The following is a 72,089-nucleotide window of genomic DNA, read 5'->3' as shown; positions in this document are numbered from 1 at the left end:
CAATGTACTAAATGCCACTGAACCAGACACATACACACACAGAGAATCAGTTAGAACCCACACTGTGGTATTCCCTCTGAGTCTCAAAATACATGAATCATTTTTTTAAATGGTACATTATAAATATTTCACCACAGTAAGAAAACAGAATACTAACAATAACTACTTAAGAATAATGGACATACAACCAAACTTATCTTTTTCATTTCTTTGGAGTATTATTTTTTAAAGATTTATTAATTTTTACTGGAAATGCAGATTTACAGAAGACAGACAGATGAAAGATCTTCCATCCACTGGTTCACTCCCCAAGTGGCCACAACAGCCAGAGTTAAGCCTATCCAAAGTGAGGAGCCAGGAGCCTCTTCCAAGTCTCCGATATGGGTGCAGGGTCCCAAGGCTTTGGGCTGCCCTCTACTACTACCTTCCGAGGCCACAAGCAGCGAGCTGGATAGGAAGCGGAGCAGCCGTGACACAAACCAGCACCAATATGCAATCCTGGCACTTACATGGAGAGGATTAACTAATGAGACATTATGTCAGGCCCTACAGTCTTAAATTTTAATGTATGAAAGTTCTCTTTTAAAGAAAAAAATGCCACTTGTGACATCATATACTGAAAGCAAAAAACATAACTATCCTGGGGCAGATTGGTTCATTTAGGACCTGCTGTTTGGGGGGATTAATGGAACAACCATGGTAACGACCTCTGCCACTTCTGTAATATAAATTATCGCAAAGTGAAAATCCAATTCCCACTTCGTGTTTATGGAAACCATTCCTTCCAGGCAGCTGAAGCAACAAAGCCAGCCCAAAGCCCTTCTGGGGAAGCTGTGCATACAACAGGTGACTTACACCACACATAATGATACATTCTGTAACACCACAGAGTGCCAGGAGCACAGTACTCAGAAGCTGCATTCAAGACTTGCCTTACCTTCCCATTCCGGGCTCTCAGCCAACGGACTCCCTGGACTAAGGAGAAGCAACACCTGTTTCATACGTTGACAGTAAATCCTAATAGGATGACAGAAAATCCTAAAAAGGACTCCAAGTGTTGGGGCAGGGGAGGGGGTTCCACAGAGCAAGTGTGAAGGAACACAGCCTGCCATGGAACAGGTGCTTAGCTAGTAAGCAGTGTTCACGTCCCTACATTCTGTTCTCTCTCTCTCTCTCTCTCTCTCTCTCTCTCTCTCTCTCTCTCTCTCTCTCAAACACACACACACACCCAAAATGACTTCACAGCTTCAGAAGGTAAAGACTGCTGGACACCTTAACCCTGCCTCCTTCTTGAAAAAGAAATCTTCAGGGTCCATGCCATGGCATGGCAGGCTACTCTGGCTGTGGCCCTAGTATCCCATTTGCGCTGGCTGTTCCACTTTCAATTCAGCTCCCTGCTTATGCCCTAGGAAAACAGTAGAGGATAGCCCAAGTCCTTGGGAACCTGAATCCACAAGACACCAGGAAGAAGCTTCTGGCAACCATTTGGGGAGTGAACCAGTGGATGGCAGATCTCTGTTCTTCTCTATGTAAATCTGCCTTTCAAATAAAAATAAATCTTTAAGAAAATAGAAAGAAAAAGAAATTTTTAACCCTAAAATTCTTGTTAACTTTTTTTTTAAGTTCACTGATTTATTTGTAATTATTTCAAAGGCAGAATGACAGAGAGAAAGATCTTCATCTCTTGGTTCACTCTCCAAACATCCCCAGCAGCCAGGGCTGGGCCAGGCTGATGCTAGGGGCCAGGAACTCCATCCATGTCTCCCACACAGGTGGCAGGGACTCAGGGACTGGGACCATCAACTGGTGTCCTCCCAGGACACTTTAGCTGAAAGATGAATCAGAAGAAGAGGAGCCAGAATTCAAACTAGACATGCCGATAAGGTATGCAGACACCCTAATCAACAGCTCCACCCACTGCGCCACAAGGTAAATCTCCATCCTCAGTTTCTCACTGAGGCTGGCTTTCTAGTTTTTGGTCAGAGTTCACAAAATAGACACATGTCCATTCATATTAGAAAAAAGGTTTCTAGGGTTTCTCTCAGAGGTCACATGCTAGAAATGCAGGAAACTCACGGCCCAGCACACACTGGCTGTGTGACACTGGGTGAGTTACTCAACCTCTCTGAACCTTGGTTTTCACATTACAGATGATACCGTGAAACAGCGTTACATCATTGAGCCTCATAAAAAATAAAGGACAGGGGCAGTGTTGTGGCACACTGGGTTAACCCACCATTTAACCTCTCTATTGCTACTTGTCACATAAATACATCTTGTTTAGTCAAGCACAGAAAGGACTCCAATTGTAAAGAAATTATTAATCCTTTCTGTAAAACGGAAGGGGGCAACACTGGAGTGTACCAGGTAAAGTCACTGCCTGTAGTGCCAGCACCCCAGAATATGGGCACCAATTTGAGTCCAGGCTGCTCCACTTCCCATCCCGCTCCCATGAGATGACATAAATGCTTGGGTCTCTATACCCACATGAGAGACCCAGAAGATGCTTCTGGTTCCTAGCTTCAGATCAACCCAGCTCCTTTTAAGACCAAATAGTTATTAATCACGTTCCTACAAATGTCTGACTCTTTGAGAGGACAAGTGTGTACACGATCCAGTTTGCCAGTTCACTCCCCAAGCACACACAACAGCAGGGCTGGGTTAGGCCAAATCAAGAGATGGGAATTCATCCATGTCTCCCACGTGGGCAGCAGGGGCCTCTACTAGCAGGAACCTGGAAACTACACTACTATGTAGTGCTTTAACCACAAGGCAAAAAGCCAACTCTACCTCCTACCATAAAATTATGACACACACAGAAACCCAATGTTTCCAGGCTGGACATCAGCCTTCCCGACAGCAGAGAGAGGAGTGGAACCCCAGTTCTCTAAACACTGGCCTGGCATCCAAATGTTTCACAGCCTTTGAAAGGCCCATCTTTCCAAACTGACACAGCCTTTTGCAGATAGGATCGCATGAGCGGAAAATAGTGATGACAGCAAAGTTTCCTTTGATTTGACCAACTTAAATAACAAATCGAAATGCTGCTTTCCCATTCTGGTAACTGATACTAAACAGTGGCTCGACGTGATGAGTTTTTAAGCCACAGCCACAGATTCTGTCATTTCAATTGAGCGGCAATAGCTATAATTCACTGTCCAGCTGCAAAATAAAAGTTTAGCACATTCTCAGTCATTCTGAATGAACCTCCATCCTCCGTGGCTTTAAATAGCTTTGTCAGAGCACCTAACACCTTATTTTTAAGCAGCAGCAACTCATTTGTAAAACAAAATTCCTGCTCATAACTTTTCACACCCTACCAAAGGTACCTGCAAAGAGAGGTAACCCAAACAAAAGCATGAATGGTGTATTATATTTTCCCCTTGCCAAAGGAATCAAAACCCAGAGCCATGGCACCAAGACATAAAAAGGACATTGAGACTTTACTGGGTACAGTTCCCACTAAATATAGGGTAATGAGCCGTCAAAGAATTCAATGCTTGTGCAGAAAAGGTCCCCAGGTAGTGCAATCAAGAGAAAGTAAAACGCCATGCTTCTACATAAGCAGCATCAATCTTCCCAGCTGAGAGCCAATAAAGACTCAAGAAAGAGGGCCAGTGCAGGCAGTTGGCCCACCCCAACTCGGTGCTCCCCCATCTGAGTGCCTGGGTTCGGGACTCGGCTCTTCCATCTCAGGCGTTGCTGGCTCCTGACTCCAGCTTCCCCTCAGAGCAGCTCCTGGAAGGCAGCAGTGCTGGCCCAAGTGGCTGGGTTCCTCCCACCCACAGAGGAGACCTGGATTTGCCAAGCCCCTAATCAAGCCCGAGGACTAGCAGACATGAGCTCTCACATCTTTCTTTTCCTCCTTCAGCCTCCCAAATAAAACAATGAAGACTAGAGCAACAATAAGGGGGGTGGGGTAAGGCTCGCTGGTTAAGCCACAGCTTGCTACCCCAGTATCTCATATCACAGAACTGCTTTGAGTCCTTGTTGCTGCGCTTCAAATCCAGCTTCCTGGTAATGCACCTAGCAAAGCAGCAGAAGATGGCCCAAGTATATTTGGGGTCCTATTCCCACAGGGGGGGGACCAGGACGGAGTTCTGGGTCTCCTGGCCATGGACAAGAGGCAGCCATTTGGGGAGTGATTCAGTGGATGTTAGACTCTCTTTCCCTCCCTGCTTCCTCTCTTCTTTCTGTCGGTGCTCTGACTTTCCAATCAATAAACAAACATTTTTAAAAGGAAGGAAGGGAGGGAGGGAAAGAAAGTGGGGGGCAGGGGGAAATGGATCACGGGAGGAGGTCAAGGGTAAGAAAGGAAGATACTAACTTCAGAGCAGCAGTATCAACCAAGACTCCTGGCTATACTCCCGTGTGCTTCTAGGTTCCTAGCAGCCGTTTTTTATTTGTGTGCCTATGGGACAATCTTCATCTCTGCACCTCTGTTTGCTCATCAGTAAAATAATACAATACACACATTGCCTACCCTCCAGACTTCATTATTCCCAAAGCAGAGATTAAAAACAAAAAGGGGGGGGGGGTGCTGATTCAGGTCCAACCCCACAGCCAGCATATCCTAGAAGCAGGACTCCGCAGTCCACCGCCTTGCTAGAGGCACAAGGCACTTGCTGATGATGGTCTGGCTCCTGCGATATTTGAAAACAGGAAAATGGAAATCAGGAGGAAGAATCAGAGTTTATTGTCTGCCGAGGTTATAGCAAAAGAGCTTGAGTGTATTCAGCCTATACTATGCCCAAGTGCTCAACATGTATTTTATCATGAGAGTTCCTTAGTGAGATAATTAGAGCAAGAGCCCACATAACACTCAGTGTGAGCCTTGCACTGGCCTCAGCTTCAGTCCCAGCTGAGCCATCTCCTCCTCCCAACATGCCAGTGATGCAGGACTGCAGACCAAGCATCTGTAATCCAGAAAAGAAAGGTCCTCTGAAATCTGGAAGCTCCTGGGCTCAGCTTTCAGAAAACCTCAACTTTCAGATCTTTGGATTAGGAATGTTCCACCAACTAAATAGATGCAGACATTCCCTGCATATCCAATAAGGAATGCTCAAACTGTAGGTACAGACGGTCCAAGTGAGGCACAATCATGTGACCTGCGTGGTCCAGAATGCTAACACAGGTGGCTTGGTGCAGAGTCCCTGCTACCTACTGTGCTATGCCAGCAATGCAATCATTCTCACCTTCCAGATGAAGGAATAACAAAAAATAACACACCCTGCTTTACCCTGGCCAGCTGATCTCATCATTTGGCCACTCCACTTCAGGCTATGTCTTGGTCCTGCAGGTCAGCACTGAGCCCGGGATCAGGATCACATCCGGTCCCTCTTATAAGACTGACTGATTTGAAAAGCAGAGTGATAACGAGTGAGCTTGTTGCTGCTGGTTCACTCCTCAACTACCTGTAACAACCAGGACCCAAGAGTCTGGAATTCCATCCCGGTCTCGCACATGGGTGGCAGACCAAGCACCTGCACCATCATCGGCTGCTTCCTATGCATATTACTACAGAGATGGATGGGAAACAAAGCAGTACTTTATAGGGGATGCCCACATCATAAGCAGCCACTAACCCACTAGGACACAACCCCCGCCCCTCGATCCAGGTCCTAGTGACTTAGGAAGGCGGATGAGCAGCAAAGAGCCCAGGAAGGATGGAGACAGTGGACAGCAGGTAGTACAACCAAGTCTTGATTGCACATCTCTGCCGACTTCCATGAACGCAGCAGAAACTGGAAACTTCCAAGACTATCACATCTGGGGCCAAGTGCTCCATGATATGGGTTGCCCTGGCACGTTCAAGAGCTTCTGAACCTTCAAGCCAATCAATCACTTGGAGAGGAAGTACCACAAGGAAAAGTCCACCATGCTGCAACAGGACGAGAAAGCCCTGCCTGCTCTGATGGAGTCAGATGCCGGGGCCTCAGGGGAGTCCGTCCCAGGAGTGTGGAGTCATGGAAAACACAGCCACACGTGTGTGAGTGGCCTGTGGTCTCCACTGCATGATCATCTGTCAACCTTCCAAGACCTTCCGGAAACATCCGGGCCACCTACTCTACTCGGGGGCAGACACCTGAGAAGCCAGACTACAATGCAGAGAATCAATTTAACACACTCCAGTTGGAGCGCACTCAGCCAGGCCACAGCTGCTGGCCAGAAGCTCAACACTCCCACGCCACCCCTCGTGCGGCTGTTAGAGCAGCAGTGGGGGCTTCCTGCTCTCACCTCACACCAAAACAAGGTCCTCATCTTACCCTCTGGGACTGATGCACACTGATGATATGCAGGCATTTTCTAGAAAGCAAGTCTTAGGGTAGGAAGGAGGCCCAGAAGACTGGAAGAACATTTTCAAGCCCCTTGTGTTTGTAGGCAGCCTGAATTACCATAGGTATAAATAGAAAGTTCCAAACAAAATAGTCTAGGGGACAGTATTGTGATGTAGCTGCTAACGTCACCGCAGACTTCCCTTATGGTCCCAGCTGCTCCACTTCCAATTCAGCTCCCTGCTAATGTGCCTAGGCAAGAAAGCAATGGAAGACGGCCCAAGCGTGTGGGACCCTGCACTCAACGTGGAGACCACAGGATGCTCCTGGCCCCTGGCGTCAGCCTGGCCCAGCCTCCTATGCTACAGCCATTCGGGAAATAAACCAGCACATGAAAGACCTCTCTCTCTCTCCCCAGTGGAATTCTGTCTTCCAAATAAATAAAATTTTTTAAAAAGTTTGTTTTTCAAATGGCAAACATTATTGAGTACCTATTAGGACCAAGACAAAGATAAGGCAGGCAAAAGGCAACTGACCAGGTAGGTGCTATTGCCAGCTCTGTGGTACCCCGATGGGCAGGACATCCAGCGCCCAACTCTCCAGCTGTAGCCACCTACTCCAGGGCGGTAGCTGACACACTCCCAGAGGGAAGAGCCAGAGTTAAAACCATCCCTCACTGAACAGCTGCCTCCATCCCATCTGGATTATCCTGATCATGGAATCCTGGAGAAAGAACCCTAGAGGCCACCCAGTAGAACTGCACACTGGAATCCCCTCAACGTCTCCCACCTTTCAGTCTCCACCCTCCTGAACATTGTGGCCAATGGTCAGTGTCAAGTCTTAGACCAAACCCGTCACCACCCTTCAGCTAACAGCTTCCTGCCAAGGGACTATCCCCTGAGCCCTACACAAACACAAATAAAGTGTCTGTTGATTCTAACAGGCTGACAGTCTGCTGTTAACCCCATGTCCCAGGTAATACACCCAAACTAGTGACTGAGCTTCCCAGCACACAAGCGGGTAGAAAAGACCACAATACTTAAACACCAGCGTGCAGCACAGCACAGACATGTGGCCTGGCCATTAGGTTACCGGCTGGGACAACTGCATCAAATATCGGAGTACCTGGGGTTTTTTTTTGGCCCGTTCTTGAACTTGAGCTTCCGGCCAACACAGACCCCTGGGGAAGCAGCAATGACAGCTCAAGTAGCTGTGTCCCTGCAACCCACACAGCAGATCAAGACTGAGTTCCTGCCTGCTGTGGGCACTTGGGGAACGGACTAGAGAGTAGAAACTTCTGCTGTACGTATTGGTCTCTCTGTCTCTGCCTCTCAAGGGAAGAAAGAAAAAAAACAAGATCCATTCAGAGATAAACAACCAGTCCAGGAAGGACTGTAGAGGCAGACTATCAATCCAGGAGGTTGTTTCTTCTGCTGGGTGGGCAGCGACACCCATGCACCAAGCATGTCACCTCCAGCTAACATTTCTCAAAGACAAAAATTCCAGTGATGTTCATCATGCGCTTTCAGAAATCAGGAAGAATCTAAGCTCTGCAAAGTAAGTCCCTGCTGCATCTTTCCAATACAGAGGTGAGGGCAATCAGGGTGGAAAGTCATGACACCTGTCCTCCACAAGCCCTTGGTTCTGTTGGGCTGAGAGGCAAGGAATGCAGATAAAACAGTTGAAAAAGGATAAGCGGTGTAATTACCACCTGCTTTAAGCTCTGAGGATAAGATTTCAGACTTGAGGGGACAGGGTCCAGCTGCCAGTTCTTGAGTACCTTGATTAACCCTGAGTCAGACACAGAAGAAAGAAAAAACAAAACATTATCTCCTCTCTCTGTAGCGTGAATCTTCTTTATCAGGAAGTGGGTTTCCTTTCAGGGAGAGGGAGACCTTGTGGGTCAGAGCTACCTGTCCAGCTCAGGCCACAGGGAAACAACAGGGAAGAAATGAGGTCACCAGCCCAGCACGGCAGCTCTCTCCAGAACAGTTCCTTGTCTCGGCTGCACAGCGTGACTGACATCACCAGGCCAACTACAAGGACGGACATGGACCACCCTGCCTCCTTACCCTCCTACCCACACTCCAAAGGAAAAGTTCTCAACTGTCTTCTCCCTCCTGGGAGGGCTAGGGGAGAGGGAGGGCACAGGAGAGTTTAAGATGTTCTCACGGGAAGATTCTATCCCTTCTCTGGCCCTGTCAGCTTCCATGTCCTCCAGGCAATTATCAGGGACATGACATCATTTACCTGTCACCATCTGGGCTTGCACAGGGACTCATCCATCATCACTTTGCAAATGCTGGCTTCCAGAGCCACATCCCCAAGGCAAGGAGGTAAGTTACCATTCAAACAACCCATATCACAAACCAGCACTGCAACAAAGCAGGCACCCCATGTGAGCACTGGTTCAAGTCCCTCCTGTTCCACTTCCCTTCCAGCTCCCTGCTTGTGGCCTGGGAAAGCAGCAGAGGATGGCCCAAAGCCTTGGGGACATGCACCCATGTGGGAGACATGGAAGAAGGTCCTGGCTTTGACTGAGCTCAGTTCTGGCCCATGAGACCACCTTGGGAGTGAGCCAGCAGATAGAAGATCTTTATTTCTCCTCTTCTGTCTATAAATCTGCCTTTCCAATTAAAAGATAACTAATCATAAAATAAACAAAGAACGGTACGGCATGGAAATCTAGTGGTTAAAGTTCTGACGTTGCACGTGCCAGTATCCCATAGCACAGTTCATGTCCCAGCTGCTCCACTTCCCATCAAGCTTCCTGCTTGCCACCTAGGAAAGTAGTCAAGGACGGCGCAAAATCTTGGGACCCTGCACCCATGTGGGAGACCCAGATGAGGCACCAGGCTCCTGTCTTCAGATTGGTGCAGCTCTGGCCATTGAGGTCACTTGGGGGAGTGAATTAACAGACAGAAGATCTTCCTCTCTGTATATCTGACTTTGCAATAAAAATAAATAAATCTTAAAAAAAAATAGAGAAGGTTTTGAATAGGATCTGAACATATTTCAAGGAAAATTCACAGTAAGTGGGCTAAAGTTCTATGCTGATTTAAAGTCCACTATAAACACAATTTGCTTAACTCTTTGGTGCCATTTAACAGATGAGAAAATTGAGGCTAATACTGTACATTGGCCTGGACAGAGACCTAAGTCCAAATTACCTGCTCTTCATCCCAAGTGCTACTCCATCTCTAGTCACAAGTGTATAGTTCTTTCTTGTTTAAAAAGATTCATTTAATAACTCAAAAGGCACAGTTACAGAGAGGGAGAAACAGAGACAGAGAAAGATCATCCATCTCAGGGCTTATTCCCCAAAATGGCCACAGTGGCCAGGCCAGGACCAGGCTGGAACCAGGAGTTTCATCCAGGTCTCCCCAGGTAGTACAGAGCTGAGTTGGAAGTGGAACAGCCAGGATTCAAACCAGCAGCCTTATGGGACATCAGCAGACGGCAGCTTAACTCACTACACCCTAATACTAGCCCCACTAGTGTAGTTTTTCAACCTGACAAATGGAAACTAGTTCAAAGGTTACAGTGACCAAGGCACATGTCCAACTGCACAGCTCAGAGAGAAAGAGGACCAAAAAGCTAATGGATCTATAAATCCATAAACTGGGTCCAGCACTGTGGCACAGTGGATTAAGCTACAGCCTGTGACACCAGCATCCCGTATTGGAGCTGCAACTAGGAGTTCCCAGTGCTCTGCTGCTTAGCAGTTCCCTGCCAAAGCTCAGGGAAAGCAGTGGCACATGGCTCAGGTGCCTGAGCCAGTCACCTACACAAGAAACTCAAATTTAGTTTGAGGCTCCTGGCATTGGCCTGGCCCAACCCCCGTCATTGGGGCCATTTGGAAAAATGAAGATGGATGCCCCTCCCCCACCCCCACTTCTCTACCTCCCCACCATTGTCTCTGTAACTCTGACCTTCAAATAAACAAAGATGTATTTTTATTTAAAAAGCATGCTTATAGAGAAAAGGGGATAGAGAGAGAGAGAAAACATCCATCTACCGGTTCACTCCACAATGGTCGCAATGGCTGGAGCTGAGCTGGTCCAAAGCCAGCAGCCAGGAGTCAGGAGCTTCCCCTGTGTCTCCCACAAGCAACCAGGGGTCCAAGCACTTAGGCCATCCTCCGCTGCTTTCCCAGGGCATAAGTAGGGAGCTGGATCAGAAGCAGAACAGGTGGGACTCGAATTGGTGCTCATGTGGAATGCTGACACTGCAGATGGAGGCCTAATTTGCTAGACCATGGTGCAGCTCAACAAATTTTAGTAAATAAGACCCCAGAGTGAATGGACTAGAAGAGTCCCCTGTGGTACGCGAGCTGGAGGCAAGCCTTCAGCTCCGCACTGCCTCAGCTGGCATCACCAACTGCTCAGCTGCTTTCCAGTCCCTGGAGCCAACCTCTAAGACGCTGGACCCTTGGCCTCACCAGCGAAGGTTCCAGGAGGAGGTCACCTTTCTCCCTGCTCACCTGCCACGCTAAGCCTTGCAAACACATAGTTCTGGAGCATTGACTGGCCTGATTCGCAAGTAATCAATTTAGGGATAAACAAAATAAATGATTTCCACCAACTCTCCAGAGTAAGAACCAGGCCTCGGCAGCTCTGGCTCCACATCCAGCACAGCACCACTGACTCACACGCCACAGGGCAGCGGCCACGGCTAATTTCACTCCAGATGGCCATTTGTACTTTTCCAGAAAGGCTCTGGTCTCTCCCCCACTCCACACCTCTCCTACTGCTTTACCCCACCGTCCCTCAGTACCTGGGGTTTGCCCAGTGTCCTCTGCACACAGAGGGCTTGGCGATGCCTCAGATGCTCTGCCACCTGCACATGTCACAAGCAGGCTGCTTCTCCCCTCCCCTCCACGAGACCCTAAATTAAACCAGGCCTCACAGAACTCCAGGTCCCCTACCACAGGCCTCTGTACAGTCAGCTCCCTGGGCCAAGCAATATTTGCTAAGCTCCCCCTCAGGGAGGCTGGCCCTGGGCCAAGGCAGGGCTGCACCGGGAGCCAGGCACGAGGCACCGCAAGGATGATGATGCATAGGTAGGTGCCGGCTGCACTGCTAAGAGAACGCAAAGAGAAAAGCCAGGGAACTCAACTGCAAGGTGCCCCCTGAACCCACACTGTGGAAGAAAAACAGGAAGACTAAATAGTAGAATACAGTTCAAGAGAGAAAGAATGAGAATGTTCTGTGTTATTTTTTTTTATCAGCTGCTCACTCTGTCAACTGCTTTAAGACGCAGACTGAATACCAGGTTCACATTCAACAAGGCAAGGGCTAAGAAAGGACCAGATCTCTCCATCATCAGGACTTTCGGCACCCAATGGGGAGAGCAACTCAGCAACCAGCAGCAAGGAAAGCAAATGGGAAGCCCAAACAGGAGTGCAGGTCCACCTGCCAGGGCCGATCCATGCTATGAGGACTGGCCACTCATCCTGGCAATGCAGCTGGGGTGCAAGTGACACAGTAGCATCCCCTGGAGTAGCTGAACTGGGCATGGCAACTACTGCGCACCCACTGTGTCAGGCAGGCACACGGGGATGGACAGGACAAAGCAACAACACAGGAGTTCTGTTCTTAGAGGCGCCAGCCCTCTCTGCTAGGCTACGTTCTTGCTTTGATGCCCTTGATTAATTCTTCCTAAATGGCTTCAGGGATTTATAATGACTCTTACTTCTTTATTGCTAAGCTTTAAAGGGAGAGGCGAGCGATTAAATCCACAGTGCTATTATTGCTCACAATAGGCACTGAGATCTTGTCTTCACGGGTTTCTAAATTTGCCTCCAGTCCTCGTGCAGCACAGAACATTCATGTTTTCTCTGCAGAGACAAATTCTCTCTTTCCAAAAGGCTCATTATGAAAACTCACGGCTGGAGGTCAGTGATTCCCCCACAGCCCAGCTTCAAACACCTGCAGAGGAACCCGGGAGCAGTCAGTCATTTCTGAAAGGAAGAGAAATCTACCCATCTTCACAGCGATCCTAGAACAGCTTTTCTCTCGGTCAAGGTTGTCCAAATAGAAGCATAATTTTGCTTTAAATTTCTAGTAACCATGTTAAAAATAAATAAATTTTTAAAAAAAGCTAAAAAGTAAGGTAGAAGGACTGGCATTGTGACATGAAAGGATGAACTGCCACCTGTGGTGCCAGCAGTCCACATGGGTGCTGGTTCAAGTCCTGGCTGCTCCACTTCCGATCCAGCCCCCAATTAGTGTGCCTGGGGACATGGCAGAAGATGACCCAGGTGCTTGTATTCCTGAACCCATGTGAGAGATCTAGATGCACCTGCCTTCAGCATAGCCCAGGTCCAGCCACCTGCAGCCATTTGGGGAAGGAATCAATGGATAAAGATCTCCCTACTCCTACCCCATGTAACTTCACATTAATAAATCTTATTTTTTTAGAAAAAGTTAAGAGACACAATAAAATAACTTATTTTATTCAATCCAGTACATCACAGATACTATCATCTCAACATACAATCCAGAAAGAGTTACAGATATCTCATGTTGCCTTTCTTACTAAACCATTGGAATCACACCTGTAATGTACACTGACAGCACACCCGAGTACAGATTAGCCCCAGATGGCCCCCTAATGGCCAGCACAGCCAGGGGCACTTGGACCACCATGTGTGGCCAGGAGGCACAGAAGGGCAAGGACGATCCACAAGGCAAAGGGTTCCCATGTTGTTGGCATGAACCCATTTATCAGAACCCTCACTTGTCGCCTCCCAGGATACACATTAGAAGGAAACTGGAATGGGATGCAGAGGTTATCCTTCGCGCCAACAAACCACACTTAGTTTTTCTTGTTATGTATTTTGCATGCATGCTTTAAACACCCTTGCAGATCCATCTGTACAACAGAGATAATAGCACATGGTTTACAACAAAGGGAGGTTGATAATTCTTAGATGATGTGGGCCTGGTACAGTAATCTAGTAGCTAAAGTCTTCTCCTTGCCCACGCCAGGATCCCATTTGAGTGCTGGTTCTAATCATTGTGACCCTGTTTTCCATCCAGCTCCCTGCCTGTGGCCTGGGAATGCAGTAGAAGACGGCCCAAGGCCTTGGGACTCTGCACCCACATGCAAGACCTGGAAGGAACTCCTGGCTCCTGGCTTCGGATCGGTTCAGCTCCAGCCGTTGTGGTCACTTGGGGAGTGAATCATCAGATGGAAGATCTTCCTCTCTGTCTCTCCTCCTCTGTATATCTGACTTTCCAATTAAAAAATAATAATAATAAAATCTCAAACTGAAAAAATTATTAGACGGTGCAATAGATTGTCTCTAGGCAACTTCAGTATCATGTGATTTCATGGAACAAAGTCCACATAACATAGTGAAACGTGTGTAGAACAATGTTTTCGTAAATGCTGTCTTGGTCATAAAAACACTTGGTCTGTTTGACCAAAAAAAAGTTACTTAAAACATTTTTATGTACTTCTCACTGAAACAAAAGACCAAGAATGAGTTTCCCAGAGGAAGGGGCAGGAGGAGGAACAGTCTATCTTAGAGAGGCAGCCTGCACACACTGTCCCTGTACGGCTGTTGGGTCCAGCCCCCTACAACAGAAACAGCAGAGTTCAACAGGTGTCATAACAGTTATGGAGCCCCATAAATGGCAAACCCAGAGGGCCCGTTGGAGCCAGACAGCTGGTGTGAGAGGCAGAGTTACAGACCTGAGTGGTCCCAGACTTCCGGAGTCTGCCACACTTCACCTCACACACACTTAAACATCCATTTGCCCCTGTTAGTCTGCACACACCACATATATAAAACCTCTCAACAGGAAATGTCTTCCATTCTTAAATGGTCTCGCCTAAATAGATTTCCTTGACTGCATACTCTGCAGCTATGGGATCATACTGCATGAGGGAGGAAAGAAAAGGGCTGGTCATGCCACAGCCAACAGATGGACCTCCCCAACTGTCAAGTGGACTCACTGGACTCTGCAGACGCAGTCAGGGGGCAGGAGTCGGGGGAAAGGGAGGCAGCTCCAGGGAGAGGGCCTCAGGCACGGATGAGCATGGACAATCATTTCCAGCATGTGCTGCCTTGGTCATGCAACTGCCTCATCTGCAAGATGGGAGAACAGGGCGCATTTTGCAAGGATTTTTCAACAACCAGACGTGGAAGCACAAAGGAGAAAATAGCCAGGAGGAGGCCGTTTAACAGCCACAGCCACAGGCCTACCCTTCTTTCACACGTAGAAGGCACAAAATGAAGCCCTGCATCAGAATGTGAGTCTCACTGGTTCTGCAAGGAAAGGCAGAGACCGAGGGGCACACAGACACAGCTGCTTTCCCCTCTCTTCCTGGTAGGAGGATGCATGCCTCCTCCCTGGGTCCCCAACACGGTCTGTATCTCACTGGGCATGATCTTCCTCTTGTGAGATGGTCAACAGTCACGTGCTGCCATTGTGGTGTGGCAGCCTGGCATCCCATGAGTGCACAGGTTCAAGACCCAGCTGTTCCATTTTGAATCTCCCTGCTAATTGCGCCTGGGACAGCAGCAAAGGACAGCCCAAGTGCTTGGGTTCCTGCACTCATGTAGGAGACCTGGAAGATGCTTTCAGTCTCCTGGCTTTATCTGACCCAGCCCCAGCTACTGTGGCTCTTTGGGGAGTGAACCAGCAGTAGAAAGAAGTCTCTGTCTACCACTTGCTCACTCTTCCTCTTTAAAAAAGAAATAAAAAGTATTTATATTCTTTTATTAGAAAGTCAGATATACAGAGAGGAAGATCTTCCATCCAATGATTCCCCAAGTAGCCACAACGGCTGGAGCTGAGCCAATCCGAAGACAGGAGCCTCCTCCAGGTCTCCCATGTGGGTGCAGGGTGTCCCAAGGCTTTGGGCCGTCCTCTACTGCTTTCCCAGGCCACAAGCAGGGAACTGGATGGGAAGCAGGGTCGCCAGGACATGAAACGGCACCCATATGAGACCCCAGCTTATACAAGGCGAGGACTTTAGCATACATGTGGGTCAGGTCTGGGGACAGGCCAGGCTGGGCCAATTCACAATATCCACTGGCAGATCCGAGAACCAGGATGGGGTGCAGGGCAGGCTGAATTAGGCTGCAACACAAGTCAGTTCACATTAGGGCCAGGACTGGCAGCTGGTTGGGCTGGGCTAGGTACCCACCAGCATGAGCTGGAATTGGGGGCAGGACAGGCCAGGCTACAGCACCCACCAGCAAATGCCAAGGTAAAGTGGGTCATGCCAGTCTGGACTGTAGCACCCACCAGCACACATAAGACCCAGAAGTGGGAGGGTGAGCCCGGTAGGGGTAAGTGAGGACTCCCATGCTGGGCTACTATTCCCACTGACGAGCTCCTGAACTACAAACAGACCACAGCAGGCAGGGCTACAACACCCACTGACCTGCACGTGAACTGGTTTAGGGGAAGAATCAGGCTGGGCTAAGCCACTGTGCATGCATGAGCCAGAGTAAGGACAGGCCAGTCGGGTTTTGCTGCAGCAATAGCTGGCAAGTACTGAGAATGGGAGCAAGCCCTATCAAGCTAAACCGCAGAACTACCTAGAAAGTACAAGATCCAGGGCTGGGCCTGGGCCTAGTAGGGATATTGTGAGAACCTCTCTGATGGGTTACAGCTCCAACTGGTGAGCATGAGAACCAGGAATGGGGATAAACCTGGCTGGGCAGGCAATAGCACCTACCAGCATAAGTGTGGGCTGGATAGTGGGGTTTGATGGGCCGAGCTACACTCGGCAGCAACCCACTGGTGTGTACAACAGCAAAATGAGACAGATTGAATCAGTCTGCTACATATACTGGCATGCATAGGAACCAAGGCTAGGGACAGGCCTGGTGGGAATTATTAGGGGTTGCTCCAAACTGGTTTGTAGTTCCCATTGGTGTACATAAGGGCCAAGTGTGTGGTAGGCAGGGGTGGGCCAGGCCACAGAACCCATTGGTTTATGTAACATATGGGGCTGACCCAGCATCTGCAACCAACAGTGTGTCTATAGGATGATGCGGGTGATGGACTGAGCCAGACCCCATACTGGCTAGCACACACGAGTCTGGGGTCACCTCTGCTGCAGTGTAGTAGGTCAGACTCTTGTTGGAACAGCCAAGTTTCCGTACTTGGGTTCGAGTCTCAGCTCAACTCCAGATTCCAGCTTCCTGCCAATGAACCAACTCCCGCCTACAGCCTAACCCAACGTCACCTTCACCTCTCAAATACAAAACAACCTCTTAACTTGTCAGATCTATTCAGGGAACACATAGCAGGAGTTCATCCAGACAAAAACACATTTTTAAAAAGCAATACATAAACACTTATATAAAGAAAATGAAAAGAATTTTAAAACAGTGATACAAACAGTACAATATAAATATTCAATTACAAAAGAATGGTTAAGTAAATGGTTAATTGTATATGATCAAACTTCCTGGAATTGTGACCACTATAAATGATAAGCAAGAAGATGAAGCTGCTACAGTTTACATGATAATGATACAATGTTTCGGGAAAACAAGCAAAACATCAACCTGTATATGCACAGAGTTACAAATACGCAAAAAGACCCAGAAAAATACAGATACGAAAGAACAAAGACCAAAAGCAATCAGTGTGTCCCCACGTTAGGATGTGTAAAACAATGTGTCCCTTCTTTATTTTCTTTTCTTTTTTTTATTTTTTAAACATATTTTATGTTATATAGTTTCATAGGCTCTGGGGTTGCCCATGCCCTTCCCCAAGGTCCATCCCCCACTTACTTATTTTCTTTAAGATTTATTTTAGTTATTCATTTGAATGATAAAGTTACAGAAAGAGGAAGAGGCAGTGAAAAATCTTTCATCTGCTGGTTCACTCCCCAAGTGGCTGCAACGGCTGGAGCTGAGGCAATCTAAAGCCAGGAGCCAAGAGCTTCTAGATTTCCCATGTGGATGCGGGGGCCCAAGCACTTGGGTCATCTGCTGCTTTCCCAGGCAGATGAACAGGGGGCTGAATCAGAAGTGCAGCAGTCAGGACTAGAACCAGCACACACACGGGATTCGGGTGCTGCAACACTGCATACACACTACATTCACCTCCAGGCCTGAATGCCTCCCTTTAAATGCACTTTTTGTTGTTACAAAATCATGCAGTCAATGAAATCACATAAAGGATAATTTTGATCCCTACCCAGAAAAAAAAAAAAAAAGGCTGGGAAGGTGGATCAGAGGCCAGAGCCCTTATCAGATATCAAATAGCACTTTGCTCACTTTCCCTTCATCCTGCCTCCTTGCCACACTTCAGAAATGCTACACCCTTAACCTCCACCCATCAGGTGCAATTGGAACAGGCTCACTCCACAGAGCTCTCTCTCATCCTCCCTCCATGTAAGTGGCTGGGCGAGCTGACCTCAGAGCCAGAGCTCTGAGCTCTGGGAACCCAGCCTCTCCCTGTTTCTACCCATCCCACAAGCCTTCCTACCTCCCTCAGGAGCTCCCATTATTTTCAGCCAGGAAGCACTCAGTCTCCAGGAACACACAGACTCTTCTGCCAGCATCCACAAGTGATGCCCCCGCCTGCTTGGCTGCTGGGCCCTGTTACCTTTAAGAAAGTCTAGAACGACTCACCTTCAAATCAACAACACGTTAGTGCAATGCCCCTGGGATTGCCCACTCACCTACCCACATCCCACCTTGCTTTCTAATTTCTGTTTATCCATAGGCTCCAAGCTGTTGGCCCACCCACCCATCTTCCCCTCAAGACACACAATGCCCAACCGTGGCTTCTGCTCCAACCTGACTCAGCAAGGCTGGAGTCTGCTCACTAGCAACTAAAAGAAACTGGCAACTGTGCCTAAATCCAATCCCATCAGGGTCGAGAGCTTTTCTGTTGGGAGCTGCTCAACCCATAGCCACCTGCACTCACAGCTTGTGCCCTTGACAATGACCAGTGCAACATGCGGGCATGATCAGGACAAGTTCATCCTGACAAGGATGTCAAGCTCCCCCACAGTAACAGCCTGGGGAGCAAGGCCAAGATCAGTTTGGCTGAGACATTACCAAGAGTTTGTAGCCTTCACTGAGAGACAAGTCAGAACATGATGGTCCAATAAAAGAGCCACTAAACACAGTAACAAGTTAAAGAAACAAGGAGTCAGCACTTAGCCTTTTAGTTAAAACACCTGCAAACCACAATGGAGTAGCTGGATTCAGTGCCACCCAGCTCCTACTCAACTCCAGCTTCCTGCCAATGCAGACTCCATAAGGCAGCAGGAAGTGACAGCCCAAGCCAACAGGTTTTTGGCACCCATGTAGGACACCTGGATTGCATTCCTGGCTCCTAACTTAAGCCTTGTCCCAGCCCAGGCCACTGCGAGAAGTTGGAGGGTAAAAGAGTCAGAGAAGAGACAGAGAAAGATCTTCCACCTGCTGGTTCACTCCCCAGATGGCTACAACAACCAGAGCTAAGCCAGGCTGAAACCAGGAGCCAACAGCCTCACCAGGAGCTCCCCCATGGGGGGGCAGAAGCACCAGCACTTGAGCCATAGTCTGCTGCTTGCCCAGGATATTAGCAAGATCACAAGTAGAGCAGCCAGGATGCAAACCAATGCCCATATGGGATGCCGGCATAGCAAACAGCACCTTCATCTGGTAAGCTACAACATCAGCCCCTGATCATATCTTCCTTAGTTTATACAGCACAGTTTATTTTCCAACAATGTTAAAGCCCTATATCGGCCTGGCACAACAGCCTGGTGGCTGAGGCCTCCCCTCGGGCATGCCAAGATCTTATGTGAACGCAGCTTCATCCCAGCTGCTCCACATCCCATCCAGCTCCCTGCGTGTGGCCTGGGAAAGCAGTGGAGGATGGCCCAAAGCCTTGGGACCCTGAACCCGTGTGGGAGACCCGGAAGAGGCTCCTGGTTCCCGGCTCCTGGCTTCGGATCAGCTCAGCTTCAACCATTACGGCCGCTTAGGGAGTGAACCAGCAGACAGAAGATCTTTCTGTCTCTCCTTTTCTCTCTGTAAAACTGACTTTCAATTAAAAAAATAAATAAATAAAATAAAAAGAGAATTCAATGTAAAAGTCCACTATCAAAGCACCACTAAAAAAGCTTGTTTTATGTGAAAGGCAGATTTTTACAGATTTTACTACGCAGGCCCCGAGAAAGCTTTCTTATTGGGCCTTTATGACACAGAAGGCAGAAGGAGAAGAAAGCAAGAACAGGGCCCAGTGTGGCAGCACAACAGTCTGATCCTCTACCTGTGACACTGTCCCATATGGTCACTGGTTCAAGTCCCAGTTGTTCCACTTTCCATCCTACTCTCTGCTTATGCCCTGGGAAAACAGTAGAGGATGGCCAAGTGCTTGGGTCCCTGCACCCTCATGGGAGACTCAGAAAGAAGCTCCTGGCTCCTGGCTTCAGATCAGCTCAGTTCCAGCTATGCTGACCATTTGGGAAGCAAACAGTAGACAGAAGACTTCTCTTTCTGTCTTTCCTCTTTCTGCAAAATCTACCTTTCAAATAAAAGCAAATAAATTTATCCCCTCCCCCAAAAAAAAGGGTGGGCAGGGAGAAGAGCAAGAAACACCCCTGAGAGATGCCCCTGACACTGGCATCCATCTGTAAATGTCAATGTCACCACATTCCCACTTCCCTTTAAACCCCGCCTCTCCACATTGCCGCACTGGGTCCTAAAGTTCCAACGCATGAATTTTGGAGACAAGTTCTGGCCACAGCAGGGGTGCAATGACTTGAAGCCATGGAGAATGCAGAGCATCTAGGAAAACTGGGAGAAGATGGCTGCTTTATGCCAAACCAGGGAGAGGAGGGCAATTGTGACAAGCAGAAAGAGGATCCGCACTAGAGACAACACGAGAAAAACAAAAAAGAACAGCTTGCATCCCAGAGCGACAGGACTCCTGCTCGCAGGTTCAACACATCCGCACAAGGAGTCCCAGCAGAGAAAATGAAAACGTGCAGCAGAGGGGCAGGGTCCCTGAGCGGTGGTGACACAGGGTGAGGGAGCAGATCCCAGCTCCGGGAAAAGCACGTCTCCGCAATAAGCACTGCATCACTGATGTCAACAGGTGTTTTAACAGAGGGCTCGGGCATGACTGTATGTCAAATTGTGCTTCCGGGCAATTCCTAACCTCTGAGCCAGCTACCAAGAGCTTCTGCAAAAGTTGAGTCATTGTAGACGTGGTCAAGGTAATATGAGGTCAGGTGGCCTGCCATCCCATCCCCCCCCAATCCAATAACTGACATCTGTTAAAGAGAAATTAGACTAGAATACCCAAGAACACAAGCAGGCAAAGGTGACAGCGGCGAGAGTGACAGTGTCCCAAGACAGTCCCGCCAGGCGACACCAAGCACTGCAAGAAGTAAAGAAGCAAAAAGTAATTAATTAATTAATTAAAGGGGAAGCAAGGAAGCCTTTTTTTTTCCTAGAGGCTGTGCAGGAAGTCAGCTCTGCCAGCACCTTAATGAAAAGTTTCTGGACTCCAGAACTGTGATATATTCCTGCTGTCGTGAAGGCCACAGTTTATGGTATCATGTTGCAGAGGCTCCGGACAGAAAGGCAGACGCAGATTGGGCTTTACCTAGCGATGTTCTGGGACCTGCAGGGAAGCCAGAACAGCCCGCAGACACGGAAGATGAGCCTAGAGAAAATCATGCACAGGCCTGATTGTACCTGCGAATTTAAGACCCACACCGAAGGAGAAAGGGGGGAAGGAAGGCAGCGAAGCCTCTAGCGCCAACCACATTCAGGCTGAATTCAGTCGGAGTCTGAATGGGTCCTTCCGTTGGGTTAAGCCCCCATTGAGATCTAATCAGCCTGGGTTGGCCCCAGGGCTTTGTTCATTCCTGAAGCCAGCAGCCACGGATGGGGTCTTTATTCTGCCCAAAGCCCCAGTTGAGAGGGGCACTTAGCGATCAATTTCTGTGTGCTAAGTGGATTACAAAACGAGATGTGTACATGACCATGAAGTTTGTGATGGTGAAAGGAAACCATAAGTATTGTAATGTACATCACAGCTAGAGGCATTCACACTGAAGAAAATCAGCACGGCCCTTCAAATCCACACAACTTTCTTAGCCTGAGCACTCTGGGGTATCTAATGCAACCAAGAGAGTCATTTGTAAGAAAAGAAAAGAAGGTGAAGGAGGGGGAATGGAAGAGTGTGGCACTGTAGCATTGCCTGTGAAGCCACTACCTGCAGTGCTGGTATCCCACACGGGCACTGGTTTGAGTCTTGGCTGTTCCACTTCCGCTCCAGCTCCCTGCTAAAGCATGTGGGAAAGAAACAGGATGGCGCCAGTGCTGAGGTTCCTGCTACTGCACGAGAGATCCAAAGAAGCGTCTGTCTCCGGATCAGCCCAGTATCAGACATTGCAGCCATGTGGAGAGTGAACCAGTGTGTGTGTGTAAAACTCTGCCTTTCAAAGAAACATTTTTCAGAAAAAAAAAATTATAATAAAAGAAACAACTAAATTTTCCCAAAAGCCCCCTCAGGCAGAGGGGAAAAAAATGAGAAGGCAAGGGGAGGCAAAACAATGCCACAGCAAGCCTGGGAAAATACAGGATGGCCCCAGGAAACCAAAGGCCATTAGCCTTTTTTTCTTGCACTGTATTTACTTATTTAAAAGTCAGAGTTATGGACAGAGATTTACAGAGAGAGAAAGATCTTCCATCTGCTGGTTCACTCCCAGGATGACTGCAGCAACCTAAGCTGGGCCAAGCTGATGCCAGGAACCAGCAGCTTCCTCCAGGTCTCTCATGTGGGCAACAGGAACCAGGTACTTGGGTCATCTTCTGCCTTTTCCAGGTACATTATCAGGGAGCTAGATCTTTCTATAAACTTTACTAAGGTAGGATATATGTAAAACGGTCTGGCACAGTAGCCTAGTGGATCCCATATGGGATCCGGTTCATATCCCAACTTCTCCACTTCCCTTCCAGCTCCCTGCCTGTAGCCTGGGAAAGCAGTTGAGGATGGGATGGGACCCTGCATCCATGTGGTAGACCTGGAAGAAACTCCTAGCTCCTGGCCTTGGATTGGCTCAGCTCCAGCCAGTGCAGCCACTTGGGGAGTGAACCAATGGATGGAATATCTTTCTCTCTGTATCTCCTTTTCTCTGTATATCTGCCTTTCCAATAAAAATAAATCTTTAAAACAAACTGCACCCTTTTTAAGTGAGAGACCTGTGCATATTACCAACATCATAATAAAGATACAGAATATTTGCATCATCAAAAGAGGGAGGGCAGTATCAGAAGTGGATCAGCTGAATTCGAATCAGCATTCTGACTGGTACAGCGGGTAGCAGCTTCACACACTGAGCTACAACACCAGACCCCACAGCATTGTTAGAGGTCAGAGAACATATCCATGTAAAACAAAGAAATCCCAAAGTGCGCACCTGCTAGCATCCCTAGATCAAGCCACCAAGCTGTGAACTCAACACAGTCCTAATGAAGCTCTCTGATTCAGAATTTCAGTCACTTTTCCAATCTGCAAAAGCCATCTCTTCTTTCCTTGAGAGATTTAACCGCCCTCAACAAAGTTTCCTAGCAACCATAACACGCCAACCAAGGCCGTGTCTTAAGCCCTTGGAACCAGCCTCCCCGAAGCACTGAACTCCCAGCTGTTTTGGCTGTGGGGTTGTGCCCCAGAATGTCTGATGGGGAGAGCAGGAGGGAGCCATCTCCAGAGCTGTCACAAAGACAAGGTCCAGCACTACAGAGGGCAAGATTCCGTTTCCCAGGGGATGCGGGGGAGGGCGGGGGTATCAATTTATTTTTCCTGATGTGGTTGAGATTAGCAACTCCTGCATCGCAGCCTGAGAACACAGAATCATGGCAATTAAAATGCAGAGGCCGGCCACGAGGAAGGAGTCAAAGTCTCCTCACCCTGAAGAGCCAGATTCATGATCCAGGAGTGAAGAATGGCCAGCAAACTGGCATCTGCGAGGTCTTTAGCACTAAGCCTCCACCTGATCACGAAATTCATCTGCTTTGAGCCTTGCTGAGGAGAAAGAACTGACTGCTTGAGCTGAAACTGGTCACAGCTCACACACCTTCAAGGTCATTTGGTTTGATACAAGTGGTGAGGCCACTTGTATTAAGGCCAAGGCCACAGGCAGCATCAACTGCAAATTAATGCAATTAATTACTGAGGGCAGGGGGCGGGGGAGGAACTCACTAGGTCAACTTATAAAATTCATTTTTAAGTAATTAATTCATGAAACTGTTTAGTTCATTGGAAACCATGGTTATGAGGCTTTAATTTCTTAAATGACAATGAAATGCTAAAGTTCAACCGGTGCACTTACAGAACTGAAATTATACTTTCTAATCACAGATTTCCAGAAGAGATCATTAATTATTCTTACACAGATAAAACTTTCCTAAAATGTCCCAGGAGACATGGAACCGCATTAAGAACTGTTTTCAATGCTCCATAAACAACAGAAGAGGAGGAAGCAAAGCTGAGGGGGAAAGAGAAGCCTTCGGTGACAGTCATTGGGGTAGGCAATGCACACGAGCAGGTAGGAGTCCTGAGACGCCTTTGTCCCCAGCTGCAGTACGTGGCCTCCACCCAGCCTCCACTTGTGCTACCAGCTTCCAGCTAACACTCACTCTAGGAAACAACAGCTCGGGTGTGTAACACTCAGGCAGCTCACCCTGGGTGGGTCACCAGGCCGCAGGTTTCACCCTGTCCCTACCTTGGGTGCCAGGGATATATTTTTGTCTGTGTCTATTGCTCTGGGTCTCTGCTTTTCAAAAACATGAAAAACTTAAAATGAAATAATCATTAGCAATATCCTGCTATGATTATGCATGCAAAAGTCCTAAATGCCTGAAATTATCTGGTATTTAAGAATTTTCTAGGGGGCTCGGCACAGTAGCCTCGTAGCTAAAATCCTTGCCTCACACGCACCAGGATCCCAAATGTGCGCCAGTTCAAATCCCAACAGCCCCACTTCCCATCCAGCTTCCTGCCTGTGCCCTGGGACACCAGTGGAAGATGGCCCAGAGCCTTGGGACCCTGGAATAAGCTCCTGGTTCCTGGCTTCAGATCAGATCAGCTCTGACCATTGCGGCCACTTGGGGAGTGAAGCAGTGGATGGAGAATCTTCCTCTTTGTCTCTCCTCTCTGTGTATCTGCCTCTCCAATAAGAATCAATAAATCTTTTTTAAAAATTTCTTTATTCAAAGTGAATCTTGATTAATTCCAGCTCATAATACCGCAAAATGGCACACATTCAAATATCCAGAAAACACAAGCTCCTTTATCAAGAAATTTAAATGTGTGATATTTAAGAGTAATTGTGCCCTTTAAACGCTGGTTTCTCCAACCCAGCGGTATGTCTGATGGATGCTGGGCTTCGTCGTGGGGAATTTTGTCCTAGGAGACTGCTCTGCGCTCTGCTGGACACTGTGCCTCGCAGTGTCTGCCTCTACGTCCCAGATACCAATAGAAACTTCCAGATGGTGGCAATCAAGAAAACATCTCCAGACACTGCAAAATGTCCCCTGGAAGGCAAAATTGAGAACCTGTGTGCTCGTGTAACACAACAACAACAGAAAAAAATTTTTTCTATTACCCACTAACCATTTAACATCCCAAAGCTAATATCCAAAAAGAGCTCATAGGCACACTACACTACAAATGTGTCCTTCAACCAAGCTTTGATAACTAAATAAAACAATGGAGTTATTCGCAGTTTATTAAGTCAATGAAGTATCGCTCCTTTTTAAAGTGTGAAATGAAATCCAACTTCTAGCACAACATTTCCTGTGCTCCTTTCCGTACTTCGTAACTTAGTTGTGCCAGGAGAACCAGAACACCACAAAAATCAAATGTAAAGCTGACTGATCGCCTAGCCAAGGAATGGAAAAGATGGACAGAATCATAACGAAGGAAGCTTTGATGTTCTGCTTTCAAAAGCAAATGACGGGCCCGGCTCAGCATGGCCGAGCGGCTAAGCTAAAGTCCTCCCCTTGAATGCCCTGGGATCCCATGTGGACACCGGTTCTAATCCCGGCAGCTCCACTTCCCATCCAGCTCCCTGCTTGTGGCCTGGGAAAGCAGTCAAGGACGGTCCAAAGCTTTGGGACCCTGCACCCACATGGGAGACCCTGGCTTCGGATCAGCATGGCACCGGCCGTTGCACTCACTTGGGGAGTGAATCATCGGACGGAAGATCTTCCTCTCTGTCTCTCCTCTCTGTATATCTGACTTTGTAATAAAAATAAATAAATCTTTAAAAAATATATATATATATATAAAGCAATGACACGCAAAGGACAGCTTCAAGAAGAGAAAACTGACAACCCACAGGACACAGAAAAGTCTGCAAATCAAAAAGAATCTTCAAAAACTTCATGGAAAATGCATATCATGAATTTCAAATTTTTACACCAAACTAATCTTTTCATTCCATTTTCCACTAGCTTTCTGAAGCCCTTTTCCATCTCTTAAGAAACTTGTTTCTAGAATACACAAAGAATTCTAACTTAAAAAAAAAAAAAAAAAACTCAACTGAAAACCAGGCACAGGATCTGAGCAGACGGTCTCTCAAGAAGACACACCATGAGTGAGCACATGAGAACTGACTCCTGCCTATCAGAGACTGCAGATCACACACACAGGGACACACCTCTCACATTCACACACACTGGGACACACCTCTCACATTCACACACACAAGGACACACCTCTCACATGCTGCAATGGTTACAACCCAAAGGACACACAAAAGCCAGCATCATTACCATGCAGCATGTTAAGCTGCCGTCTGCTTCAACGGCATCTTGTATAAGAATGCTGATTCAAATCCTGGCCGCTACGCTCCGAATCGGCTCCTTGTTAATGTGCCTGGGAAACCAGCTAAATATGGCCTACACGCTTGGGCCCCAGCTACCCATGTTGGAGACCCTGATGGAGATTCCAGTTCCAGGCTTCAGCCTGGCCCAACTCTGGCCATGTGGCCATTTGGGGAATGAAACATTGGAAAGAAGATAAGAAACCAGCCCACTCGCTCTCTTCTCTCCCTGACCATTTCTGTCATTTTTGCCTTTCATATAAATAAACCTGTTTGCTTAAAAAAAATTGAAAACTAGGTGGTCAAACAAATATTTAGACACTAGTGCTCAAAGTAAATAACCAAACTGTGAGATGGGTGGAACCCCAACAGGAACCAACTGGAAATGGACAAACAAAATGTGGTCCACCCACATTTAGAATATTATTCAGCCCTAAAATGGTAGTATATTGGAGGTGGAGCTGGTATGCTCACACAGCAAGCTAATCCCCTGTCCTATGGTTCCCAGCACCCCATATGGGCAGCCGGTTCATGTCTCGGCTGCTTCACTTTCCATTCAGCTCTTATAGCCTGGGAAAGCAGAGGAGGATGGCTCAGTTCTTGGAACCCGATACCCATGTGGGAGACCCAGAAGAAGCTCCTGGCTCCTGGCTTCAGATCATCTTAGCTCTGGCCATTGGGGCATTTGGGGGGTAAATCAGGATATTGAAGACCTTTCAAATAAAAATAAATAAATCTTTTAAAAAAATGAAAATAAAAATTTTAAAAGATAAGAGTACTGAAAAAATGCTAACACACGATTCCTGAAAACATTATGCTGAATAATAAACAATAAAAGCAATAAAAATAAACAAAGGCTACCTAGCATGTGATTCCATTTAAATGCAATGCTGCAGAGCCAGAAAACAGATGAGTGATTGAAGGAGCACGGGAGGGAAATGACTGCCATGGGTACAAGTTTTTCTTTTTTTAAAGACTGATTTGAAAGAGTTAGAGGGAGAGACAGAGAGAGAGTATGTCCCTGCACTGGTTCCCTCACCAAATGGCCACAATGGCCAGAGCGGGGCTAGTCCAAGCCAGGGTCACCCACATGGGTGCCAGGGCCTGCTTTCTCAGGCCACCAGCAGGGAGCTGGATAGGAAGTACAACAGTCAGGACATAAGCCCATATGGAATGCCAGTCACCACCATACTGGCCCCACAGGTTTTTCTTTTGGGAATGATAGAAACGTCCTCAAACTGACTTTGATGGTTGCATAACTCTTTAAAGATACCAAAAAAGGAAAATATAACTGAATTATATACTTTAAAAAGAGGCCATATGTATGCAATGTGATTATCTTAAAGCTGTAACAAAAATCAAAATGTCCTCTGGACAATGCAGAGAAGTGTCAATCACAATTGTAAAGACAAAATGTAACAACACAACAAAAACAAACCCTGGCAAGAAAGGCAGATTGGGACAACATTCTCATTTTTTAAAATGTATTTCTTTTTATTTCAATGTCAGAGATACAGAGAGCAAGAGTGAGGTCTTCCACTCACTTATTCACTTATTCACAATGGCTGTAAAAGCCAGAGCTGGACTGATTCAAAGCCTGGCGCCTAGTTTCTTCCGGGTCTTTCCCGTGCTTGCAGAGGACTTTGGGCCAACTTCCTCTGATTTCTCAAGCAATAAGCAGGGAGCTGGATGAGGAAGAGGAGCAGGCAGAACATAAACCAATGCCCACGTGAGGTGACAGCGCTTGCAAGTGGAGAGTAAGCCAGTTGAATCACGGCAGTGACCCCAGAAACTCCAAATGTTAATGGTATTCAGAAGTGAGGCTTTAAGTTGGTCACATAGCACACATTTTTGCCTCTTTTTAAAGAACGTAATTCAGTGCTTTTTGGGTTTTTTTTTAAGTGTGTTTAAAGAGTTGTACACCCATCAAATATATAAAGATAACAACTGGAAGACCTCAAAGCAAAAACTAAACAAAAGTGATTGTTTCTGGAGCACACAGGACAGGGTGGGAATTAGAGAGGGGCCAGGAGACTGTTCATTTTGCTCACAGCACATCTGTTCCATGAGCTCCTTAGTGCCTCAAAGAATGAGCAGGTTGTATATCACTTTAGGAATCAAATTAAGTTCCGTATTACCTGGATTAAAAAATCTGCATGACATACAAATACACTTTATGACTGAAAAACATTACACTGGACTATCCCTACTGAGTGAAACCATGATTTAAATGTCGAAATGCAAGCAACCAACTCTAGGTTAATAGCCAAAGGTGGCAGCGAGACAATGGATGACGGGGTCTCAGAAAGTTCCTAGAAATGTGCTCTTAGCAACAAGTGATGCTCAGGACCATGTCAGAGTGCCTGAGTTCAACGCGTAACAACCCTCCAGACTCCAGATCCTACTCCAGCATCCTACTAGTAGGTAACTTGAGAGGCAGCAGAACGGCTCAAGCAGTTGGCTCTCTGCCACCCACGTGGGAGACACAGGTTGACTTTCTGGCTTCTGGATTTCATCTGGCCTGCCCCAGCTAGTATGGGAATTTGGGGAATGAACCAGTGCACTGCAGATCACAGACATCCCTCTCTCTCTCTCTCTCTCTCTCTCTCTCTCTCTCTCTCTCTCTCACACACACACACACACACACACACACATACACACACCCCCCCTCTCTACCTTTCAAATAAATAAAAGTAACCAATTCAAAAAGTTTCTACGCCTGGATTTTAAATGTTTTGCATCAAAGTAAATGTAATGCTTTAGTTTCTTTATTCCACGAGTTTTTTTGAAGTAGCTTCGGGTGCCAGATTCTCTCAAAAGAAATCTCTATAAAATTGTGTGTCAAGCAGACAGTGGAAATGATCATAAGGTCAAGAGTGGCGCATCGTAAGGACATTAAAAAATCCTAAAAAAAAAAAATTGACATTCAAAGAACATTTCAGGTGAAAGAACATGTGGTGTTCTCCCAGATGATCATTCAGGTACACTCAGAGCTCACCTGCGCAAGGGAGAAAAGGCTCACTCCCAGAATGCAGCAGAACCTGCCAACACACATACACACTTCTGTAAAATTTGGTCAGAATTACAATGGGGACTCAAGATCATGCGATGTCAAAGAGAATATCTGATGCTAGAATTCCTAAGGATGAGGGAAACAGCAAAACCAGAAGTGTCCTGCCAGGTACCGCAGAGAGCCCAGGGCCTGCCCGCTAAGCCGGCCCCTGTGATTCATAGGTAGTCACTATGTCCTACTAAAAAAACATCCCAGGTGAGCTGAACACAATGGCTCACTGGCAAAATCCCTGCCTTGCAGGTGTCGGGATCCCATAGGGGCACCAAATCCTGTACAGGATATTCCACCTCCCATCCAGCTCCCTGCTTGTGGCCTGGGAAAGTAGCAACAGATGGACCAACACCTTGGGACCCTGCACCCGTGTGGGAGACTCCTGACTGACTTCAGATTGGCTCAGCTCTGACTACTGCGGCCACTTGGAGAGTGAACCAGCAGATGCGAGATTTTCTCTTTGTCTCTCCTCTCTGTAAAGCTGACTTTCCAATAAAAATAAATTGTACGGGGAAAAAAACGTTTACAAAACTTCGCAGGTATTGTTCCCCCAGAACACCGTGATGTTTTGCAAGGGGGTGGAGAGCAGAGTCTTGCACAGACAGAAACCACACATTTCTTCTGTTAGCTGGACCAGGTTCCTGGTTAATTCCCAGACCAAGCCAAGTCCCCAGAAGGTTCTAGCGAGAATAAACCCCATGGGTGTGAACCTCTGGAAAATGCCCAAAGAGTACCCGGGAATTGTCAGGAGTCCCACCTCACCCAGACTGGAGACCATCGCTCTCCAGAAATGCAGCTGGGTCCCCTTTGCCCTGCCCAGGTGGTCCAGCTGAGTCCACAGGAGATCCTGTCCCCAGACACTCAGGCCCTGGGCTTCCAGCCCTCCCCAGCAAGGATCCTGGGGGGGGGGGCAGGGACCACAGGACAAGACCGGGAGGAAGGCCAGACTTGGCAAGGCTCTCTGGCCCAGGCTGCACAGCCCTTAGGCGTCAGCCAACCTCCCAGTCCTTCTGCTGGCAACTTCCCCCTGACACCTCTGCAGGGAGGGTCCAAGTCCCTTCTTCATCCTGACCTCTCTGCCCAGGGCTGCCCAGCCGGCTCACTGGAGCTCATTATCACCTCAGCATGGTGGTAAAAGCAGGAAACCAGGAGCAGGAAGGAGAACTGATCTATGTTTACAAGGTTAGCAAGTCTTCAAGGAAGGAGGACAGGAAGGTGGGGGGCAGGCAGGAGAGATGTCCTGGGAGGCGGACTTTCCTGCAGGATTTCTGGGCTCATCCCCCACCTGTCACCCACCCATCCCTTCTCCCCTAGGCTAGAGAACTGTTCTGCAGGATTCTGTCTCACCCCCTCCACCCCACCCATGCCGTCTCCCCCAGGCTAGAGAATTGTTCTCTGGGCTTCCATAACGGGATCGCCATAGCCTAACCTTCCATTTCCGTGGCAACTCCACACTGGGACCCGCTGCCTCGCTTACACACCTCTATTCTAACCCATTCCAGCCCCAGTCACACTGCCTTCTTCATGAGCCCCACTGATGCCTGCAACCTTGCCTAGCACCAGCCCCTACAGCAATTGTTCTTTGCTCTACACACCTGCCTATTACAAAGCTTAATTCACAAATAAGGCACAGTGACAGATTTTTTAAATTAGTAACAAAATAAAAGTATAACAGTACAACGGAATACAAGGTCTCTCCCACGTTCAGGAATTGCTTATTTCCAGAATTATCCACCTAGTATCTTCAGACTTGTGACCACAAGGTAACTGAAACCACAGGAAGCAAAACCACAGATAAAGGGTGGCAGACCTAATCCTCCCATGTTTCATAACATGCGGTTCTATAAAGGTAGAAGCTGGGATAAATAAGTGTTGCTTTTATAAAACCAAACACACTTTCTCCTCCTTTTTCTTCCCAGAAGTCTAAGCAGTCACGGACAGAAAACATGAGGTGCTTTTCTGATTATGCCACGGTTTTGCCCAACGCCAACAACGACGACACCCCAATGTTCCCAATGGGAGCAAAGAGTTTGCAACAAGCCTCCAAGGACCCTGACCCATTCTGAAGGTGAGGATGGGCAGGGCTAAAGAAGCTTCCTCCCACAGTTCTCCAGTGAATCATCTTTGTTTTATATCCTTTGAATGCAGACAATGGACCGGCTCTCAGCTAGTGCCAGGGCTACACCCACAACCCTTTGCCTTGCTGCTAGGACTGCAGGGACCTGACACCCCACCCCATCTGCATCTAGCAAAACAGCCTCGAGGTCTTCTAGAAGAATCTCACAACACTGGAGGAAGAACCTTTCCCATGTTCCAGACTCACAGTCCAGGCCCTCAAGAATGTCTTAATGGTGCCCCCAGGGACCACAGAGAAAGGGAAAGGCTTGCGCTGGAGAGGTGTGGGGTGGAGGGTAGGGGGATGCAACTTCTTGTATCCTTTTACAATGCAACATTGTGTTATTCTTAGGACACTCATCTCCCTGCTTTTGTTTTCTGAGTGCCTCCTTTATTTTTTGGTGTAATTCTTTCTCAATAAGTGACGTAGTCTATAACAATGATGAGACTATTTTCCTTTTCAAAGCGACATTCATTTACTTGAAAAGCAGTGTTACAGAGAGAGGGTGAGACAGAGATCTTCCAACTATTGGTTTGTTCCCCCAAAAAGTCAATCTGACCCAGCCAATATTAGGGGTCTGAAACTCCTCCTGGGTCTCCCTCATGGGTGACAGGTTTCAAGCACTTGGGCCATCTTCCACTGCTTTCCCAGGAACATTATTAGCAGGGAGATGGATCAGAAGTGGAACAGCCAGGACTCGAACTAGTGCTCACATGGGATGCAGCTTAACCAGCTGCACTACAGTGTTCCCAATATTTTCTTTAAAAAAAAAAAAAAAGAAGTTATAATGTACATAAAATAGAGTAGGAGCTGGAGTGTTAGCGTAGCAAATAAAGCCACTGCCTGCAACACAGTAATTCCTATCCCAGTCCGGACTATTCCATTTCCGATCCAGCTTCCTGTTAAGACACCTGGGAAAACAGTGGAACACAGCCTAAGCGCTTGGGTCTCTGCAGCCCTATGGGATATGTCGATGAAGCTCCTGGCTTCAGCCTGCCCAGCCCCGGCTGTCGTAGCCATTTGTGGGAGTGAACAAACAGAAAAACTGCCCCCTCCCTCTGCATCTCTCTGCAACTCTTTAAAAGAAATCTTAAAAAAAAAACTCTCTATATATATATATTATACATATGCACATATTATACATATGCATATATTATATACACACACACACATATATATGAGAGAGATGCAAAAACCTTAAGCTTACGATTGTGAGAAAGTTTACCGAACCCTCAGAAATCAGATTTTTCTGGTCCTGTATTGCCGGGGGGGAGGAGGGGGGGGAGCACAGAAGGGCAGACATTGTGGTAAAGTGGGATAGACCCATAATGAAGTGTTGGTTTTAGGAGCAGCTACTGCACACACTTTTTTTTAAGATTTGTTTTTCTGAAAGGCAGAGTTACACAGAGAGCTCTTCCATCCACTGGTACACTCAATGGCCGTAACAGCCAGGCTGAGCTCAAGTCAAGAACCAGGAGCTTCATCCTGGTCTTGCATATGAGTATAGGAGCCCAAGGATTTGAGCCATCCTCCACTGCTTTCCCAGCTGCATTAGCAGGAAGCTGGGAAAGAAGTGTAATAGCCAGGAACAGCATCACAGGTGGCTTAACCCACTATACCCTACACCAGCCCCAATGGCACACTTCGGACCCAGCTTCTTGCAAATGTATTTGAGAGGCAGCAAATGATGTCCCATGTGAGTTCCAGCCACTCACAAGGGAGCCATGGGCTGAGTGGCTCCTAACTTGGGCTTGCCATGCTAGCCCCGGCTGCTGCAGGCATTTGGGGGGTGAACCAACAGATCAAAGATCTCCACTCTCCTCCTCCCTCCTATCCTCCCTGCCTTTACATTAAATCAATCTTTAAAAAAAATAAAGAAATGGGCCCGGCGGCGTGGTCTAGCGGCTAAAGTCCTCGCCTTGAAAGCCCCGGGATCCCATATGGGCGCCGGTTCTAATCCCGGCAGCTCCACTTCCCATCCAGCTCCCTGCTTGTGGCCTGGGAAAGCAGTTGAGGACGGCCCAATGCATTGGGACACTGCACCCACATGGGAGACCCGGAGGGGGTTCCAGGTTCCCGGCATCGGATCGGCGCGCATCGGCCCGTTGCGGCTCACTTGGGGAGTGAAACATCGGATGGAAGATCTTCCTCTCTGTCTCTCCTCCTCTGTGTATATCTGGCTGTAATAAAAATGAATAAATCTTAAAAAAAATAAAAAATAAAAAAAAAAAAAAATAAAGAAATACACACAGAAACATAACCTCTACCCATTTGCCAAATATAGAAAGGAAAATGTACATGTATAAACGTGTACTTGTGGCTATGTATACAAACACGGGCACATATGTGCACACACAGATGCAGTTAAAAAATTTTTTTCTCATGAGATCAAATCACTGGAGACGGTGCAAATAAAGATCTTTCTCACCCACAGGACTGAATGGGGTGTTCAGTAGCCTCCAAAGGCTCTGAGCACTGCCCAGGGGAACCACATTCAATCCTGGGCTCCTGACCCCTCCCTCCTGCCATTCTGACCCAGCTGAAGCACCCTCTGCCCCCCACGGCCTCTGTGAAAAACTTAGAAGTGATTCCTACACTCTCACTCTGGCCCTCATTCAGGAAACCATAAGCTCACAATGCCCAACTATTAGAATGTTGTCCCATATGAGCTGTGTGTCCTTCATACAGCTTGGTGTCTTAGAAGGCAGGGACCTTAGGCACACCCAGGAGGCCCACAGCCAGGCTAGCCCAGGGAATGCCTGGGGTTCCCCCCAGACTCTCCCTCCCCTCAGCACAGCTGGAATCTGGGGGCAGGGGGTCAGGACTACCTTCCTTTCAGGTTTGGAGGGGGAGGGAAGAAGCAACAAATGCTAAGAGGCCAGTCCAGTTCCCTCCCTGCCCCCCCTTGAAAGAGTATTAGAGTGGAGTTAAATTGTCAGCTAATGAGATTTCCTGGCCACGTGCTCCCTTTTAAGTCTAGGCCCCCAATGGATTTGCCCCTTCAGAAAGCAGCAGGGGGCCAAGAGGCCTTCAACATCCCAGAGTGCCACAAAATTCCCAAAACAAGTGTTTGGGAAGGCCTGGCCGGCTGTGCCGCCAATTTGAACAGCTTATTCAACAGTGTATGAAAGAATACCCTGTGGAATGTGAGGGGCCAGGAGGAGCCAGCCCCCCACGGGAGGGGAGGGGAATGGAGTGAGGGCAGTCCCCCAGGGCCTCAGCTAACACACCTCAGCCGAATGCCTACAAGGCACTCTCTCCCCACATCTGTTTGCTTGTTTTGGCTGGCAAAAGCCCCTGAGGTCTACATGCAAAGGATGTGCTGTTGGACCTAGCTCAATAATTTGTCCCAATGGGCAAAAGAGTGTTAAAACAAGAGGCATTTTTTTTTCCATTTAATATCTTTGTGGTTAAGCCTCTAAGGTGGTCTTTTCTGGCCTGTTTCTCTGACTCTGAGTGGTTATTTCTCTCTCCCTCTCTTTTTGGGTTTGGTTTTTCTTTTTACGTCATCATGCCATCTTCTCTGTGTGGCCTCAAGGAAATCAGCACCCAGAGCTGGGAGCGCCAAGGACAGGCGATCCAAACATCCTGACAGCATCCTGAAGACACAGAATGAACTCCATCCTCTTTCCCTACCTGCCTGGCTTAGTCAACAGCCTCTCCCCCACACCCCCAAGTTTACTTCCCTCCATTACAAGATAATTTCTTAGCAACTCTGCTGCTTGCCAGTCAAAGGCACGCTGCCTGGAGGAGCCCTTCACAGGGGCGCACAAAGGAGCGACTGACCCGGCTTCTGGGGACTAGACAGAGCTTCCATTCCGCCTCCGGCAGCAGTGTGGCTCCTGACGGCCAAGTATTCCCAGCTCTCTGTTCAAACCGCCCTCCATCCCCAAGGAAAGCTCAGTGCAGCAGCCGTGGGTCCACCGGCAACCACTTCCCACCGCTGGGGGACCGGGACTCCCCTATCAAAGCCAGCCTGGGCCTCTGTATGGTGGTAGAGGAGGAAGAAACAGACTAAACACCTTCTACGAACTCCAAGGCACGAGGAGGCGCTGCGAGTGTTCAGATGAGTACCATGAAGCAGAGAACCACGTAAAAACACGGTCTGGGGCAAGCCTGACGACGGTAGCCCCTTTGCTCCTTTTCTAATGAATTGGGGGCTGCAGCAGCGGGGAAAACAGAACCGGGAAGAGACCTGGGACTACCAATGTCACAGAATTCCCACCCCAACAGAATCAGCACCGCTGCCAGCACCTCCTGCCCCTTCCACCAGTGGCGTACAAGTGAAGGAAGCCACAACTGACGATACCTATCGTGCCCACTGGACATACCCGCCAACTCAGACGCAGAGGACTGCATGGCTCCATCTGAACCACCCCGTTTGCGAGTGACCCTATGCAAGCACTGGAACCTGGCTTTGGCTCAGACCTCGGTGCCCCGCGGGCTAGACAGCTTGGCTTCCAGCTCCAAGTGCGCGCCCAGAAGTCGGCCCGCCATGGGGAAGCCTTGGGGATCGCCCGGGCTCCAGGACCGCACAGCTGCTCAGCGAGCACCCGTGCATTGGACCGTGTTCCTCTCGTGCGCGCCCTTTCACACAGCAGGCGAAAGCAAGCTGGGTATCTCCTTGTCCTGACCCGGAGCACGGAGGGGAAGACTGAAGGAGACTGAAAGGCAGTGAGCGTGGCAGGGTCAGCGTCCCGAAGGCTGTCAACCCGGCCGGAGGTGACTCCAGGTGCAGGGGCGCCGGCTGAGTCGGCATCTTCTCCCCCGAGCGTCGCTCCCGAGCGCCAGGAGAGGGGGCGTCACCTGACAGCGTGCACCAACTTCTCCCGGCGCGCAGGGGACCCGCAACAGCCGCAGGAACCGGGGGAGCGCGGAGCAGCTCTAGCCCAATGGCGAGGTCCGTAAACAAAAGCGTGCCCCACGCGCGGGTTCCCCAGCCCGGCAACTAGCCGCACGGTGCAATAGCTCTGGAATAGCAGAGCCGACCAAGAGGCGGGGATCGAGTCTGCAGCGGGGACCCAACGCACAGCCCGCGCGCGCCGGACCCCCTCCGCCCGGAGGCGGCATTGTCTGCAAGCACCCGCAGGAGCTCGCCCTGCACGCCCCCCTCCAGGCCCACCACAGGTCTCCCCAGCACCACCACCACCAGCAGCAGCAGCGCACCAGGCCTGCATGCCCGCCCCACCGGCTCCCGGAGCCCCGACACTGATCGCCAAGGTGAACGAGCGCCCATAGGCAGCGTGGTCGATGAGCCAAGGCCCCGGAGATGCCCAAGTCAGGGGCCAAGACGCACGCAGGGACCACAGCGCCCGCCCCGAAGTTGACACAATCTGCCCGCAGAGGACGAACGAAGCTCGGCGACGCCGCGGTCCGCGCCCACCCCGCGGCGGGGCAAGACCGCATGCCCAACGCCTGATACTGGCGCTCCCGCCGCCGACGCCGCCACCCGGGCGGGCTGCGCGCTCTCGACCCGCAACCGGCTCTTCCCCTCACCCAAGTGGTGCACGCCGAAACAATACGAGGAAAACCCGGCCGAGGTGAAGGGGGAGCTAGGACCCGCCGGGAGCCCCCTGTGTGCGGGAGACCCGGGCAGGACTCCCCCGCTGCGGGCATCCTCGCCGCCGTCCCTGGGGTGGGCGAGCGGTTCCGGTCAGTCGGGCCCCTCTACCCGCCTCTCTGCTCCCCCGAGCCTGCGGGACTCACCAGTGACGTGCGCCCCGGACCTCCGCGACGGCGCCGGGCACAATGCGGGGCCGTCGGGCCCCCGGGGCTGCGGACGCTGAGGCGGACGCCGGGCCGATCGCGGCGCTGCAGAGCTGCGCGCCCGGCGGCGGCGCTGCGAAGGCCGGCCTCGCTCGGGCCCGCTCGCCGTCTGCCAATGGGATCTGTCAGGGCGCCTCAGCCCCGCGGCCTCGGGGGCGGGGCCGCGGGCGCCCGTGGGAACCCGAGCTGCGATTGGGGCAGCCGACAATCGCTCCTCCTCGGGCCAGCCAATCGGCGGCTGCGGAGACGGGAGCGGGGCGTTCGGAGTTGGGGCTGGAGTGTGACAACAGGCGCACGCTTGGCTCTACCTGGCGCCGCGTCCCAGTCCCCCGGCCTCGCGGTGTGGCCGGGGCTGCGGCGGCGCGCGCTCTGGCGAGGCTGCCCGCCTGAAGGCTCCGGCCGCGCGGCCCGGAGAGACCGCGGGAGAAGAAGGCCGAGGGGCGGCGGGCCGGGGACCGGCGAAGGAGCCCCTAAACAAAGCAGCTTGGGGGCGGACCGAGCGACCTCCCCTTCCTGATGCAATAGGCCCGCGCGGCTGCCCGTCAGCCGGCGGAGGTGGAGGTAGCCAATGACGTACACAGAAGGAGCTCGAGTTGGCGCGCGCGCGCGGCTCGGCGTCCGTGGGATTGGTCGGAGGTAAAGGATTTTCCTGCCACCTAAGGCGAAGAGGTAGGGGGAAACGAACTGAACCAGGAGACCCACCCCCCGCCCCCCAAGAAAATGTTATACCTGCGACACGTGGTCTGGCCTGGGAGGCGTGTGCCTGGCTCCTGGGGGAGACGGAAACTTTTATCCCACAGTGCCTTCCTAGGTGCGGGAGGATAGTAGGTGCTCACCAGGGTCCCCCGGAGACTGACCTGAAGGCAGGGATCTTGAGCTCCTCCGGTGTCCTCCGTGGCTGCCCGCCTCTCGCCAGGTGGCCAGCGACCCCGGCCCCCAGACGCTGGCTGCAGAGCCTCCAGCGGAACCTCTTGGTTATTCCCCTGCCGTAGCCTGCTCCTGATCAGACTGGGACAGGAGATGGTGCTGGTGCCCTGGTTCCTTTGGCCTGGTCGCCACAGGGCTGGGAAGGTCACCCTGCACCCCAGCTGACAACAAAGAGGCCAGCTAAACCGGAAAATGACCAGTGGTTCCTGATGGCGCTTGCTGCCTCACCCGTCTCTTCCAGACTTCCTCCTGTTCACCCCTCGCCCTTGCCTCCTCCTAAGGTGCTTTCTCCACTCTGCACCATGGTCCTTGTCAAAAGAGTAGAAGATTCTCCCTTTGCACTCTCGGCTTCTGGCCTCTCTGCCTTAAGCAACACACCACCAAGCCCTTCTTTCATTTGACATTCTTGCCCATGCTACAGGTCCCAAGTGTGTCCAGACTGTGGGCGTTTGCTGAACCACAGCTGTGCAGGACAGGCCTAGATGCCTGCAGTCCCGCATGCTGTGTCTTAACTCGGTGCTTAAAGTACTCCCTCCCCACGGGGAAGCCAGAATTGTAGCGCAGTGCCCCGCATATTTCACCCCTGAATTATAGAAAGAGTCCTGATGGTCCCAGCGTGATAGCCTAGTGGCTAAAGTCCTTGCCTTGCACGTGCCAGAATTCCATATGGGCGCCGGTTCCTATCCGGCTGCTCCACTTTCCATCCAGCTCCCTGCTTGTGGCCTGGGAAAGCAGTTGAAAACGGCCCAAAGCCTTGGGATCCTGCACCCGTGTGGGAGACCTGGAAGAAACCCCTGGCTCCTGACTTTGGATCGATTCAGCTCTGGCCATTGTGGTCACTCTCTGTCTCTCCTCTGTGTATCTGACTTTCCAATAAGAATACATGAATCATTATTTAAAGAGTCGTGATTATAAGCCAACACTGTAAAGATGTGAAATACTTCCACTGGCATTAACAGGTTGTTGCATCCCGCGTCACGGCACCTGGGTTTCAGTCCTTGTTCTGCCTCTGCCCACAGCTCCCTGCTAATGCACATTGTGGGAGGGAGCAGGCAATGGCTCAGGTGCTCAGGTCGGGCACGCTGCCACCTGTGCAGGAAACCCAGGTTGAGTTTCTGGCTCCTGGCTTTGTCCTGGCTCAGCCCTTAAATGCTGCAGTTACTTGGGGAGTGAATCACTGAATGAAAGATCTCTCTTTTGGATATAATGAAAATGAATAGTAAATAAGGCCTTTTAAAAATGAAATGCTTCTAGAACATCAACTTGAGAGGCATAGATAGGATAGTGGATCCTTAAGAGATGTCTCTACCAGCTTGCATGGTAGTTATACAAAGGAGCCAAGAGGCCACAGTTGGGTTGTAACGAATTAAGCCGCTGCTTACAACACCAGCAGCCTACATCAGAGTGCCAATTTGCGTCTCAGCTACTCCACATCCAATCTTGCTTCCTGCTAAGGCAAGTAGCAGATGATGACCCAAGTACCTGGGCCCCTGCCATCCACCTAGGAGAATGGGATGGATTTCTTGGCTCTTGGCTCCTGGCTCTGGCTTCAGCCTGACCCAGCTCTGACTGTTTTGGACATTTAGGGCATGAACCAGCAGATGGAGAAAATCTCTTTCCTTCTCTATTGCTCCTTCAAATAAATACATCTTTTTAAACAAATAAGCCAAAAGGAGACAAGGTTGGAAAATTTGCCAAAAGATGTTCTTTCCAAAACCGATTTGAACTCGGCCAATACTGTAGTCAAGCTTCTTTGGAAAAATGACTTCTTTGTGATATTTTCCTTTTTTTTTCTTTGAGATCTGCTGCTTGCTGGTTCACTCCCCCAAATAGCTACAATGGCTAGGGCTGAGCCAGGCTAGAGTCAGGAAACTGAAACTCCACCCAGGCTTCCCAAGGGGCACAAGTACTTGAGCCATCTTCTGCTGCTTTCCCATGGGCATTAGCAGGGAGCTGAATCAGAAGTGGAGCAGCTGGGACTTTAGCTGACACCCATAGGGGATGCTGACATTACTGGCAGCAGCTCAGCTAGCTATGCCACAATGCTGGCCCCTGTGAAGATTTTCACACCAAGAGAAAAAGCAATTAGCCTGTTACCAGCCACTTGGGGTGGGAAACATAGGTATGTGTGTGTGTGTGTAGATCCATGAAGACAAATATATATACTTATTAAGGAATATGCATATTTGGAAATGAGCTGAGGACTTCTTCCTGAGGATGTTCAGAGCATATCGGCCTTTGCTTGAAGGCAGAGACCCTGCAGAGCCGAGCTGCCTAGTTGTCTGGCTATGATTTGAGGCAGGTTCCTTCAGGCTCCCGTGCCTCCGTCCCCATTCTGGTAATAAGACCGAGCAGCTACTTCAAGGGTTGGAAAGAGAATGGACAAGTTAATATTAGCGCTGTGCATACACAGGTTACCGGCAAGGCATAGCATTACATCATGTTTGCTAAGTAAATAAACCCTCCCACTGGTCACTGGAGACTAAGTTGGAAGGGAGGACTTAGGTCTCTTCCCTGTGACCTCTGAGAGCTGCTGCCTCGGGCCCTCCCACTGAGGAGGTAACAGTCTCCCAAGCCAAGCTTCAGATGAGTCCGCAGAGCACCCCTCTGCTAAGAAACCTCTGAAGTAGCTAAGACCCAGAGGCCTGGATTCAACCACCCACCAGATCTGTAGCCTCTTGGAACAGGTCTAGTGCACCTGATCTAAAAAGATGTTGAGAGCGTTTAAAAAAGATGTTGAGAGGTCACACATGGGGCTGGCTAGCAAGCTAATCCAGCTACTGTGCTGCATTCCCTATAGGTACCAGTTCAAGTCCTGGCTGCTCCACTTCCGGTCCAGCTCCCTGCCAGTGGCCTGGCAAAGCAGTGGAGGTTGATCCGAGTTCTTGGACCTCTTGCACCTACATGGAAGACCCAGAAAAAGCCCTTGACCTTAGCATAGTAGTACTTCAACTCTGGCCATTGCAGCCGTTCCGGTAGTGAACCAGCAGATGAAAGACTCTCCTGTTTAAAAAAATCTGCCTTTCAGGGACAGCATGGTGGCTCAAGAGGCTAATCTTCCACTTAAGAATTGCCAGCATCTCGATCTCAGAACCCCAACCATGAAGAGACTATGTCAGCCAGTGGATTCTGAATAGATTTCATTGTGATTGGAATGGTGAGATTGGCAGCAATTCAGAACTGTTGAACTATCAAATCTGCTTGAGCAGGACCCTCAGAGCATGCCCCACATCAGGGACCTGGGATGGGTGGGAGGCTGGGTGGGACCTCGCCCTTTATCTCTCCCCTGACCCCAGATACAGGGGGGAAAATGATATTAGTGTGGAAACAATGGTATTACCCACTTTCCTGTAGCCCTTGATCCTTTGTACCCTAATCAACTAAGTAAGACTATTTAAAAAAAAAAAGGTGGAATAGCTGGGACAGAACCAGAGCCTATATGGGATGCTGGCACAGTAGGCTGAAGGTTGGCCTTCCACAGTATGGTTTGGGCTCTAAAATAAATTTGGCTAAAAAAAAGAAGAAGAAGAAGAATTGCCAGCATCCCATATGGGCACCATTTCATGTCCTCGCTGTCCCACTTCCAATCCAGCTCCCTTCTTATAGTCTGGGAAGGGAACGGGATAGTCAAAGTCAGCAGGCCCTGTACCCATGTGGGAAACCCAGAAGAAGTTTCTGGCTTTGGATCAGCTCAGCTCCAGCCATTACTTGTGGAATGATCCAGAAGATGAAAGACCTTTCTCTGTCTCTTCTTCTCTCTGTAAATCTGCCTTTCATATAAAACGGACTGAATCTGAAAGAGGTCATGCCCACAAAATAGTACAAAGTGACAAAGTTGTACAGATTGGATATTGAGTCTAGTGAAGTTAGCTAAAGTGTCTGAAATACAGATATGTCACCTTTGAAAGGGGATGATAACATTTTATTCAATGGTTGAACGAAGTGATGTAAGCAATACCTCGGCCCGGCCCATACAGGGGAATGGATATGCAGGAAACCACTGTTGGGCTTCTTGCCCTCAATCTGCCCGCCGATGACTGTGTATATAACTGTGGTACCACCGCTGAGCTTGGCAGAATTCAGCCGATGCAAGCCCTAGGTTGCATTTTGGACCTCCCACACCTCAACAGCCACTGCAGGCTCCTGTGTGTTCTTGTCTCTGCCCCAGTGTGTGGCTGCTTCACACTCTGTCACAGAGCGGGGGGCACTTTGATTAAAATACAGGCGAATGCCATCTGGCAGAGGGTTCTGGCATCGTGGCTCCTGAGGGCACAGTTGACATCTACAGAGAACATAAAACTGGCATCCAGGAAAACACGGAGGGATCAGAGAGAGAATAGAGGGGTGGAGGGCAGGAAAATGAGCAGAAATTATGCCTGAGTCCATGACCCCCATCCTCAAGTTGGAGTTGATGTTTTCCTCACCCACTTTGTTACTATGTATGCCTGTGGAAGAGGCAAAACAGCCAGGGCAGCCTCCTTGTATCTAACTCTGGTGAGAGCTACTCCTCCAATCATAGCTAAGTCTCCCCTAGGACAGGTTGGCACTATGGGTATGAACTCAGGAGATCAACCCTTCTTCCCCCCTCTGTCCCTGAGCAGGACCTCCATGCTGGCAGGTACTCTTCTGAAAACTGGGCCTCTGCATTACTGCTATATTCAAGTGTCTAGAACAGCACCTGTCCCATAGTAAGCGCTCAGTAGAGTCTATGTCGTGGATGGAGTTTAACTTCATGTACTCCCTACAAGAAGTGTGGGACTGAATTATATTTTCTTTTATACCGTGTATTTGTGCATGCCCTCCTTGAAGAAAACACATGAGGCAGCTTGTAACAAAGATACTACAGGAAAAAAACCTCTAGCCTAGGGATGGGTGCCTGTCTCTCACACCCAATAGCCTGAGTCTGATTCCTGACTGCGGCTTCCTGCTCATGCAGGCCCTGAGAGCCAGTGTTGCTAACATAGGCATTCGGGCTCCTGACATCCAAATGGGAAATTTGGATTGCATTCCTGGCTCTAGCCCAGGCATTGTGGGTATGTGAGTATTTGGGGAGTGAACAAGAGGGATGCCTTTTGTTTTGTTCATCTCTCTGCATCTCAAAAAAAAGAAAAAAAAACTCCATGTAGCAGAGCCTCTTAAATGATAGAACAGCACTAGAATGTGATTTTATCTATACTGTGGTTTCAGTATGCTTTGTCCCATTGGAAACATTCTGAAATTTAATTCCTTAAGTAGCAGAATTGATTCCCAGTGCAACAGTATTGCAACTTGAGGAAGTGATTAGGCAGGGGCGGGACCATTCTCATGCATGGAAGAAGGCTACTAAGATTGTTACTCTTGAGAAAGTTCTCACTCTCAGGGGACTGGAGGAGACTGGAGGAGTAGCTCTCACCCGAGTTAGATACAAGGAGGCTGCCCTGGTTGTTTTGCCTCTGCCACAGCCCTACCTTTGCCGTTTAGTTTTTTCCACGTTAGGATGCAACAAGAGACCCTCACCAGGAGTGCCTACCAGATCTGGGGCTTTCAGTTTTCAGTACTGGAGACAAATAAACCTCCATGTCTTACAAAGAAGCCTCCAGCTTTCTGTTACAGCAACAGAAAGTGAGCAAGAGGGTCCCTGGTTGGCTTGATGCTCTTTGAGGTTGTACTTCTCTCTCCTGCAGCCCCACTGTGTCCCCAGTGGATACAGGGGGGGCATGCTGCCCTCTGCTGCAGCTCCACTGTGTGCCCAGTGGGTGCCGAAGGGGGCATGCTGCCCTCCCTTGTAGCCCCGTTGTGTTTGTCCAGTCTGTTGCTAAAGCTCTTCCTGCCGCAGTTTTCATTGGCTTAGAGGTTCAGCAAGACCCAGATAGGACTTTGTTTTCCCAAAGCAGCTACTGGTGAGTTCTCTCTGATTCTCTTGCCCAGTCCCTATACACCCAGTCCATCCCCCAAGGATTTACAGACAGAATCCAAGCCAGCCTCTAGAATGATCAAATTAGAGTTAATCCAATCGTGACCGGCAGAGACCAATGTTGTTGCTTTTTAACCTTTTTAAGCTTCTCCCCAACCAACGGACCAGGTCACTGTTGAGAACCAAAGTCCTAACAATGCTCCCAGACCACCATTTATAAAAGCCAGAAGCTTCACCTTCTGATTCAAGTAAGCTGTTCTCAGCCTGGTATACATACAGGCTGTGCTCCTCTGGGGCTCTGTGGAGACATGACCAGGAGATCCTTGCAAACCCAACTTGGCCTGGGTGTTCCCAGAGGTACCTCCCTGTGGCCTGCCACAGCCCACCCCCACCACACAGCAGACTCAGACCACCCAGTCCTGAAAGAGGTTGTGAAAGTGACACAAACAGGTCCAGCCTGGTAAACACCTGGGAATGACAAACATGAGCAAAGAGCATCTGGGTCCACAGCACATTGTATGCTTTCTGAAACGGTGTCTTAACACTCTTCTAGGGGCCAGCATGGTGACATAGCACATTAATCCTCCATCTGTTAGCACTAGCAACCCATATAAATGCCAATCACCGGTTCATGCCCCAGCTGCAAGAGCCAACCAGGCAGTGCTTTCTCAGGGCCTCTGAGTGCACCCTTTCCTTCTGCCATGATGCTCACGGCTGGGCAGTGTCTTTCCTCTCCATCACACCCAGAAGAAGCCAGCTGCATGGGGGTGGTCTTTGCAGGTAAGAGTGGCTCCACTCGTGGCTCAAGGCTCTGCTCGCCCTGATCCAAAACACTTCACGTTTTTGGATCAGCCTTGTGGTCACCACTTGTGACACTTGACACTGGCAACTTATGTGGGCGGTAGTTCAAGTCCTGGCTGCTGCATTTCCAACCAAGCTCTCTGTTAATATGCCTGGGAAAGTAACAGACAGTGGCCTCAAACACTTGAGTCCCTGCATCCATGTGTGAGATCAACATTAAGCTCCTGGCTCCTAGCTTATGCCAGGCTCAGCCCTGGTGATTCTAACCATCTAGGTCATTAACCAGCAAGCAAAAGATGATTGTGTGTGTGTGTGTGTCTGCTTCTCTCTAACACTATCAAATAAATCTTAAATGAAAACCTCAAGTTTTGAACTAGGGGCTCCACTTTTTTGTTTCCTTCTGGGTTCTGCAGAGGATGTGTTATCTTGCCCAGATCTCTTTCAGTCCCAGGTTTTTATGTTATCTTTGGTCCTCCATCACATCCAGTGGTACCCTGTCCACCATGGTGTACATCGGTTGGACATTAGGAAGTTTAATATAAATGCATTGTTTGTTCATTGTCTGCCAGAACAGATGCACACCCAGATGTGTATATGACAAGGTGCCCTGGAGAGCTTCACATTGCAGGGCAGCAGCCAACATTCAGCTCCAGAGGAGACCTGAGGTCTTCTCCTGAAATGGCTTTAAGTAGACAAGCCAGGGCAGCCCGGGCTCCATGAAGATGCCCAGGAGAGGACAAACATGCACATCTTGTGTGGTGCATTTTATGTGTCAACTTGATCAGGCCACGGAGCACCCAGACCTTTGGTGTGTCTGTGGGTGAGCTTCCTCACTGAGTGGCAGATAACCCTCCCACATGTGGGTGAGGTCACCTTGGTAAGGATCTGCACAAAACAGACACACTTTCCCCTGCAAGGAAGAGGAAGCGCCTCCTGCCCAGGAGTCACTGGATTGGGACATCGGTTTTCTTTCTCTTCCCATCAGGACCTGGGTCTGGAGCTTGTCAGTTCCCGAACTGCAGTGTATGCCCTTGGTTCTCATTTCCAGGCCTTAGTCTAGAGTTACACCATCAGGTCACCCAGCTTGCGAAATGTAGATCCTGAGACTCGTTAGCCACTACCTATAGGTAAGTCTCTTCCTACATGTGTGTACACCCTGTCGGCTCTTAGGAACCCTGGTGACCATGTATCCCAGTGGTTTTCCTCTGTGGACTTACAACCCCATTTGGTCTGTAGACGAGCAGCAATGGCAGGAGTCAGAACCGCACAGTGCCAGGCCCCCAGCCCAGACACACTGAATGCACCTTAACAAGAGGTGCACAATTGTTGCCACTTGGCTAAACCACCTGGTGAAAGCAGCAACACTGAAAACAATGGCTAAGTCAAGGCATTGGTTTAACCAAGACAGAGACACAGAGAGAGATTCTCCCTCTGCTGGTTCACTCCCCAAATGGCCGCAATAGCCAGAGATGGGCTTGGCTCACACAGGAGTCTGGATCATCGTCCGGCTTCTCACATGGGTGCAGAGAGGCCCAAGCACTTGAGTCATCTGCTGCTGCTCTCCCAGGTACAGTAACAGGAAGCTGAGTCAGAAGTGGAGCTGCCAGGACTCACACAGACACCAATGTAGGATGCCAGCACTGCAGGTGAGGACAGCCTGGTATGCCACAATGCCAGCCCTACAACATACACTTTCAACTTCAGTGTGCTGTTCCTTAGTCACACTGATGTTCAGAAACAAGCTCTGTATTATCCTATCAAGGAAGAGAAAGGGACTGAAGAATGTGTCCAAGCTGATAGAATAGTGAGTGATTCTCTAGGACTGGATCTCTGGTCTTTTTTTTTTTTTCCCGGTCCTTTCTTCCCTAGTCTAACCAATGCCTCAGGCATGCCCTGAACTGTGCCCTCAGGTTTCCATGGCCCAGTCCAGTGCCTGCCAAGAGGCAGAAACTCAGTTTTGGAGAAATAAAATTTAAGATGATAGAATTCTAGAATCACAGACAGAAAGGTGGCCCCCTTCCTGTATTTACCCCAACTTCCCAGATGGTGTGTCTGTCCTCTTCCTTGGGTCACCTGGTCATCTTTAGGACTTCAGAAAGCAGGGGATGCCCCATGTGGTAGAGGATGGCCTGCAGGGAGAGCAGAAGCTGAGACACTGAGGCCAGATCAGCAGGGGCCATGCTGAGCTTGGCACACCCTGCAGGAGTGGCTCAGGTGTCCAAGTCAGGGGCGGTATAGCAGCAGCACCTCATCTTCTGTGGTGCATTGATTTATATTCATTAGAAAGGCAAAGAGAAAAACAAGAAACTTCCATCAGCTGATTCAGAGCTGGGGCCAGGCCAGGCCAAAGCCAAGAAGAATCAGAAATTGCATCTGCATTTCCCATGTGCATAGCCCAAGAACTTGAGCTACCATCTGCTGCCTCTGAAAACTACTTGAATGTGAATTTATTTTTTATTTTTTAGAAATACGTTTTTCTAAGAAGTGGAGCAGCCAGGACCTGAACCAGCATCGCAGGCAGCGGGCTTAACTCAGTACATCATGACCTTGGTCCCACTCTCAGGCTTTTAAAAGCAACACTTAGAAATCTTAGTACACAAATGCTGGCATCCTATATGGGTGCCAGTTGGAGTCCTGGCTGCTCCACTTCCAATCCAGCTCCCTGCTTGTGACCTGGGAAAGCAGTACAGGATGGTCCAAAGGCTTGAGCCCCTGCACACACGTGAGAGACCCTAATGAAACTCCTGGCTCCTGGCTTTAGCCTGCCTGGCCTAGCCCTGTGTGATAAGACCATATGGATCATGAACCAGTAGACAAAAGATCTGTCTCTGTAATTCTGCCTGTCAGATTTATAAGTGAATATATGTGTCTGTGTCTGTGTGTGTGTGTTTAATTAGAAAATGCCCAAATGTGAAGCAGAATGATAATTCTAGAGCTCCAATGTCAAGAAGGAACAGGGTCTAGGGCATGGAGTGGCCAGGCTGTGGAGGCAAGGGGATTCCTAGCTTTGGGAGAAGAGTGCTTCTTCATTCCACCCACATTCTCCCTCCTCTGGGATTCTGCTCCCACCCATAGGTGCCCTTGAGGAATTGCATTATTCATTCATTTGAGCACTTCCCCTCCCCATCTCCCCCTGTTCCTTATCCCCTCTTGCCTCCCCCCACCTCCACCATCCTAAAACAAGTGCTGCTTTGAAAACTCCTGGAATGTGAGTAGCATTCCGGGCCCCAATGCTGTCAATGACTGCCTGTGATTGGTTAAACCTCAGTTTTCTAACATACAAACCAGTGGCCAAGAAATGCTAGACCACAGCCACACAGAGGCTTCCCCTGTAGTTACCTTTCACGCCCATGCAATATCAATGGCCAGCTAATGAAAGTGGAAAAAGCAAGCCCTTCTTTTTCTCGCCTCATTTATCACTCCAGGATGGTTCCTGGTAGGTAGCATCAGGCTTGGACATTATTGTAATACGTTGTTAGTAGCCAAATGTAAAGGACAAAATAATCACTTCTGCATTTTAAAAAATCTGTTTGAACTGCAGTATTACAGAGTGAGAAGTGGAGACAGAGATCTTCTATCTATCCTCTGGTTCACTCCCCAAAGGCTGCAACAGAGAGAGAGAGAGAGAGAGAGAGAGAGATCTTCCATCTGCCATTTGACTCCTCAAATGACTGCAAAGCTTGAGCTGAGCCAATCCAAACCTGGGAGCCAGGAGCTTCTTCCAGGTCTTCCACATGGGTTCAGGATCCCAGGGACTTGGGCCATCCTCTGTTGCTTTCCTAGGCCACAAACAGGGAGCTGGATGGGAAATGGAGCAGCAAATGGAGCAGCTGGCACTCTAACTGGCGCCTAATGAGAGGCTGGCCCTCAAATATTTCTAAAAGTAAAAAATCAGATGTCTTCTCTTCAGGTGATTTTTGTTTCTACTGGGCTGTTCTGCTGTGATAGTTTCCTTGGATACCAACACGTGGCTTCAAATGATGGAAATTTATCATCTGTAGGTTCTGCAGTCGGAAGTGTAACATGAACTGCATAGGATGGCAGCCTGGCCTTGTATCTCTAAAGGCCTCAGCTGAGTGCATTTCCACGCCTTTCCCAGGATCATAGGGCACCTGCGCTCCACATTTCATGGCTGTTCTTTCCCTCTCCAAAGCAGGCAGTGGGCACGGGAGTCTCTCGCGGATTCCTCTCTTCATGCCTCTGCTGCTCTGCCTCTCACTGGTAGGTCCCCTGGCGGGGGGCGGGGGAGGTGTGTGCCATTAGGACAAGCTAGACTGCCATGTGCACTTTATAGCAAATGGGGAAAGTGAGATGTATTTCAGGAACTGTGTGTGCTTTTGTAAATAGGTATATATTGCATTTCTTCACAAAAATCTCTTTCAGGGGACTGGTGCTATGGTGGAGTGTAAAGCCACTGCCTGCAGGACTGGCATCTCGTAAGAACATTGGTTCGAGTCCCAGCTGCTCCACTTTTGATCCATCTCCCTGATAAGGCACCTGACTCTACCAGCCTTCTCCCATGAGAACTAACCTGAGAGACCCGAGATCAACATTGATTCCTCTCATTGATTCCAGCCTCACCACCTCCCAACACCATCACACTGGGGAATCAATTGCCAACACAGGAACCTTGAAGGATGCTCACACTCAAGTCCTATCCCAGCCATAGCAGCAGTGAGCTAGAAGAGAAGTGAGAGGGCTGCAGGGAAAAAGTCAGGCCTCTTTGAGCAACAGCCCAGGGCACTCAAAGCTAGGCAGACCAGTCCCTTGAGTGGCGCCTGTTCCAACGGAAGGCTGATGGCCAAAAGCAGCAAGAACACCACCTTCCCAGCATCTGGGGAAGATGATTTTCCCCCGGTGCCACGAGACCCTCTGATCTCTCAAGGCACCCTCCTGCAGTGAAGGGAGTGCCCACCTGGCACCCAGAGGCCCAGCCTAGCTCAAGGACTTGAACCCCTTCACCCATCGGTTGAGCTCTCTTCCTGAATCATGTCCAAAGTCATGTCTTCTAATTTGACCCCCAGTGCCTAAAAGCTGATACTTCGTTGTTAATTATAAGACTCTGGGGCCAGCATTGTAGGGTAAGGGGTTTAGCAGCCACCTGCAACTCCAACACCCCATCTGGCCTACTTCTGATCTAACTCCCTTCTAATATACCTGGGAAAGCAGTGGAGGATGGCGCCGAGTACCTGTGCCCCTCTACCACGTGGGAGACCCGGATGGAGTTTCTGGCTCTTGGCTTTAACCTGGCCCTGCCCTGATTACTGCAGCTATCTGGGAGAGTGAAGCAGTAGATAGACAATCTCTCTCTCTCTCTCTCTCTCTCTGTGTGTGTGTGTGTGTAACTGCACCTTTCAAATAAATAAATCTTAAATAATAAAAAACGTTTGCATAAAATTCCAGATTTCTGGTTTCTCTGGACAGATCCGATGATCTGACATCCTAGACCTAGACCCTTCAAGGTCACGATTATGAGTCAGGGCTTGGGATACTCAAGGTCCAAGAGCCTCACCCAGCCTCCAGCCACTGGCTTTGAATCCTACTCAGTGCTGTGAGCTCAGTTTCAATATACTTCTCCTTCAGCTTCAATATCAACAAATCAGAGAACCTGTGATTTGCTCCAAAAAGAATATCTCAATTATACACACTTTGACATGTAGCAAATGTGAATTTGAAAATGAATAGAGACTAAATCGAACCCAGTGCCATGTCTGCTTGCTAGCCCAACAGCCATCTAATTGGTGTCGGTGAATGTGAGCAGCACCTTCATTCATAAAGAAACCAACCTCAGTGACATTGGTGACATGTTACAGGGTAATTGCATGTTTGTTATGGATCAGATCTTTCATGTGAGCCCACCATAAGAAACGTCATTTAAAAATAATTGCTCTTTATACCAAAGACTGTTTCTGTAGACCCGAGCTATTCAAGTTAAGTGGCAGCTTGGAGTAGGGGCTTTCACGTGTAACTGGTGATTTGTGCTGAAGTATGACTTATTTCAGATTTTTTTTAAAGATCTAGTTTTATTTATTTAAAAGGCAAAGTGACAGGGAGAGAGAGGTAGACTTATCCTGTGTCCTGCTTCACTCACCAAATGGCTGCAACGGCAAGCGTTGGCTAGGCTGAGCCCAGGAGTCAGAAACTCCAGCCACGTCTCCCACGGGAGTGGCAGGGCTCCAAGGACTTGAATCATTCTCCTGCTGCTTTTTCGGGTGCATTAGCAGGGAGCTGGATCAGAAGCAGAGCAGCTGAGATGTGAGCTAGGACTCCAGTATTGCAAGAGACAGCTTAACCAGCTGGGCCACAACACCAGACTCCTTAGGCCAAATCTTAACCAATTCAGGGTTGTTCAGACACATGAGCCAATCACAGCCAATCACTGGGGTCTCCAACACTGTCTGTCTCTGCTAGGAAGAGGCACACCATTAAAACAGTGTCATAGGACATCCTGAGTGGCTGCTGTCTCCTTACCACGTTACTGGAAGACGTGTGGTGTTCAGGTGGAAACACGCCCAACCAAGCCTCTCTCCAAGTGATGACGAATGGCTGGGACAAATGAGTTATGATTTCCACTTCCAGGTTGATGGACAGCCCTGACCTGGCCTGTCTTCAAGCCAAACTTACTAAGAACACCAGCCTTTTTACTGAGACAGGGAATAGAACAATCTTCCAGATGTTTCTAGAAAAGATTTTTTTTTAACTTCATAAAAAGGAATAATGCACAAAGAGTTGAATCACTGCTAGGGAGTGGGTGTGATTTGTTCCCAGTATGACACCCTGAGGCTTGGTCCCCAGTGGGAAGTGTTGGGGATGGGGCCTCTGGAGGTACTGAGGCATTTAAACATTTAAAAGGGCTCATGCTTTGGTCTTGGAAATGAGTTCTTGCTCTCCTAAGACTGGATTGGTGAAGGTGAAAGCTAATTGTTTTGTTTGTCTTTTTGCTTTTTCTTTCTTTATTTTTAGTAATATAAATTTATTTTTGACAGTGTTTACATAGTTGATTAGGGTAGGAGGGGTCGATGATTAGGGGAAAGTCTTCAAATTTTCTTTTTCTACTTTCTGTATCTGGGGGAAATGGAGAGATGAGAGAGAACCACACCCAACCTCCCAACCACCTCAGTAACCCTGAGGTGATATCCCAAGGTGCCCGATGTGGAGCATGCTCCAAGCGTTCTGCTGAATCAGTGGGTTGCAATAATTCTGAAATATTGTTGATCTCACCAATCCAAGGATGAGAAAATTCTTCCAAGGTCCATTGACTGACATAGTCCATCTTTGAGTCTCCATTCACGCAGATATGTGCTGTCAACACTTGACTGGGGTAGTTGAACAATTTGTTCTGTTCTGCTTCCTCTGCTATGGTACCAGATGTCCGCTTCAGGCCCCAATGGACTGCCATATTTTCTATGTGCATCTGGGTATCCATCCACTGCTCCATCTAAGTCACTGAGGAGACCCAGTTCTGACACATGTACCAATTCTCCCCTTGGTTGAAGTTCAGTTGGGGGAATCCCCAAAGAAACCTCATCTGAAGTGATCCCAGACCTGACTCATGTGTGCTTTTCAGAACGGAGTCCAGTTCACTCCATCATCCATATCATCCTATGCACACTGGTAGTTGCAATTGCTGCGTCAATTCTGTCTCTAGCCCTGTCTTCCAAGTAAATCAATGTGTACAGCCCAGCTTTACACTGCCTACCACACTCTCGGCCCTCATGTACACCAGCAGGAGCTGCAGCCTAACTGAACCACCCCCAGCCCTGGTTCCCATGTTTGCCAATATGTGCAGCAGACTGGTCCATTCTGTCTCACATCTAGCTCTCATACATGTCAATGGGTGTTGAAGCCTAGTTCAACCCAACCAACACTCACGCTGGCGGGTGCCACCGCCTGCCTAATGAGGCCTGTCCCCAGTCCTGGTTCTCGTACTCACCAGTAGGAGTTGTAGCCCATTAGATAGGTATCTACCATTTCCCTGCCGGATCCACTCCCTAGCCCTTTCTTGCACTCTCCAGGTGGCTCTGTAGTCTAGCTTGATAGGGCTTGTCCCCCAGGTCCAGCCCTTGCCAGCTAATGCTGTGGCAAAACCCAACCAAATTGTACTTACTCTGGCTAATCATGCATGTACTAGTGGGTACAATCGGTTAGCCTAGCAGGCCAACAGATGTTGTGGCCCTGACCGGCCTGGTCTGTCCCAGGCCCAACTCTCACACTCACCAGCAAGAGCAGTGGCCCAGCATGGGAGTCCCCCACCAAGCTCACACCCTGTCCCCTGGGTCTCACATGTGCTGGTGGATGCTATGGCCCAGTCTGGCATGGCCTGCCTTACCTAGGCATTTGCTGGCAGGTGCTATAGCTTGGCCTGGCCCAGTCTGCATCAAGTTACAGCTCATGCTGGTGGGTGGTTCAACCTAGCCCAGCCCAGCCCAGTACTGCCAACCCCCAGTCCTGGCCCTAATGTAAAGTGGCTGGTGTTGCAGCCAATCCCATTCTGGTTCTCAGATCTGCTAGTGGGTGTTATGAACTCGCCCAGCCTGGCCTGCTTCCAGACTTGAGCCACATGTATGCTGGCGGGTAACGTAACTTGGCCTGGACTGAGCTGCTCCTAGCCTTGGTTCTTGTGCTTATCTGCAGGGTCTGCATCCTGATAAAGGAGTTCCTTCCAGTGGCAGATTTCATGCACACTGGTGGTCCCTGGTCCAGACTGACTTAGTCTGGAGCAGCAGCCTTGCCTAACTGGTTCACACACATTCTGGTTGCCACCATTGGGTGTTACAGCCCAGGCACACCTGGTCCACGCCCTGACACAGCTCTCACGTGACTTCGTGGGTGCTGAGTCCTAGCCCAGCTTGTCGTACACCCACCCTAGCTCTCAAGACCACCAGTGGGTGCTGGAGTCAAGCCCAGTCTGACACACCCCAGACCCTGTCCACACCCATGCTGAGGGACACTGCAGTCATGTCCAGCCCAGATCACTGCCACCATAGTGACTCTCATGATCACCAGTGGGAACCACAACCCAGCCCCTTAGCTCCCCAACCAGACCTGTTCCCAGCCACAGATCGTGCGCGTGCCAATGGTTGGTCTGACTCAGCCTAGGATAACCCATTCCCCATTTTGGCCTTTGCCATCAGATGCTGCAGCCTGGACTGACCTGGCCTGCCCCCAGTCCCAACTCTCACTGGCGGGTGCTGCAGCCTAGCCCTACCCAGTCTGTCCCAATCCCTGGCTTTCATGCAAACCGGTAGGTGTGATAGCCTAACCCAGCATAACCCGCACTCCAGCCTGGCTCCTGCACATGCCAGTGGACTAAGGGTAGTTTGCTCCCCTCTAGAACCAACCCTTACACTTGCCAATGGGTGGAGCTACCTTGCCCAGCCTAACCTACACCCAGGTCAGATCTTTCTATCTTTTCTTCTCTGTGTAAATATGACTTTCTGATTAGCAAATAAATACATAAATATTTAAAAGAAAGAAAGAAAAAGAGTTACAGAGGGTGAGATCTCCCACCCACTAGTTCACTGCCCAGATGGCTGTAAAGGCCAGGATTGGGACAGACTAAAGCCAAAGAGCAGGAGTGTCCTCTGAGCCTAAACACTTGGGTCTTTGTCTTTCCCAGGCCATGACCAGGGAGCTTGATGAGAAGTGGAGTAGCTGGGACATGAACCAGTGTCCATGTGGAATGCCACATGTGGCAGCTTCATATGCCACAGTACCATCCCCAACTCTGATCTTCCGACCAGAACAGCCTCCCTTAAGAATGCTGCCAATGAATCACTAATGTAACACCAACCACTCACAATTCAACATGCAATCTGCCTGCGTCATGAACCTCACATAGATCCCCCAATCCCCCACAGAGCCCATGAAGTGCTGTCTGAGCACCTGGGGGCTGGGGTGTCCTGGGAAAGGTGTTGGGAGCTGGGCAAAGGCCCAGAGATGAATACAAGCAGCAGGGGATGAAGGGCTGACAAAGAGAACAGAGCAGGTGCAGTCACCAGGAGTCACAGCTTCTGTCCTCCTGACACATCGTCCCTCTCCTTCTTTGAGTCCATCATGGTCATATATGGTGGGCTCAGGGTGCACCCCAGACCTGTCAGAAACCACTGCCTTTTCCAGCTACCTGTGGCTTCTGGGTTGCTGCTGGGTGCCTGAGAGGGGTAGCTGGGTGGTGGGAGTGACTTATAAGATGGGTGTCATCCTCCCGTGACACCAGTGTCAGCTGCCAGACATCAAGGATGTACTTGCTTGCAGGTGAAGAGATCTGGTTGAGGAGAATGACCCTGAGACCAACAGGGGCTCACAGGGGAAGAGGGGAAAGGACCAGAGCCCACGCAGCTGCGTGTAGGCTCCTGCATTCAACATGACCTTGCTGACATTGCCCAGTTAGGAGGAACAAAGATAGTCCCTTTTTTTCTTCTAGTGGGTCGAGCTCAGTTTATGTCAATTGCCATGAAAGGAACCTTGACCCAGAAAATAGGTAAAGGAGAAAGCTGGAAGGCTGGCACTGTGTCATGGCAGACTACGCTCCACGTGCAGTGCCCGTATCCCATATAGGTGCTGGTTTGCATCCTGGCTGCTCCACTTTTGAGCCAACTCCCAGCTGATGTGCCTGGGACAGCAACAAAAGAATGATGCAAGTGTCCAGGCCCCTACATCCACTTTTTAAAAAGAGTTCTTTATTTTTTATTTCAAAGACAGATTTTTACAGAGAGAGGAGAGATAGAGAGAAGGTCTCCCATGCATTTGTACACTCTCTAAATGACTGCAATGGCTGGAACTGAACTAATCCAAAACTAGGAGCCAGGAGCTTCTTCTGGGTCTCCCATATGGGTGCAGGGTCCCAAGACTTTGGTCTATCCTCCACAGCTCTCCCAGGCCATAAGCAGAGAGCTGAATAGGAAGTGGAGCAGCCAGGACTTGAACCAGTGTGGGATACCAGCACTACAGAGCAGAGGATTAACCTCCTATATCATACTGCCAGCCCCTGTAATTTTATCTTTATAGATAGATAGATAGATAGATAGAAAGAAATATATTATATATATATATATATATATATATATATATATGCACTTTTTTTTTAAGGAGAAAGGTGGGAAGAGAGAGAGAAAGCCGAATCCTAACCACTAGACCACCAGGGAACACAAGAAAGGTGGGAAGAGGACTATGAAGGCCCTAGGGTCTTGAGGTCTGCCTCTTTTATGACCCACGGGGGTCCCCCTCCAGCTCTTCTTTTTCCTTATGTTCCTGGGCGTTTCCAGGCTGGTGGCTGCCTTTAGCAGGGCACAGCAGCGTGTTGCCGTCACCTGTCTAGACGGGAGACTGTTAGCCCTAAGAAGTGCTGTTTGAGTCATCACTGGGAGATCCGGTCATCAGCTTTCTAACACGTCCCAGGCATCCCTGCTGGGATACCCACACACAAAGAGAGGGAAGGCAGAGCTCAGAGCTCAGCTCACCCAACCAGTGTGATTTCGACAGTGTAGCTCTGGGCGCTTTCAAAAGTTTGCAGAAAGGGGAGTGAAAAGTGAGTTTAATCTGATGCCGAGAGAGAGATAGAGATGGGGGTGGGAGGCAGAGGAGTGGTGGGCATTGGCACAGCAGTTAGGATGCTGCATGGGACATGGGCGTCCCACATCAGAGGGCTGGGCTTGCATCCTGGCTCTGAAAATAAATGTACACACTCTCTCTTTGTGTGTATGTAAATACAATGGAAATCCAATTTTAAAGTTGGAGTCACACGTGTTTTTTTTTTTTTTTTAATATCCACTTTCTGGAAACTTTTTTGGTGTGTAGACTCTTCTCAAAATCAGAAGGCCAGCATGGTGGAATAGTAGACCAAACCTCTGCCGGTGGTCCGGGCATCCCACATAGGCACCAGTTTGTGTCCCAGCTTCTCCACTTCTGATCCAGTTCCCTGCTAATGCATCAGAGAATGGCCCAAGTGCTTGGGCCCCTGCACCCAGGTGGGAGACCCAAAAGAAGCTCCTGGCTCCCGGTTTTGGATCAACCCAGTTGCAGCCATTTGGGGAGTGACTAGCAGATGGATAATCTCTGTTTCTCTTGTCTCCGTGACTCTGCTTTCCCAGTGCCTGGGAAGTTGGGCCTGTCCTGAGGGGAACAAATGGGCTCAGGAGTTTCCGAGGCTGTCCTATAAGATGAGGAGGTTCTATGCACAGAAGATTCCTTCATCCTGTGGCTGGGACACAGAGCCCCTATGCCTGTCCTGACCAGTCACGGTGCACGTAAGTGGCTCCAAGAGGCCTTGCAGAAAAGAAACATCACTTCTTGAAAGCAATGTTTCTCAAAGGTGTCTGACTACAGGGCCGTCTTCCCCCTAATTCTCAATACCAGTACCGCACCAATCCCATTTTGCAAAATGTATCAGTAGTGGATCCTGGAGCTAGCAAGGGCACCTAGGGAAGTATAGCAGCTGGGAATTGAACCAGCACCGTATGAGATTCTGGAGTCACAACACCTGCTCCTTTGTGCCAATTTGGTGAGGTTACAGTGTGGGAGGCAAGAAAGTCCTGTGGTTGTAAAACCCATGGCAAGTTCTCCAGCAGGGCACATCAGCTCCATCCATTCATGCACAAAATCCTACTTAAAACTCTGTGCACCTGTAATGTTACCTCCTCACTCATTTCTAAATCTCCAAAGGGAGTTTTGGGACCACTTCTAGGGCAGGAACTCCCTGGGGGTGGTGAAAAAATGCAATCTTAGGTGAACCTTCCCATCTGGGGTACATCCAAGGTGAGTGACTATATCCTAGAGGTGTGGCTGTACCCAAGGTTATGACTGTATCCAACATGTGTGACTGCATCCAAAGTGTATCACTGTACCCAAAACATAACTGTATCCAAGATATGGGATTGTATCCAACATGTGAGACTGCACCAAGGTATGTGACTGCATGCAACATGTGAGACTGTACCCAAGGTGTGTGTCTGCATGTAACACGTGTGACTGTACCCAGGTGTGTGATGGTGTTGGACAGTCTGTCACCCAGCACTATTGGTGCTCTGACAGTTTAGACCAGGGACGCAGGAGTCTTTAAAAATAGAAGCCGTTATCCTGAGTGAGGACTGATTCCCATCTATTCTTGTTGAGAAAAACAAAGTTGAGTGCACACCAGGACTCAGGTTTCATCTTCTTCCTTTTCACAGACATAAGGGTAAGGGTGCAGCATCTGGAATGGTAGCTCAAGGACGACCCTCATCTCTGTCCCTCCCCAGTCCTATGTCCTTGTGGCCTTGAACACATGGCTACATCTTGTCTGTGCCTTTGTTTTGTCATCTGGAAAATGGGAACAATAGCAGTAGTAAAGATTCCCCCAGCGATACAATAAAGCATGAGAAAATCATCTGAGATGAACCTTCAGGAAGCATTGTGGAAATGGCTCTTAGCGACCACAAATGGAAAGGGTCAGATTTGCACAGTGAAGTTCCTACAGATGACCGTTTCTCAGTATAGATGAGACACAGCTGCTTCTGTCTTCATTTCTTTCATTTGTTTATGAATTTATCTTTATTTGAAAGGCGCAGAGAAAGAGAGACAGCGAGACCTTCCATATATCAGGTCACTCCCTGAAATGCCTACAACAGCCAAGTCTGGAGCAGGCCAGATCCAGGAGCCAGGAATGCCAGCCAGGTCTCTCACATGGGTAGCAGGGATCCGAGCATGGGAGCCATCCTCTGTGGCCTCTCAGAGCTTACACTAGCAGAAAACTGGAATAGAGCCCAGATGCTCCAAAACGGGACACTGGGGCACCAGAAGTGGTATCTTGTCTGTTGTGCCAGATGCATGTGTTTTAAAATGTTTATTTGCTTTTGTCTCATTTAAGAGCAAGAGATCTTCCTTCCACTGGTTCACGCTTGCACTGCCCACAATAGCTGTCAATTGGTGCCAGGCCAAGCCAAAGCTAGAGCACAGAACTCCATTCATGGCTCCCACTCGGGCCAACATCTGCAGCGTCCCAGGAGGCACATTAGCTGGAAGCAAAGCTAGGGCTCAAACCCAGGCATCCAACAGCAGAAGTATGTGACTCCCTTACTGGTGGTCTTGGTGGGGAGTTGGAATGTCTTAAACTCTTTCCTGGAAAGCTTTTTGAAACAGGCCACAGTCCTGCTAAGCTCTCAGAGGGCGCTGGTGCCCTCTGCTGGCTGGGCATGATATGACACACATGCTCTGGGCAGAAGTGCAGATCTAGACACAGGGTGAAAAATAGGAGATCACTGCTTGGTGGGGACTTGTTAGAAATGTGGATCCGGCCTGCATTTTAAGCAGCTCTTTGAGTGAGCCTTACATGCTTTGAGCAAGTGCCAACAGGGGACTCTTACAAAGGCTTTTAAATCCCAGGAGGGACTTCTGGTTCAGACCCCTCCCTTTTTTTTTTTTTTAAGATTTATAAATTTTTTATTGGAAATGCAGATTTATAGAGAGAAAGAGAGACAGAAAGATCTTCCATCCCCTGGTTCAAATAGCTACAATAGATGCAACAGCCAGAGTTGAGCCAATCCAAAGCCAGGAGCCCAGAGCTTCTTCCAGGTTGCCCGTGTGGGTGCAGGGTCCCAAGGCTTTGGGCCGTCCTCGACTGCTTTCCCAGGCCACAGGCAGGGAGCTGGATGGGAAGTGGGACTGCTGGGATTAGAACCGGCACCCACATGGGATTCCAATGCTTGGAGGTGGAAGATTAGCCAGATGAGCCACCGTGCCAACCCTGGTTCTGGCCCTTGTTACATGGATGTATCAACTGAGGCTCCTCCTTCCTACTTGCTCTGTTGATGATTTTTTTCTTCGCACAGGAGCATTTCTACAACTTAATGATGAAATCACTGGGAAACAAGGTTCTTGAAAGGGGCATTCCTATCTCATTTTATCAAACAGTGTGTCTTAAGAGGGTAACATTATGACACAGTGGGTTAAGCCAGTATCTCGTGTGGGAGCATGCTTGAGTTCTGGCTGCTCCTCTTCCATTCCAACTCTCTGCTAATGTACCTGGAAAGCTTGAGCCTCTGAACCCATGTGGGAGACCTAGAAGAAGCTCTTGGCTTCTGGCTTCAGCCTGGCCCAGCCCCAGGTGTTGCAGCCAGTTGGGAAGGGGAAGTGAACCAGTAGATAATTCTCTCTCTTTCTCTCTCCTCTTTGGGACAGCTCTTTAAACACCACGTTCTCAGGACACAGAGGATGTTGGCCTCAGCTTGACTCCTGCTCAGGCTTTGGATAAAGAGGGACGGGGCCTGTTGGCCTCAACACTCACAGTGTCACCCGAGGAGGAGGGCTGGGGTGAATTCCCGCTGCAGCTCAGTTCTGATGGCTGGGCAACGGGAGATCCAGGTCTTCTGGCTGTCATTCCTACTGCGGGGTAGAAAGGGTCTGAGGGCGGTGAGACCCCCGCCTACTCTCTCCATACCCATCTGTTGTGTGGACTAGACATTCCTCAGGACACTGACAGGTGAGGATGCTGAAGACATACTCCAAGATGCACCTGTTGTAACTATTTCTGCACGTTATTGAGGCTCTCTGTGAGATCTTGACGACCATTGGTCCCCCAAACAGATCTGCTTTCCATGACATCATCAGTTTCTGACAGAACTCAGGCACCTCCACCCACCTGAGATCTCTGCGCTCCAGCCCCCGCCCAATGTTTTATCGTATTCATATGTCTGTGTTTTGCTTTTCTTTTTTGAAACACAAGATAATAAGAAAGATTGTATAGTTCTGAAGAATACACTGTGCTAAGGAGCCATGCAGCAGTTTGTTCAGAAAACACTGCGGTGGGAGACGATGAGCAGACGTCTCATAGCAACATGCAGTGAACAATGCTTTGCGCTGACGGCTATTTCCGGCGACAAACGCACGCCTGCAAGGTTGGCAGAATTACTCATCGGCCCACAGGCAGCGGAAACAGACTCAGTCAGCCCCTCTCTGCCCGCCCGGAGCTTCCCAGCATCTGACCTGTGTCTTTGGAAAGCCACAGACAAGGCTCAGGGATCATCCCAGCAGCCTTCTGGAAACCCCTAAGAGGTGATTTCTTTTCTTTAATGTCGTGTGCACTGGTCAGCCCACCGATAAAGAAGAACGATAACAACAGCACGCGGGAAACAACGCGGGTGCCGCCAGCTGCCACGCCAGACGCACCTAGCTCCTCCAGCAGCCAGAGCCGGAGCCTGCAGCTCCTCCAGCAGCCAGGGCGGGAGCCTGCAGCTCCTCCAGCAGCCAGAGCCGGAGCCTGCAGCCTGGGGGAAAGCTTGTCGCTTTGCCTGCTGTGCACTTGTGCTCTGTGGCCCAAGCTGCTCGTTCTTTTTGAGTCCTCCTGCTTCAACTTCAAAATCCAAGTGAATTTTTAAGATATTTGTTTTTATTCGAAAGACTGATTTTACACAGAGAAAAGGAAAGATAGAAGGCCTTCCATCCGCTGCCCAAATGGCAGCAGTGGCCAGAGCTGAGCTGATCCAAAACTAGGAGCCAGGAACTTTGTTTGCAAGGGCCCAAGAACCTAGACTGTTCTCTGCTGCTTTCCTGGGTCATTAGCAGGGAGCTGGATTGGAAGTGGAGCAGCCAGGACAAGAACTGGCACCCATTTGGGATGCTGGCATCACAGAGTAGAGGATCAGCATGCTGTGCCACTGTGCCCATCTTCTGAGTGAATTCTTCACTACCATGCCAGAGCCTAGCGCTGCTTCAACAAAAAAGTCATGTTTCCTCCCCCACCCCTGGGCCATGTTGACTTTCTAGCAAACATGGCAGATGCAGGATCATGGCCCCTTAGCTGGGATGGTTCAGAGTGGAATGAAAGAGCTGAGATCCCTAGCTCTGCTGCTGTGTTCCAGAGAAAACTGAGCTGGGAGCTCAGATCCCCCATTTAGACAACTAGCTGACTGTATCAGTCCGTTTTGTATCACTATAATGAAATGATGGAAACTGGGTGATTTTACATTGGAAAGTTTTGGCTCAAGGTTAATGTTCATGGCCCAGGGTCTTCACCTGGCAATGACCCTGATGCTGCCTTACTCCCAGAGCGTCACATGACTTGCCCAGGAGGAAGAGAACCTGTCTTAAAACAGGAAGACGGGGAGTGAGTCAGGGGGTCATACTCACCTTTATAAGAACTTGCTCTCTGGGGAGTTCAGGAATATCTAAGAGAAATACCTTAATCTCTCTCTCTCAGTCTCTGGTTTATTTATTTATTTGACAGGCAGAGTTAGAGAGACAGAGTATGAGAGTGAGAGAAGCAAGGGGGAGAGAGAGAGAAAGAGAGAGAGATCTTCCATCCTCTGGCTCACTCCCCAAATGGAGGCTGCAACAGCATATGCTGGACTGATTCGAACCCAGGAGCCAGGAGTCTCCTCTGGTTCAGCCTCGTGAGTTCTGGTTCTAAGCTCTTGGGCCATCTTCCACTGCTGTCCTAGGCACATCAGCAAGGAGCTGGAGTGGAAGTGGAGCAGCCAGGACTTGAACTAGAACCCATATGGGATTCTGGCTTCCCAAGTGGCAGCTTTATTCATTATGCCACAACACTGGTCCCCACTTTCATCTCTGGAGGCAGCTCCCCCAGGGACCTAAGGACTGCCCACCAGGTCTCACTTTTTCTTTTTTCCCTAAGGGTAGGGAGAGAGACAGACAGACAAGAATGAGAGAGCTCCCATCTGCTGGTGCACTCCGCCAAATGCCTGCAACAGCCACGGCTGTGCTGCCCAAAGCCAAGAGCTGGGACCTCAGTCCAGACCTCCCATGTGGGTGGCAGGGACCCAATCGCCTGAGCCGTAAGTCTACATAAGGAGGAAGCCGGAAACCATGGTCAGAGCAGGGAACTGATGCCAGGCACTCAGATGTGGGATGTGGGAGTTTGAACTGTAATGCCAAACTCCTCCCTGGGCTCATTCTCCTGAAGGTTCCATTCTTGGGGCTGGCGCTGTGGTCATGGGAAAGCTGCGAGTGTGGCATCAGCATCTAGTAGGGGCTTTGGTTTGAGTCCCAGCTACCCCAATTCCAATCTGTCACTCTACTAATGCATTTGGAAAAGCAGGATAGGATGCCCCAAGTACTTGGGCACCTGCACTCATGTGTGAGACCATGTGGTCTCTTCCTGTTTCTGTTGGTTACAAATCCCAGGGGGCAGGCAAGGGAGTCACCAAAAGTAACCACGGGACCCTAGGGTCACCACTTTCCTTAGAACCCCTAACTGGCCCCTGGGCTCGCAGGGAGCAGGTTCCGAACTAAGTTTTTCAGAGGGAATCAGGAAGTGTTTCAGGCAAATAGACCCAGGAGCTTATCCTTGAAATACCTACTCCCCACTTGGACCTGCCTCTTTATCCTTGCCGTGGTAGTGGGCAGCCCCAAAGTGCCATGGTGCTTTCCTCTGGCATTGTCCTCTCTGGACAATGGTGGCTCATTGGGAACTCTAAGAGATAAACTCTCCCCTGGGTGATTGGATAATCGGGCAATATCTTGAGAAGTGAGAAAAATGGATGAACTCCAATGTGTTCAGGATCAGTTGAAAGTGTGGCCTGTAGGTTCAGAACTCCAAGTGCACAGGAAACAGCCCAGCTGGTGAGCGACACCTAGGATGATCAACCTGTCCAACCTCCAGCCATGCCCATAGGATCTCTGACCCCTGTCCCCTGCGCCAAGACTGTGAACCTGGGCAAAGCTAGAGAAGCAGCAGCTACGGTTCCCCACTCAGGCTGTCCCAGTGTCATTAGCATGAGGAGCCCCTGGGTGGGCCAGGAGGAGAAGCAGCACCCCTGCTGGGCAGGAAAGGCCCTGAGACTAATCCAGAATGCAGCCAGGGCCTGGGAGATGAGCAAAAACAGCACCATCCCGAAGGCAAAATCGCAACCTCCAGATCAAGTGGCTGAGAAAGACTCCCACAAGCACACGAAGGAGGGGGCCAGTTCTGTGGCACAGTAGGCTCAGCTACTCCTGGGACTCTGACATCCCGGATTCCAGCACTGGCTCAAGTCCTGGCTGCTCTGCTTCTGATTCTGCTCCCTGCTGGTGCACCTGGGAGAGCGGCAGAAGATGTACAAGTGCACATGGCTACCCGTGTGGGAGGCTGGGATGCAGTTCCTGGCTGCTGGCTCCAGCTGAGTCCCCATCCATTGAAGAGATTCCAGTGGATGGAATCTCTCTCCCTCTCTCTCTCCCTTTCTCTCTCACTCACTCTCACTCTGCCTTTCAAATAAATAAAATCTTTATATATATATATAATATATAATTATATATATATGAGGAGCTGGCATTATGGTAAATAAGGGCTTCGTATATGGGTGCCAGTTTGAATCTTAGCTGCTCTACTTCTTGTCCAGCTCCTTGGTAACGTCCTGGAAAAAGCAGTGGGAGATGATCCACTCTTTGAGGCCCTCCCACCCACGTGAGAGACCCAGATACACCTCCTGGCTCCTGGGATTAACTTGACCTCGCTCTAGCTGTTAGAGACATCTGGGGAGTAAATCGGTGGATGGAAGATCTCATTCTCTCCCTCCCCTCTCTCTGTAACTCTGTTTTTCAAATAAATAAACAAATCTTTTTAAAAACATGAAAGAATTGATGGATCATTGATGTCAATCTGCAAGATATTAAGACGATTTCAGAGAGCTCCAAGGAACAACCAAGCACAAGAAGAACGTCTGTGTAACTAACAAAGACTAGGTGTCAGGTTCTGGGGGATGTTAAGACAGGGACACAATCCATCTGCATTAAGGGGGTGGGCATGGAGACCCCCCGCTGGCTGACAGCACCCCAGGGCTCCAAGACACCTCCAGCTCCCACAGTGTGTGTGCCTGCAGCCCAATCCCCCATCTCAGCCTCCTCCTCTGCCTGGTGTGCAGTGTCGTCGTCCCTGGACTTACCTGCAGCGTGGACTTGGACTGACAATTCCCAAGAGGAGTGTCTCTAGGGAAACAAAATGTTTATTTCAGCTCTCACGTTGGAGGTTACAGAACAGGAATGCGTGTCCCCCCAGTCTGCTGCCTGTGGAGGCTCCTCACTGGTGTGGAGGAGAAAAGCAGCGAGGGAGTTTAGGCCAGCTCAAACACAAGGTCATCAGCTCCCTTGTGAGAACCACTCTGACAGCATGCCCCCAGTGACCTAAACACCCCCACAATCAGATCAGCGCTCCACTCTTAATCCATCACTCACTGTTATTCAGACATCCTCAGACATCCAAGTTCAGACAGCTGCATGCATTGTGTTGAGACAAGTCCTGCTTCACTCATAATAGATTTTTTTAAATATATATATATTTATTTTCTTTTTGTTGGAAAGCCAGATATACAGAGAGGATGAGAGACAGAAAGGAAGATCTTCTGTCTGATGATTCACTCCCCAAGTGAGCGCAACAGCCGGTGCGGTGCTGTGCTGATCCTGGGCCAGGAACCAGGAGGCTCTTCCGGGTCTCCCACGTAGGTACAGGATCCCAAGGCTTTGTGGCGTCCTCAACTGCTTTCCCAGGCCACAGGCAGGGAGCTGGATGGGACGCAGGGCCACCGGATTATAACCGGTGCCCATACGGGATCCTGGTGTGTGCAAGACTAGGACTTCAGCCGCTAGGCTACAGTGCTAGGCCCTTGATGATCCCTTGCATGTGTTGCAAAAGTTATTGGCACCAAAATAAATGCATATTTTAATTTCACTTTTCATGAACTCGTTGAAGCGCCCTTCAATATAGAGTTAGCAAGCTAGACACGTAACATTAGCTCACTTGTGTAAATCACACCTCAGGAGAAAAAGCAATTTCAGAACTCTTGGGGAAAAGACAAAAAATGACCCAGCTACAGGAAATCTAGGTTGTAGCACAGGCATTCCTGTTCTATGTATAGGCTGAGGGACACGCATTCCTGCCTGAGCAGGATGCACAGTTGAACCGTGGACCGGGTCGTGTGGTGTAGCTGGCTGCGGGGAGAAACGCTCCTCAGAGGAGTTGCGTGGCCCAGTGGTTTCCAGGAACTGTGACAGTCATGGAAGACCGAGAAGGCACCACGTCTAGTGTCGGTTAAGCTGCTGTAACTGCTATAAACCCGAGATTTCAACACAGAGGGGCTTCATGAGAAAGGTTTGTTTTTGCCTTCGTAAGCTCTGCAGGGTCACTGGAGACCCAGGATGGCAGTCCAGCTATACCCTCCCCACTTGTGGCTCCATCGCAGGGGCCAAGGACACGGCCAGAGTGGGGGCCATTTCCCAGCCTAAGAAAGGAGGAAAAAGAGCAAACAGCTTGGCCATTTGAAGAACAAGGTCCACTTGGCAGGATTTTCTCATCCTTGGATTGGTGAGATCGACAACCTTTCAGAATATCGAAACCACTGGAGTGGAACCCTCAGAGCACGCTCCACATTGGAGACCCTGCGGTGGCATTGGGTGATCATTCCCCATCCTCAGGTGTTGGACAGTTGGGGGCTGGGGCAGCTTCTTCCCCAACTTCCATCTTCCCCCAGATATAGGAGGAAGAGAGGGAAAGATTTGGAAGCAATGGTCTCACAACCACTCCCCTAGTCCTCAACCTTTCCTACCCTGGTCAACTATGTAAACATCATCAAAAATAAAAAAATAATTTTTTTTAACATATTGGTTATTTTTAACATATTGGTTACTCATTACTATGTCAATTAATTCCATAATGATGTAAATTTTTGCTGATGGTTTGTTGGAGCTTTTTTTTTTTTTTTTAGAGATTTATTTTATTTTTATTACAAAGTCAGATATACTGAGAGGAAGAGAGAGAGAGAGGAAGTAGAGCTGCTGGGATTAGAACCAGCGGCCATATGGGATCAAGGCGAGGACCTTAGCCACTAGGCCACGCTGCCAAGCCCTGTTGGAGCTTTTAATTGATCGGGATGATACTCTGCTGGCTCTGTCTTCAGACCAGAGAGGGTATACCTAAGAAGCCGTTGAACTTGACTGGACAATAAGATGCTGGACTCTATGTTTGGTATATGCTTGCATTGGGGGAATCTCAACTGAACTTGAGCTGTGGTTATGCAACAAGGTGGAGGAATCCACCATGGTGGGAGGGTTTGGGGAGGGGTGGGGAGAACCCAAGTACCTATGTAACTGTGTCACATAATACAATGTAATTAATGAATTAAAAATAATAAATAAATAAAAATATATACACATAAAAAATGTAAAAAAAAAAAGTGGGAAAAAGAACAAGGTCCCGAGCTTAGGGGTGGGAAATAGAGACACAGAAAAATGCTGGTTTTGTTACTTTAAACGTTGTCATACACACACAAGTTATGGCCGAAAAGTGATGATTTTTTTTCCCAAGATTAGAAGCTGACTGGGTGGAAAGTACAGAAATCAGATTTGATCTCAGTGTAACAGGATGTTTTCTTTTCAGTTTAAAGGGGTTTTATTTGAAAGGCAGAGCAAGACACACAAGCAGAGATAGACGAGAAAGAGGGAGAGAGGACATTTTTGCATTCATCCACTGGTTCGTGGTCTCAGGTCTGGGCAGGCTGAAGCCCAGAGCCAGGAACTCCTTTGGTCTCCCATGCAGGTGGCAGCGCCCCAGGTATTCGGGCAATAACTGGGTGCATCAGCAGGAAGCCAGATAGAAGGTGGAACAGCTGGGGGCCGGCACTGTGGCATAACTGGTGGAGCTGCTTCCTGCAATGCAGGCATCCCATGTGGGCCCTAGTCCCAGCTGCTCCACTTCCTATCCAGCTCCTGGCTAGTGTGCCTGGGAAAGTAACAGAGAATGGTCTAAGTCTCTCAGCTCTGGGACCCATATGGCAGACCCAGAAGACACTCTTGGCCTTGGCCTGGCCCAGAACTGGTGGTTGTGGCCATTTGGTGAGAGTCAATAGATGACATATCTTTCTATTTCTCTCTCTCTCTCTCTGTAACTTTGCCTTTCAAATAAATAAAATAAACACATCCCTTTTTTAAAAAAGAAGAAGGTGAAACAGCCAAGACTCAAGCAAGAACTATGACATGGGATGCCAGTGTCAAAAATGGAAGCTTAACCTTCTATGCCACAAAACTGACAATGAGTATTGTACAGCATTAAGGCTTATAGAGAGATGGCTTGAGAAAGGCAATATGCTGCATACTAGTGACATTTTAAGAAGTGTTTCTCTGTGCATTCTGCCCAGTGGGCATGAGGGGTGGGGGGCAGGAACACATCATCTCTGCCCCAGATTCCACCAGACCACACCACATGCGGGGTGAGGCGGTGCTGCAAATTGCCCAGAAAAAAAAGGAGGGGTCTAGGGACACTGGATGTGGAATGACTTCTGGGAGCTTCCAGTGACCAGGCCACTACATTCACAGGTGTTTGAGGGAGCTGAGACGGGGTGGTTCAGAAAGGGGAATCAGGAGGCAGTTGTGAGCCAGGCCAAAGCATCTGCTTAGGGCTGGGTTAGGCAGCATCATATGCCGCCTACCAGTGCATGCAAATGCTGGGGCTGGCAGGGTTGGGGGCATGCCTGGCAGAGTTGGGTTGCAAGACCCACCTGCAAGTGTCAGGGCAGGGAGTGGGACATGTCACGCTAGGACACAGCACCCAAAGGCACATGAGAGAACCAGGACTGGGTGTGGATTCTGCAGGGGATTGTTGGGCTTGCCACTGTGGCAAGTACCACTCACCAATCTGAGCCAAGAGCTGGGATTGGTGGTGGGCTGAGCCAGGCAAGACCACGGAATTCACCGACACTCCCAAGAGCCAGGCCTGGGAGCATGCCGGGCTGGGCCAGGCTGCAGCACACCCCAGCGCATACAAAGACTGGGACTGGGAGTGGACCAATGCAGGACTTTGTCCCAGAGAGTTGTGTTCCGTCCTACAGGGATGGGAGTTGATGTGCAGCCCGGTGATGTCTTCCTCCAGTCCACACTGACCACTTAACTCCCAGTAACTGACACGGGGACTGGAGACTGAGGAGTCCCTGGCAGTGAGGTCTCCAGCCCCTCTAGCAACAAACTCCGCAGAGGCCGACCAACTGGTTCCTGCGGGAACTGGCACGACAACTAGGTGTCCTAACTCTTTTTCCAGATTGCCTCATAAAGCAGGGATGCCAGGTAGGACCCTGGGGGCTGGGAGCACCTTTTTCATTGTGTGTGCTCGGTGTGCCACCTGCTCCTCCCTGTACCCCAGCCTTTGGGCTGTAGCACACAGGAACTCACTCCTCCTGTTTACTCTGATGCTCGCTCTTCAGTCTTCCGTCTTCAGCCCACCCTTCCTGGTCTCCAGTGGCCACCGTGCTGCTCTATATTTTGAGGAGGTTCATTTTTTAGCTGACCCACATGAGACTGGCTCCTTTTACCTCATATGCTTCGATTCCATCCCTGCTGCCATGAATGGCAAGACTTCATGTCTTTTTCGTGGCTAAATAGTACTCCTTATCAGGCCACAGATGGAGACCAACCCAGGAGGGTGACGTGGATGAAGGTTTGGAACACGTGATCCCCGCACATGCTGCTAAGTCACCCGTGTGAAGCCCAGCCTCCCCACAGCTTGGCTCCAAGCAGTCTGCTTTCAGGGACTTCATTCAATCTATGTAGACTCTGAGAGGTGCCTCCTATCCCTGGGAAGGTGTGTGGCCAGCAGGTGGCTTGTGGGCCTCAGAAAACTGCTTTTTTCCCTCTCGCTGCTCAGCACTGTGGGGACTGAAGCCAGCAGTCAGCTTCAGGAACCTCACAGTTGCCATGGGTTACATGATTTCAACACTAAAAAGGGAAACCCAAACAGCTCCTTTAATACACCAGCGCTCAAGTGGGAAGCTAAACCAAGGGCACCTTACAAGGAAACAGGAGACACCTGGGCACGAGGGGGAGCCACGTGGATGGCTGCAGCCCGGGGCCTCAATTTGCTAACAGCTGCTAAAAATATTCTGTCTGCATGGTGCTTGCAAATCATGGCGACCACCCAGAGACATGACAGTGAGCCTCTGGAAGTTCAGACCTGTGCAGTCCCTCGTGGGAGCTGCTACAGTGGCTTGTGGCTCCAGAGTCCTTGGGTTAGGAGGCCGTGCAAGCCCAAGACACACAGCAGCTGGCAGAGCCATAGGATGGAAAATGTAAAATACTGGCATATTCCCTATCATAGTCATGATACCAGATTATAGAAAATGTATCCTATAGTGAGTTATCAAACTGAGTTAAGCAAGTAAAACGTAGTATTAGAGTTAATTGCACCTGTCTGTTTTTACTTTTCTGAACAAATATTGAGTTGAGAGAGACAGGAAGAGAAAGACAGAGAGAGTGCATTCATTCCATCTGCTGGCTCTTTTCCCTAAAAGTTATGGCAGCAGGTACTGAAGCTGGGAGCCAGGAACTCAGCTAGATCCCTGACATGGACAGCAGGAACACGAGTTGAGCTGTTACCTGCTGCCACCCAGGGCATGCCTCAGCAGGAAGCTGGAGCTGGGTATGGAACCCAGGTACTCCAGTGTGGGAGGTAGACACCTTAACCATTGCACCATATGCCCATTTCAATTCTTAATGTCTTCATGTGAGGACTAAAAAGCTGGAAGTTACACACGTGGCTTGCCACTGTGGCTGTCATTAGTAAATTTCATGTACTTCTGCTGTGGCTTCCCTGCAGCTCAGCCCGGCCACTCTCCCTATTCTCGCCTTCTGCTTGCCTTTCCTGAACCTTCATGTCTATCCTTAACTTTTTCAACTCTTCTAACTGGAAGAATGGTTCACTTCTCCTACTGGGTAGAAAGAATAGCAGCCAATGAGTCTTCTTTTTAAGTTTGCTTTTCTTAGAGAGTCAGAATTAGAGAGAGAGAGAAGGGAGAGAGAGATATTCTATACACTGGTTCATTCCTCAAATGGTCTCCACGACTAGAGCTGGATCAGTCTGAAACCAGAAACTTCCTCCAGGTTTCCCACATGGGTGCAGGACCCAAGCACTTGGGCCATCCTCTGCTGCTTTCCCAGGCCATTAGCAGGGAGCTGGACAGGAAGTGGAGTAGCTGGGACTCAGATTCGTGCCCATATGGTTTCCTGGCACTACAGGTGGAGGCTTAAGCAGCAACCCCAACTGTTGGTACCAGCTAACAGGTTTTGAAAAGGTGTCTGTGCTTGGCCCGCCCTCTGGCATGCTACTGCATGCTCCCAACACACTGTCGTACAAGGTATCATTCTTTTTTTCTTTTAAGATTTATTCATTTTTACTGCAAAGTCAGATATACAGAGAGGAGGAGAGACAGAAAGGAAGACCCTCCGTCCGATGATTCACCCCCAAGTGACTTGAACAGTTGGAGCTTGCCGAACTGAAGCCAGGAACCTCTTCCAGGTCTCCCACACGGACGCAGGATCCCAAGGCTTTGGGCTACCCTCAATTGCTTTCCCAGGCCACAAGCAGGGAGCTGGATGGTAAGCAGCCTGCTGGGATTAGAACCAGCGTCCATATGGGATCCTAGCACGTGCAAGGCGAGGACTTTGGCCGCTAGGCCACCATACCAGGCCCCAAGGTATCACTCTTAATCCAGAGAGCTTAAGCTACCACCCTAAGGTCAAAGACTGGTCAGTACAGAAACTCATATTCAGACCCCAGGGAGCCTGTCACCCGGGCTCTTGGTGCTCTGCACCACCCATGAACAGTGAGACATGGGGCGCCTCTTCATAGACACCTGTTTTCAATGACGAATCGCCTTTTCCTTATTCATGCAGCATGTTAGCTCCCGGTAAGAACCTGGTGAAGCTGAAATGCAGTGTGGGCTTTTCACAGGTGTCCATGTGGTTCTGCCCCACTCCCACACACCTGTGGAAGCCGGGAGCCCAAGGGGGCTGCTCTCTGTGGTGGGGCCCTTACGGCTCGTGGGAGGCCATCAGCAGGGGCATGCCAGAGTGATGGGATCTGTGCACCTGCAGAAGGATACACCGGAGGCTTGCTGTTTCGCCTGCCACACACACCGCTTTCTTTGATTCACTCATAGGCTGAAAGCAGTGTTCTTATTTATTTATTTACTTATTTATTTTAAGAATGATTTGGGCCCAGCGCGATAGCCTAGTGGCTAAAGTCCTCTCTCTTTCATGCACAGGGATTACATATGGCCACCAGCTCCTGTCCCAGCTGCTCCATTTCCCATCCAGCTTCCTGCCTGTGATCTTGGAAAGCAGTAGAGAATGGTCCAAAACCTTAGGACCTGCACCCACGTGGGAGACCCAGAAGAAGCTCCTGGCTCCTGGCTCCTGGCTTCAGATCGGCTCAGCTCCAGCCGTTGTGGTCGCTACTTGGAGAGCGAACCAGTGGATGGAAGATCTTTCTCTGTGTCTCTCCTTCTCTTTGTAAATTTGACTTTCAATAAAAATCAACAAATGTTTAGAAAAAAAGACTACCTCCTTCAAAAAGAAAAAATAAAAATTGATTTATGTGCCTCAAAGTCAGAGTTACAGAGAGAAGGAGAGAGAGGCCTTGCATCTGCTGGCTCACTCCCCAAGGTCACAGCAGCCAGACCTGAGTCAGGCCAAGTTCAGGAG

The 72,089-nt window shown here is 49.4% G+C and overlaps 1 long non-coding RNA gene across 1 annotated transcript; it reads left to right on the top strand.

Moving 5' to 3' along the window:
- Positions 1 to 36,983: 36,983 nt before the first annotated feature.
- Positions 36,984 to 46,309, top strand: LOC131479905 (uncharacterized). The gene is made up of 3 exons (XR_009245156.1): positions 36,984 to 37,708; positions 45,646 to 45,787; positions 46,228 to 46,309. It is a non-coding gene; the product is annotated as an uncharacterized LOC131479905 (long non-coding RNA).
- The last annotated feature ends 25,780 nt before the right edge of the window (positions 46,310 to 72,089 follow it).

Source organism: Ochotona princeps, chromosome 3 (genome assembly GCF_030435755.1).
Source record: "Ochotona princeps isolate mOchPri1 chromosome 3, mOchPri1.hap1, whole genome shotgun sequence".
Taxonomy (NCBI): Eukaryota; Metazoa; Chordata; class Mammalia; order Lagomorpha; family Ochotonidae; genus Ochotona; species Ochotona princeps.
The sequence above is the reverse complement of the archived record's forward strand: the minus strand, read 5'-3'. Positions and strand labels throughout refer to the sequence as shown.